General features: G+C 36.5%; 3 protein-coding genes and 1 long non-coding RNA gene across 8 annotated transcripts; 2 read left to right on the top strand and 2 right to left on the bottom strand.

Annotated features, from left to right (window-relative positions):
- Positions 1–7,574: 7,574 nt before the first annotated feature.
- LOC131438433 (uncharacterized) lies at positions 7,575–8,167 on the bottom strand. Its single transcript, XR_009230935.1, has 2 exons — positions 7,997–8,167; positions 7,575–7,920 (listed from the first exon to the last, which is right to left on the bottom strand). It is a non-coding gene; the product is annotated as an uncharacterized LOC131438433 (long non-coding RNA).
- A 216-nt stretch (positions 8,168–8,383) lies between these two features.
- LOC131434874 (protein strawberry notch) lies at positions 8,384–38,541 on the top strand. Of its 4 annotated transcripts, none has more exons than XM_058602096.1 (14): positions 8,384–8,652; positions 10,055–10,169; positions 22,549–22,767; positions 22,980–23,222; positions 31,544–31,749; positions 32,165–32,249; positions 32,306–32,691; positions 32,755–33,164; positions 33,232–33,385; positions 33,465–33,745; positions 33,801–35,245; positions 35,315–35,453; positions 37,284–37,629; positions 37,699–38,541. In XM_058602096.1, the coding sequence occupies exons 1-14, from the start codon at positions 8,641–8,643 to the stop codon at positions 37,942–37,944; spliced, it is 4,287 nt and encodes a 1,428-aa protein (XP_058458079.1). In that variant the 5' UTR covers positions 8,384–8,640; the 3' UTR covers positions 37,945–38,541. The 4 variants fall into 4 exon arrangements, with proteins under 4 accessions (XP_058458079.1, XP_058458080.1, XP_058458081.1 ...); XM_058602097.1 differs by having other exon boundaries at positions 31,544–31,725; XM_058602098.1 differs by lacking the exon at positions 22,980–23,222 and having other exon boundaries at positions 8,385–8,652.
- LOC131434876 (protein GUCD1) lies at positions 38,438–39,967 on the bottom strand. The gene is made up of 6 exons (XM_058602100.1): positions 39,641–39,967; positions 39,422–39,584; positions 39,239–39,362; positions 38,996–39,183; positions 38,834–38,940; positions 38,438–38,716 (listed from the first exon to the last, which is right to left on the bottom strand). The coding sequence occupies exons 1-6, from the start codon at positions 39,645–39,647 to the stop codon at positions 38,622–38,624; spliced, it is 684 nt and encodes a 227-aa protein (XP_058458083.1). The 5' UTR covers positions 39,648–39,967; the 3' UTR covers positions 38,438–38,621.
- A 4,339-nt stretch (positions 39,968–44,306) lies between these two features.
- LOC131438468 (2-methoxy-6-polyprenyl-1,4-benzoquinol methylase, mitochondrial) lies at positions 44,307–45,701 on the top strand. Of its 2 annotated transcripts, XM_058608523.1 has the most exons (5): positions 44,502–44,631; positions 44,687–44,906; positions 44,967–45,099; positions 45,159–45,247; positions 45,423–45,701. In XM_058608523.1, exons 2-5 carry the CDS (start codon positions 44,761–44,763, stop codon positions 45,634–45,636), a joined length of 582 nt encoding a protein of 193 aa, XP_058464506.1. In that variant the 5' UTR covers positions 44,502–44,631; positions 44,687–44,760; the 3' UTR covers positions 45,637–45,701. The 2 variants fall into 2 exon arrangements, with proteins under 2 accessions (XP_058464505.1, XP_058464506.1); XM_058608522.1 differs by having other exon boundaries at positions 44,307–44,906.
- The last annotated feature ends 26,388 nt before the right edge of the window (positions 45,702–72,089 follow it).

A 72,089-nucleotide genomic window follows, 5' to 3' on the forward strand; every position in this document is an offset into this window, starting at 1 on the left:
ATGAATAATATTTTACAACCTATCTGAACCAAACTGTGAAAAGTTTTAAAATGATTTGAAAAGCTATTGTCACACTTTCCTATTGAAAGAAATGGTTTTAAATTCTTCGGTGATCGTTTTTTTCATATAAAATAAACTCACTTTTCAATTTAGGACACATTTTCGTCTCAAGATTTACAGTTCGTCATGTTTCTGAATATCTACTAATCGATTCGTCTCAAAACATGATCACTATTTCGCACAATTACACTACCATTGAAGGCTGGATGACTTCATAATTAGTTATGTTCACTTGCCACTTGTTTAGTTAACGATTAAAAACTTCAAAATTTACCCGACAAGCAATTAAAGTCTTCAAAAATATGAGATGAAAGTTTTTCACTTCGTTCACTTGATTGCGCTTTGTTTTCATCTCATTTGGTTTCGCAAAGTTGCCAAGTTATCTCATAATGTTACAAAACAAAAATTGTTTATCTTCTTCAAATTATCATCAAAAAGTATGTTTTTGGTATCCGTGACATTAGTTTAATTATATTATTGATATTAATATTTCAATAAAACTGTTTCTGCTTCGAATATTACCAGAAAGAATGTGTTAAATACTAATGAAATAACCATTGTGGCAAATCTAGTAGCACTGGTTTCATTCCGCTATACGCCAACATAACGCTGTGAAGTGTGTGTGTGTTTCATCGGCTGTGCACAGAGATGCCAGGTATTTTCATAGAAAATATGTATTACTTTGCATAGAAAGTCTATATCTGTTCTATCTGTTTCCACTAATAAAATGATGTTAAAAGATAGTTCTTTAGATCTCCGTAAGTCATTGCTCCATTAATTAGATAATTCAACGAGTAAATTTTTTACCAATAATAATAATGTGGAAAAATCCTAGCGGGTACGGTTGTATCGTTTGAGTTGTATATCTGGCAGCGGTGAGGCAGTCGGTCACCAGAATGTCTGCCAGCCATATTTTTCCAGCTGGCAGCGTTTAGTCAGCCATCTGGCAGCCATGCGAATGCGGGTGAGAGTGTAATAGTGGAATATTTTGTTTTGATTGCTGTCGCCATTGCTAATTTATAGGATGAATAAAAGATCAACGATAGGATGGATAAAAATCCATTGAGATGAAATTAGGAGCAGAGTAGTGAAAACATCATTAGTGTTTTTAGCTGTTTTATATTTATTAATTGAATTTTCAAGAAATGTGAATCAATTCTCAACGTGGAGCAAGGCGAATGAAGCAGTAATATGACATATTTACAGTGATTTTAGTGGCTAAATCGGGGTTTGAAGGCGACGTCCTTACAAATGAGATGAAATAGGTAGCCCTTACCCTACCTCATTTCAACTTACTTCGCTTTTCAAAACTATCTCATAAATTTAACTACACCCCATAAACAGGTTATGTCAAATTAAAATTGTTAGAAATATACTTGAAACTCAAACTGAAACTTCTAGATTGACTGGCAAGATATGTATTATTATTAATAACAACATTTGGTTACTCCCGATTTTAACCTTTTTGGTCGTTCGTTGGGCAAAATAATGTAAGAAATAACAATAATAATAATAATAATAATAATAATAATAATAATAATAATAATAATAATAATTATAATAATAATAATAATAATAATAATAATAATAATAAACGTAAACTTTAATATTCAATAGAATATTTCGGTACAAAAATTTGCCAAATTTACCGGATGATCAGTTTTACACAAGTTTTCCTTATAGAATTCTGGAAATAGATGTACAGAGCATCACTGGCACTACTACGATGCGGTGTCTAAGTGCTGCTTTCAAAACAGTCTAATTTTAAGGTGTTATTTAATACGTATAGTTAAAAATTTGGTCTAAACAGTTATTTTCAGTGATTGTGCAGGTGTGCCAAGTGTTTGTTGAGTAGTGAGAGTGCTATTTATTGAATAATGTTGATTCGCAAAACTAAAAATGCTCAAGCGGCGCAAACTGAGAATTTACCGACCCAAAATTCAACGATATTAATCGATCGAAGTGTCGTGTGCATATCATTGTCGGTGTTGTCAGATTTCTATGGAATGTGTGAAAATCTACAAGCCAATCGTGTTGTTCAAGCTAAAAATCTGAAATTGGTCTGCAGCAGACCCATTCGCGAGTGTTTGTTTTATTTTATTTTGTCAGTAGTCGTGTTTCATCTCGCGTTATTTATAGCAATGTGACTAACAGAAAAAGAATGCTGGTGAGAACGTTCCTTAAATAAATTAAATTTAAATTTACTTACTTATAATGCCTTTTTATATTTCTCCTGAGTATCAAAAATCAGGTTTTGTTGAGATCATATTGTTTACCAAAACATATCCGGATTTCTTTCCCTCTCTACCAATAAATCTCCTATACTGTGATGCTCGTGAAGATACAGTGGTACCCGCGGTTTCAAGAAACAACGATTATCGGGCTAACATTCCTTCCTTTTCCTGAGTAGCACAGTCTCTCGCTTGTATAAAATCTGTACTCTGTATAAAATCTGTACTCTGTATTAAATTTGTATGCGCATGTAAAAATCTGTATAATACAGATAAATCTGTATAAATGGCATCTCTGCGTGGGAGCTCGAATGACAGATACACTTCAAACAAGATAAGGCAAAACTAGATTGGATTAGTTTTAAATTACACAAGCTTATCTAGACTAGTTGGGATTAAATGAGATTAGAGAAGATTATTTTGGAATTACATGAGTTTATTAGTATGAGATTGTCTAGAGTTTAGAGTGATTTGCCCCTTGAGACGAGGTAAATGAGATTGAAATACGGGTATGTTTGGTAGTGAGAAAGCAATGTTATTGGCAATAACATTTTCCATGATTACTATATATGAAGGGCAATAACTTATTGCCTTTCAGATGTATCTTGCATTGAAAAAAAAACCAAGACGCTTAAAATGTAGAACCGATTCAAAACGGTTCTGCCAATCTTGTATGGCAGGGATCCGACAGAAAAAAAACCGTTAATAACCGCTAAGCGAAATTCTCTGCCGGAAACGGTTGTTGCATTGTTGCCAGACTTTTGCCGGAATTCTGGCAGAATTCCGGCAAAAATGGCTGGCAGACATAGCCTGCCGTCTGGGAGAAAATCTTCCCGCCGCGTAAAAGTGGGCTATCCCAAGTAACAATTCGAATGCCTTATGGTTTTGATTATAATTTATAGGAGTTTTGTAATTGATTTTTCAATCACTACCTGTTTTATGATAACTATAATAAGTGTCTCTTTTGAAAAGTAATATCATAGTTTTTAAAGCTTCTTTAAAACCCTTTACCTAGATTTACAACTTGGCTGAAAATAAAACAATTTGCACTAGAATAAAACCATTCAAACGCTCTTAATATTGCTTTCAAACATTTTCTTCAAAACGTTATTGTCAGTTAAATTCTTTCATAAATCTAGTCTTGTGTGTGTGCGTGTTCATTGGATGACAGTTTCACTCAGAGCAAATTTGAGGGTTCTAAAGTACATTTATGACATATTTGTTGTGGCCTATTTGATTTATTGCATCTTACGTTAAGTGTAATTTGCATTAAAGGAAATTTCATGGCCGCCATTATGATGTTTCTTGCCGTAGCTTTTATTGACATCAAATGAACTTCGAAATGCAAAAAAGAAGGAAATATGATGGACTTTCATGATTCATTTCCAGGACGTATGCACAAGTTTTAACCCCACGAAATAGTTTTATACAAAAATGACGATGAATCACAGAAAATAATGTTAATAAATTATGGAGACTTTCGCAAAAACCGCATTTATTTCAAGGCGATTAGTTATAATTCATATTTTTATCCATACATTCACGATAAAAATAAAAGCGCATGAAATTTCTACGTTCGGAAAAAGCCTCAAACTCGTAAATAAAATCTAATAAATTCTTAGTGATTCCATTCAAAGCAGACATGACAAACACATAGTCAAGAAAAATATGATCAAAACGACAGTTTATTCATAGCGGAATTCATTCCATCCGAATAAATTTAATGTTGATCGTTAAGCTGGTTTCAAAATTTTCTTGAATTTGGAGTTTTAACGCAGGTTTATGCTGATCCTTCACTTTGCTTTATAAACCTTATGAAGAATGGTCCACTTAGCAGGAACATGCTCTTATAGAGGTTTTCAGTAGGCTTTCGTGGAGTTTAAAGTTTTAATGCAAAATTTATTATGTAGCATTGAAGACAGCTACAAGTATTTATTAATATTAAAAATGTTACTTGGGTATGGTCGTAGCCGGCGTCGTTATTGATCATTTAATGAAAAGTTAGGAGTGAGTGGGTATGTATACAGTGAAAATTATTTGCTTGTCCCGAACTTTGTTTTCTTGGTTCATTGTATATTTTCGCTTATTATTTTGTTTGAAATTAATATTTTTAGTACCTTAAAATAAATAAATATTATTACTTCTAGAATTATATGTAAAACATTTCGGAAAAAATAATGATTTATTGGTATTGTGAAACAAACAACCACCACTGTTAAATGTTATTATAATTTTTTACTTAGCACAAAACCGATACCCATGCGGTACGAAATACCTCTGAAAAAAACAAAACTATGTGTCATAATAGTCATATAGCTCGATAAACATTAGAAAAGATCCCAACTGCAGATGACAGTTTCTTTTTGTTTACTTTCTCTTTCAATTATTACGGCATATTCCTGTATTTTTCAACAAATCCATAAGTGCAGATTGAAAGTTGGGCCGTAATAATCGAAAGAGAGAGTAAACGAAGAGAAACTGTCTATTGCACTTAGGATTTGATCCAATTATTAAGAACTACTATGTCAAAATAGAATGAAAAGGTATATATGAGTGAACGTCATTATACTGGAAGGGATATAAAAAGAAAAATCAGCAAAAATATAATAATCTACGTAACCTCTTTCCTACTTCACACACCTATAAACAAATAACGGCTGTATTTAAAATCAGGTAAATTTTTGGTGGCATGTACGTTAGCTGACGCTCTTTGATCTCATCGATGTTCATATACTTTAATGCAAAAGAAGTGACGCTCTGCTTAAGAAATGTTGATAATTTAAATATTACGAACAGACTTGCCAGGTTATTTTCTCAAAAATCTGTCTTTGACTCAACAATTTATCTGGATTTGTCTGGGTCTATCGTAAAGATCTGGCGAAATCTGACAAAATCTAGGAAAATTTAGAAATTCTGGAAAAAGCTGGCAAAACATCTGGTTAGTTTGAGTGTCTGGCGAAGCGAGAAAAATCTAGCAATTGCCAAATAAATCTGGCAACGCTGATTACGAATTCCTTTCCACTCCGTCAGAGACAGTGTTGCATCCAGTATCCGTTCACAAAGAATATTCACTGACGGACACAAGCGTTCCAAAAAGAATAGTTTCTCTTGCATGCTCTCTCACTGAAAAGCTGCACATACTGTCATTAATAATGTATGAATTTCACTGAGAGCAGAGATGCCAGGTCTGCAGGTTTGTCTGTAAATCTGCAGATTTGGGGTATAGTGCTGCAGACATTTTTTGTTGTGCAGACTTTTACAGACTTTTGAAATTACTCTATTTTACTAAATCATCTCTTTATTCAACCTATCAATTGTCTTTCAGGATTATAAAATGAATGATAAAAATCAACCATTGCGCAAATCCGTTTATATTACAAAGTTAATAACAGAGATGACATGTATCGGTATATTGAATACATAGTAAAAAACACTTGATATTAATATTTCAAACAGTAAATTAATATTTTTCTCGGTAGCCGGCTGCCCAGATCAACTAATATAACCAATTAATAATTTTAATAAATAATTAAAATAATAAAGCGGAAATAATAAAAATTCAAGAAGCGTGTGAAATCTGTTGATCTTTGTTTGGTGATTTAAAATGATTTTATAATAACTGTTTAAAATATTTCAATGCAATGAATCAACTTTTTTGTCTGAATCCTATTCGCTCGTTTATTTTGTATCACGTAGTTTCATTTATAAAAACGTGCTTAATCCACCTAGCAGTGAGATGATACCTTTTTTTTATCAATCCGAATGTGTTTTTTTTGCATGACTAAAAAACCGCGAAAGGTAGATGCATAAACGAGTGACTGCATACTCGACAGCCGGCTGTCCGGAGTTTTGTCAATTTCGGAGATTGACTGTTTCGTGCATTATATTGCCAGCACAAAGTAACACATAAAACGATAATACTTTAAAACATTCTTGGTAGCCGGCTACCCAGAACAATAAACACATGATAACATTATTAAAACATTTACTAACAAAGTATCCTCTCCTGTGATGCATGTGGGAATGCAGAGGATTCCTCGGTTCTTAGTAGCAACATGCATCGAACTAACAATCCTTTCCCTCCCAAGTAGATCTGCATTCGGACGTGGCCGGCGTCGGTATTGATCAGCATGCATGGTTCAATACAGTTTGCACAGTGTGAAACAATGTGTTATTCCCAAACATGTTACTTCAAAAAATCATTTTGCAATCTCAGTTGGTCCAGATCAATAACGGAGTAGCAACACACGGGCGGTCTCTAATGATAATGCTAATGCTAAAACTTCTTCAGAGATACTTGTCTGAAAGTCTGATGAAATCGAATCTAAATTGAACTGGAATGCACGTTACACTGATATTTGACTTGCTGGAATAGCTAATTCCACCATTGCTACGGCAAGAAGTTGAGGATAGGAGTCTTCACGAGAAATCAAGTGATTCTAAACATTCCATTTTCAATTTATAGTTCAAAAAACTATACAGAACTATAAACTGATCATATAAAAACAAACAGAGAATAACCGATCTATTCTCTCATTCGAATCATTTTACTCTCAGTGTGTTGCCACTCTCGCGTCACTGATGTTCCCGTTCGCCGTACGCTACCCATTGCATCAATTCGATCATCTTTGAATGACGATCATTTTAGTTCGTGACAGACCCATCTCGTAGCTTTGACGTGTGAATGATTATCACGACTGAGTGCAACCGACGACACGACCTGCCACTCGCTTTTAAAACTGTATCGTAAATCGAGCTACCCCTTAGTAACTGGTAATGTCAAAATGAGATCTTATGAAAAATGTTTGAAATTGGCAACGCGGTCTGAGAAATTGTTGTTTTCGAAATAACAGTTACAGTAACCCTAGTTACCATTGTTTATCTTTTCACAGCTAGCGGACTAGCTAGAGTGAAGAAAATTTCATCGTGAGACCAGAATGGTCTGCAACCCATTGAGGCACTCAGATGAACGTGTATGACCCCGAATGTTGGTGATGTGCTGCAATTTCGAAATTCGGTGAAAAGTCCCGATCGTATTTTTTTTTACTTTTAATGCAAATGTACTAAAACAGCTTAAATTATTTATATTTCGAATGTTTTTCGATCCAAATTCTTGTACATTTTTAATCAGATTTCACGAATTTCAAATGACTGATAAATAAATGATTAAGGTACCGGTGAAACATGCTGTGATTACAATTTCAATCAACTTTAATCTGCGCTAACATTTACCGGTTTATTAGTAAATCATATTTCAAACGACCGGAATAAATAAAAATGTAGAATGATGAAATCTATATTTATTGTGCTCGTATTACAGCAAGTCGTGTTGTAAGTAAATAGTTCTTGAGCGTGCTTTGTTGGTCGTGAGAAAATTTGTTTTGCTACCGATTATCATTAGGCAGATGGTGCTTGATTCTTATAATGAATCTCTTTTTAAACGCCTGTAGAAGCAGAGACAGTCAGTGGGCGGCTTGACAGGGACATTATCCTATCATTCAAATATTGTTGAAAGATACGTAGAAAATGTTTCAGAAAAATTCAGTGGTAAATATAGGCGGATATGTTCCATTTTGATAGATCACCATCACATCCTCATAGTGTTATCTCCATAATAACTGGTACATTCCTACAATGAATATATTTTAGCCTAACTTGATATATGTTAAAGTGTTTTACTTATAATACATCTTTTAAAGTATTACCTGTTTGTTTATTATGCCGTGCATGGCGACTATTTCGTAGCAACCACAGCAGTGATGCTTGTAAAATATATTTTTATTATTACCTAGGGGTCTTTCAATATTCGATAACTGGCGGTAAATCGCTCACGAACACTTTTTATTCCAATTTTGCTTCGGAGTGTCTGGTCGTGTCGTCGGTGCAACTCTGGTCAGAGACACTCTGTGTGTTATTGTTAAACTTGATTTGTGGTATTTTCATATGACTGTGCAATATCGATTCTGACAATTGAAATCAAAACAAAAAATATTGTACGCACACATTTGTAGTTTGCTTATTAATGAGACATGACATGTGAGAAAAGTCGTGATGAGAAATGAGAATGAACAAACAAACCGCACACCATGGAAGTTTTGCAGAACAGTTTCATTCAGTAGACAGCTCGGTACGGTCTTATAATCGTGAAAGCGCTTGCAGTGACGACGTTTAAAAGATTTTTTTTCTTGGTTAGGGCAGGTGGCTGTAAAAACAAGTATTTAAACGATTCTGAGTAGAGTTTCAAAAGGTTTTTTGCGTAAATCGTGTTGTCGACGGTGTACACCGTTACGCAAACAAGTGTACCAGTTAAAAAAATCAACATTGGAAGAGTTTTCTCGCAGAAAAAAAAATGAGCAGAATGGTGAGTTATATTTTTTTTGTTTTGATTTGATATTTTCCGAATCGTTTTTTGCTATCGTTATCTTAAAGTATTGAAAATATTATTTTGAAAATAAAAAAGCATAGCGGAAATAAAATTTTGAAGATTTTTTTTGTATTGCAAAAAAACCTAACCGCAAAAAAGTTCCTTCATTCACGCATAAAAACACTGTCACAATCTTTTAAACGTCAATCCTGTATATGCGGCTCAGTAGCCGGTGGAATAAATGAATTGCAAAAACGGCTTTTCTGGAATTTACAACTTGATCTGCAAATTTTCTTGGGCGTGGCGCCACAACTGTATTTGTTCACAGGATACTCTGTTCGCTAGAGAAACAGTTGAAGGAAAATTTCTTAACGCCAGTCTCCTAAACTGGCGTGAATAGCGACAAATATAAGCAGTAAGTGTGAAGGGTGCTTCCACATTTTCCATCACAGCGTGTACATTGTGTACATAACAAGACCGTGCTGATCAGGAAGTTGCTGCAAAAGCACATGCTGGTATTGAGAATAAAAAAAAAACAATGTATAAACTGGTGCGAAAATTTATTACAAAAATCATGCGAATAATTCAATTATTGATGATTTTTCATCATAGTAGCATTACTGTTAAAAATGTGACATATAGTATGAAATAATTAAGGGTTCAGGTTAACCCCTTAACGACCAAGGGAAATATGTTTCCCTTCTATAAATATCGTTATAGATTCTTCAATTACTATTAAATCAATGTTTTCTTTTACTGGATGTTAAAAAAACTTATTTCCTAGACGACAATTGTGTTTCTGAACGAATAAGTAAAAAGAACTATCAATCTTTATTTCATTATATTTTTAATTTTTGTGCAAAATGACGTATAGAAAATAGAACACATAATAAATGTGTTATGTGCAACGTTCACAAGTACAAGAAATCGTTTCGTAGAATACTATAACTAACTATTTATTTTACTATTCTAATAATCAAAGTATTTAAAGCAATAAATTAAATTACGATATAATAATCCCAACTCTTTTTTATTTATTTCTAAGAATCATAGGGAAAAATATTTCCAATGAAATTATAGGAACCTTATGCATCCTGTCATGTTTATCTGGTAATATTCTCTTAATTAGCACCCCCAATCGCTAAAATATTGTCTTGTACTGACATATTTCGTCCTGCACATCTTCTGGTCGTGAAGGGGTTAAGGAATCGGAGATTAAGAACTCTTCCTAAAGACAGTATCATGCCAAAAGCGTTAGATTTTATACTTATTTTTCTTGCATGCGATGCACTAGCTTTGATGGAATTAATCAAATTTCTGTAGTAGCCACCTGACATACGTGTGCATATTCGTTACTGTATTTATTATTGTAACTCATCTACATTATATCTGTTTCTAGCATCAACAGAGTTCCAAAAAATTTCCCTATGACTTCGACGGCGAGGATGAAAACGAGGATTCGTCCGGATCGGACTTTGATGAAGATGAAGATCCAGATGAAATCGAGGTTCCTGGTATGTTGCATTATATTAAGTTCGAACAAAACGGTACATTTTTAATGACTAGTAGCAAACGGAAGTAGATGCAAAATTTAGAAGAAAATCTGATCCATAAACCAGGGGGAGTTGATGTATTTTAAAGCATACAATAACGTCTTGTTTTTATGGTAGGTTCTTGCGGTATGATGATTCAATATTTCGATCTTGCACAGAATCGTCTGTCATAAAAAATCTTGATCGGCTGATCTATAACGACTGCATTAATGTCGTCTAATATAAGTTTTACATAGTTTTCAATATGACATGCTGTCCATTTGAAGTTATGGTAGTATTTCACGAATGTTACTCATATTCATACCAGCGCCATTTTTACGTATTAATAGGCCCGAGATCAAGATTTATTTGTGTGCCCCTAACTAATTGAATGATCTTTTTTTCTGTTCGGTTTGTCCCCCCAAGGGCACCCTAAGACCGTGTGACCGGGGGCACGTGCCCTCACTTACCCATCTCTAAAAGCGGCACTGACTCATACTCATTCAACATGAGACTAAATTTGTTGCACTCTAAAGCTGCCATTACACGAGAATAAATTATGTGATTACATTCCCTTACACGTTCATTAAAAATGACATTACTTTTTAGTAATGAAACGTTTAATGATAATGTAACGCCCACTTAAAGTACTTTTGTAGTAGCATACAGTATTCTAGACCTCACCTACACTATATATTTTTTTAATAAAAAATACATTTCACCGATATAAAAGCGTCAGAAAAAGTGACCTTCATTGATTTGATCAACTTACCTCTCTCGTTCTCTGCAAACGCTTTGAAACGTGTGAATTCTGATTTGCTTTTTACAATCGATTGAATAAATCCCTAAACATGATATCTAACGACGTAGTATTTGAAATTATTATATCATTGAGCAAGCAAAGGCTTGGTGTAATATTCACTCGTAAAACTTCACTTTCTGTTTTGATTATACTTTGTAATAGATTCGAAATGCTATGATGCTTTGTTCCGTCTTCCATAGCTCACTCCCCCATAGATGGTACGCAACACATTCCGTAGCTTAGTTTACCTTGCCGCCCGTGAGTTTCCCGTGATTGATCAGAAACCAGTTGAAATTGCATATTGAACAAAATGCATGCCACTTGGGCAGTCGTAGATCATGCTCAACGTGCAACCTAAACTGACTTAGAACATGAACTGATCAATAACATAGATGGCCACGCCCATGCAGGTCAATATGGGAAGGGAAGGAATGTTAGTTCAACAATTGTTACTAGTAGTGATCGATGAACAAGTGTGTCACAGGAAAGGAGTGGTGTTAGTGGGGCGAGGAAATGATCTGGATTTATCTTGGTAGATAATGTGATCTACTTATTACATATAATATTACCATGTGTTTATTGCTCTGGGTAGCCGGCTACCGAGAATACGTTGTAATTTTATCGCGTTTTGTATTAATATATGCTTCCTTTCTTCCGAAACTCATAAAACTCCGGACAGCCGGCTGTCGGGAGGTTTGCTATCAACTCATGTATTTAATTCATTGTGTTTTCATAGACAGCCGTAATACTGGCAAGATATCACTCGATCGTCATCAATCGAACAACAACGTCTTACGCGATACGAAGTAATGACGATATCTACTCTCTAACTTAAAAAAAAAAAAAAACAAATGGATCCTCCTTGCAGTCTAAACTATATTTACATGTTAAGCACGGACGCAAAAAAATATCTGCACGATTATAGATTTCACGCGCGCATCTTGTACTTAGTGTTAAACCCGAAAAATAGATCAAACGTTCCCGTATAGTCCAGACCGATTTTTAGTAAGGAGAAATATAACAAGATTGTAAATAATGTAAACAATGCGAGATGGGTTTGCTGCAAACCAATTTTTGATTTTCAGTTTAAATCACACGATTTACTTGTAAGTTTTCACACATCCCATCTAAATCTAATAACATAAATCTGATAATACCGACAATGATATGCAGGTGGTGCTTCGATCGGTTGACGTCGTTTAATTTTGGGCGGTAAATTCGCAGTGTCCGTCGTTTGAGAATTTTAGTTTCCCGAATCAGCAATATTCAATAAATAATACTTTCCATTTAACAAGACACACGTGTCACAGCTGAACTATCACTCAAAATAACTGTTTCGATCAATCACTTCACTATGAGTTGTTTGATACACATTGTAATTAGATTTTTTCTAGGGCAACACTTAGGCACCTTATCGTACTCCCAGTGATGTAAACTCTCTCCATAGATAGTACGCAATACATTCCGTTCAAAAACACCAAAGGCGCGTTGGTTTTTCACGATCATGTCTCGTGACCATAGAGAATCACCGAACTGATCAGCGTCTTGAAGATAGTCAACTTAGTGCGACGGCAAATTTTGCTAGACCGGTGCGGAGATGGCTGAACCGATTTTCACAAACTTAGATTCAAATGAAAGGTCTCATGGTCCTATAGCCTGCTATTGAATTTCATCCCGATCCGACATCCGGTTGCGGAGATAGTTATAGGATGATATGCACCAAAAAAACTTAGATTCAAATGAAAGGTGTTATGGTCTCATAGTCTGCTATTGAATTTCATTTGAATCTGACTTTCGGTTTCGGAGTTAGAGGGTAATATGTGAAAATTAAGGAAAATATGTGCACTCAATTTTCTTGGAAATAGGTTAACCGGTTTTCACAAACAAAAGCTCAAACGAAAGGTATTGAATTGTTCAAAAATTTCTAGAACATTTCATCCAGATTCGACATTTGGTTTCGGAACTAGAGCTCGATGAGTTGAAAATCTTCAATTTCATGAGTATTTTTTCACAAACGATGGCAAAAACCTGAAAAAAATCGCATAAAACTGACTTATAAACTCTCCTAGTTTGCTGAACTTTTTTGTTTGTGAGCATATAAACTTAATTCGGTAGTACTGGTCCTCCATTTCTAGTTCCAGATGCACCGAAAGTGGCGAATAAATGCTCCAGAAGTAGAACTCATTTCGATTTCTCAGCGATGCTTGAACTGATTTTCACAAATTTTGATGTGAATTAAAGCTCATATTGTCTCAAGAGCTACTGTGAAATTTCATCCGGATCCTACTTCTTCTGGCACGGAAGAAGAAAACACAACACGCCTTCACAAACGGTGCACGCACCGAAGCTGATTATTTGCTCACTTTCCTTAGATATAGCGTGATCGATTTTCACAAACTTAGGCTCAAACAAAGGTCTTAAGGTCACATACAAAGCTTTAAAATTTTATGGAAGCACCGAGAATAGTGGTGAAATACTCTAAAATGAAACTCAGACTATTTTCTCAGAGATGGTTAAGCGTTAAAAATTTTATACCGTCACTTAAAGCGACGAAGTGAAAGAGGGAAAAATGTTTAGTATACTTCTGTCTTTCTGAAGTATTAAAAGTGCAATCGGCGATTGTTACAATGAGTGAAATCATTCAACACAGAAGATTAAATAAATGTTGTGTGCGGAATCTAATTTCTGGTGCCGAAACGATCAGAATGTTGCAAAAGGTTTCGGTGATAATTGTATGTCGCAAGTAAGTGTTTTGATTGGTACAAGTTGTTCAAAGAGGGTCGCGAACGCGTTGACAATTATGGGCCAACAACTCTTGGTTTTGAACCATGATAATGCAACGTCGCATACTGCATTGATTTTTCGTGTTTTTTTATCAATAATTTAACCAATATTGTTCCGCTACCACCGTATTCGCCTGATTTAGCTGTGTGTGGCTTCTGGCTATTCAGCAAACTTAATAAACCGATCCGGGGAAATCGTTTTGAGTCAATTGAAGACATCAAACGTGAAGCGCTACTCGCATTGGAGGCTTTTCCGAAAATTGACTTCAAAAACTGTTTCGAGGATTAGAAAAAAATGTTGGAACAAGTGTATTGTGGCCGGGGGGATATCTTTGAGGGGGACGAAATAGATTTAAAAGAATAAATAAAGAATTTTGAAATTATGAACAGTCTTACTACTTTATGTCCACAGAAGTATTAACCTGATACATCTGTTGTCGTGGATAATGAAACGTCAAACACGTCAAAGCTGAGGTCCACCGAAGAAAAAAAGAAAAGATAAATTCAAGGGGGATGATCGCTTAAAACCCTGTTTTAATCCACCTAGTGGTGTTAAGATGCCTTCCTCATATAACTCATGTTTTCATTAATACTACTAAGGAATTTTTCAAAAACCTTTTCTTTGAATATTGAATAAGAACAAACATTTTTTGGGCATACTTTAGCATAATCTTTTCAATTTTTAACAGTTTTGATCCAAGTTAATAGAAATAGGAATTTTAAACAACATCTCACCTTGTTGTTCCGGAACCGGAAGTGTGATCCAAACAAAGATCTGAAGCAGTCTATTTTCATGAATTTTAACCCTTTTATTTGAGTCTAAGTTTGTGAAAACCGATTCAGCTATTTTTGAGGAAATGAAGAGAGCTCTGTTTTGAGCTTTCGACTTCTTAACGAAAGATAACGTAGTTTCATTTAAGAAATAATTAAAAAATTCAGAACCAAACCAGAAAAGCTTAGTTCTACTCAACAAAAGACAAGGTTCAAAAAAGGGAAAAGATTGATATTGTGAAAATAGAAATTTGCGAAAAAATACACAGAGGTTGAACTTTACCCTGCACACTCCTAAAATTGTTAATTGGAACCATTTTCCTTCTCATCGTTCATCGGGTGTGTAAAATTGAAACGCCCGTGTCGAGGATATGAAGGCTTACTGAATTGCGTTTGATTTAAATTTAAGATCAAATATCTAGTATGATCCATGGTACCATCCTGTCATTATAGACATCACGGGATTTTTATTATGGTAGTAGCCATTGGCCACTGTTACTTTCTAAAGACCTTTGGTTTATCAGTCTCCACTAAAAATTGAAATCTCAAATTTCCATACATTCAGGCTGAATGTTCCATTTATTACCATACCAATGAGAGCTTGACTGTCTTTCGAATGTATACAACCGTGCATCTGATGCTCTCCGAATGTTACCTTCAATTATGTACACATTATGAATTCGCGTTCCTCGAAATCCCCCATTTATATACAAGCTCTTAAATATAGATACGATAAGCTACACTACATGTTGGATCGATTTGATTCGCCATCCAAACCATCTCATTCTACAATCCATTTTGAAAATTCACCCCTTCCAGCTTGTAGGTGGGCAGTAAACTAAGAAGACCACATTTCCTTTGCTCGCAGTACTCCCCCTCCGCTCTGTAGATATGGGATTGACAAAACCTAAACATTTCTATATACAATCCATCGTCTCCTAATGTCCTCATTACATCCGTCTGTACATGGTCAATTAAATTACTACATCATCCTAATCAACTCATATCTGAGTAATACTAGATAGAATTACCCAAAAATTGTAATGGTGGGAGATGGTCATAAAAAAAATGTTTGGCAGAATTGTTATATTTGACTAGTTTTGTTTTTAGTATTACCTTAGTGGGAATAAATCGAATAATATATGAAAATCTCGGTTGAAAAGCTAGTTCTTGTTCTGGAACCACTTCGTAGCGGTTAAGAGTGGCGTAATGTTAACGCGAATGACCATGGCGTATGGCGTTTTCACAGTATTACTAATGTCGTTTTCGCTTAATGTCAAACCTAACCCAGTTTCCACCCTAACTGCTGTCAAACCGTTTGTTTGAAGCTACACACCAAAAATTTTGGAATTTTATCGATGACCTTTTTTGCAATATGACGCAATCTATCGAAACCTAATCTGAAAAATAACTCAATTTTAAATGCCACAACATGTAAAGAAATTTTTTTTTTAGTTTCCTAAAATTGGAGTAACAGCGTTTTAATATTACCGCCTTTGAAGTAATTTTACTGAAAATTTGTTAAAAACAAGTAATCGTATAACCTTCAATGTTTACTTGTGTAAAATTACATTTCTCAATACCTGAGGAGAATACGTTATCGTGTACCTAAAATTCTTCATTAAGAAAACAACAAATTTCTCTTCGCGCGGGTGTCTAATTGGATTTATTGGAGAAATTTTTCTCAGCTAAACGGACGAAAATCGTTCATTTTTCGAAGAGCAATAAAAAGTTTGGTGTATTAGACAGTTATTCATCGGATTACGATATATTTAAGTTTTTGTGCTGTTCTTTGGGAGAAAAGATTAATGACGTTATTATTCAAAAAGAGGTAATGTAGAGGTAATGTAAATTGAGCGAAATTACATCATCATTTTATTTATATATTACTTCCAGATGGGCACTAAAATTGATAGCGTTACTACTGACTGTTCAGGTCCAGTACTCGTTGCTGTAGATTGCGGAAATAATATGTGGATGCATTATGTATTTGCGGAGCAAGTGTGCTTAAGCGAAGGAACCGAATTATTGATTGTCGCCATTATGGATTTGATGCCAATTCATTACGTACATAATTTCATGTATATGAAACAAACATCGAAGTTCATGGAGTTCATCCAGGAATACTTTCTTAAGATTCTCCCCATAAGTGGATCTAAATTAAATGCAACACGCAAGGGACAGCAGCAGCGAGTAGTTAAGCGCCTAATAGAGGCTATCTCGAATCATACTTTGGATTCCTAAGCAATATCAGTATATAGGTGTCATGTTTCATCTATATAAGTCTACATACATTCCGAAGAATCGTTCTTGTTAAACCTTGTAATTTATTCTGTAAAGGTGAAAATGTTTCATTAATTGAACTGGTAATTCAATAAATACAATTTGTTAATGAATAGCAATGTATTATAATTTAAAATAATCGTTATTTCTTTAGTGCATAAAAACCATGAATTTTAATGCAAGATCTCGTAAACTTATGTCCCATTGTGTAAAATTAGAACTTATTTTAATTTTACACGACTAAAATCAATTCATGGTAAAATTACAGGTTTGTAAAATTATGTGCCAAGTAAAATTAATAACACATTTAAAAATGGGTTATTTTTGACGCTCGAATATGTCAGTCACAGATGATTTAAATTCCCACGATTTTTTCTAAGTGTGTAGCTTCGAACCTAGTTTCAATGTTGTTGAGCTGAAAATCGAGTCAGTTTCGAACCCGGTTTTTATATCAGGTTTGCTCAAACCTCCGTTGCTAAGCGCAGACCTATAACAGTATCGCGAAAAGCGTTTGTTTGATAAAACTACCCTGGGTCAGTTTCACTTTTCTAATGCGAAAACGACATAAGTATCCCGGATCTGAATACAAATTGTTTCTAACAATCATGAATTCATGCGAAATCGAACTACATTCAGACTGCAGACTGAAGAAATTTATTACATTCAATAATTGAGAAATTTATTACATTCAATAATTGAAATCAGTACTTTGTTTGAGTTACTCTAAGAAAGCTCAAGCACTATTTTACTTCTTTCTATTCAAATTGTTCGATAGATTCGCAGCAAATGACCAATGTCCAAATCATCAAACGGTATGCAGGAAAGTTCTGTGAAATGTTACTTTTGTTTCTACGTTCTCCTAAAATATTTTATCGGATAATGCTGTTTTGAAGTCTATATTTTTGTTCAATTGGCTGTGTTGTTCTTCAAAGAAAAAAAAAACAAACTGATTTTGTCAGGTAAGCCAACGGTGAGAATTTGGCATCTTTCTGATCTCGAACGTCATGTAAGCGCATTGCAGTAATACAAATTTACAACATCGTAACAATGTAAGTTACAGTTCAGCAACCATATGTTCTTCTATTCGATATTGAGATCTTGCCGAAAAAACTAGTGAAACATGTACTCAACGTTGTTTATCAGCTTCAGCGCATTCATCATAACTGTATGAGCCATTGCTTAATTTTCTCATCGGGTAATTTTGTCTTTCGGATATCACGCAAAAAAACCTTCTAAACACGTGCAAAATTTTACAAAAATCCACCATGCTTATTTTGAGGTCATTTTAAATCAATCGTTATGCTTGAAAATTATTATTCAGAACCATTTTCCATTACTTTGTTACTTTTGTTGTTATGAACTAATAAACACTGCAAACAGTAGTTCGAAATACTTATTCGTATTGTAATTATTACACCATAGTGAAAGTGTAGTGGCGTAACAGTGGATATTAGAATTTAATTGCGATAAAGTGAAATTATTTAAAAATTGTACTGAAAGGTCAATGCAAAAAGATGATTTATCGTTTATACGCGAGTTTCTATTACGTTTAGGGTTAGGCAGATTTAACGTTTGGTATTACGGTGAGAATTTGACTTTGTCACTTATATTACATCTCACCTGTTGTTTCTGAATGACATTTTAACGCATTACGACAGTTGTAGATTCACTTCTATAGATTTTTCAGGAAACTATGAAGTTTTGAAGATTCACATAATATTCCTTCGAATTTATATTAATGTCAAATTCCGTATATTATTTTTTGTGTGTCTCTACAGGACTATTCAATAATTTGACCAGACAGTATTGAACACAATTAATATAACGGAAAATGATATAGGAAATAGGTATGCTGTTCATTTGGTGTCCATATTCAATTAAGCATGTGGTTCGAAATAGTGGATCAAGTAGGCTCAGTAAAAATTCCACATGAAAAAGCTCGTTGCGCGCCAACCGATTTTATCAATAATCTAGTATCTCTTTAGCGTGCAAACAATCATCAAAGATCTACCATGCATTGAGTGGAACGTGGAATTTCTAGATTTTCTCCACTTTCCCGATGGATTTTTCTTTTTATTTATATGCTACATTATAGGGAAAGCCGAGGCGGATAACATGAAAAAAATTGTGTTGCATTCGCTTTTGTTCCGTTGCCAGCTTACCACGGGTCATTTGGGTCTCCGTGGACAATTTTACCACACGGCCTGGATTTTCTACAATCGCACAAATTTTTTTTTGTTAAAGCATTCCTTGCTTGGAATCCATTTCGATAATTACTCAATAGATTGTAAACATTACACATTTTACCCATCCAATAAAAAGTTATAATCAAAAGAAGGTTTTGCATTTTTTTCTTAGGCTCAAATGAAAGGACTTGTAATTTCATAGTTTGCTATTGAATTCAATCTGAATACGACTTCCGGTTGCACACCGCAATTCAGAGCAACGATGCAAAAAAGGAAATGTTATTTTTAATAGGCTGTTTACAATTTGTAAAGGTTATGATAGTTTGTACCCAAAGAAACTTTGTGCGCAACAGTGATTTTTAACGGACTTTTACTTGTATGCTTTACACAGCTTTTTTGAAAAAAATTGTACTAGCTTGGATGTCTGTTCTCTATGATTTTACTACTATTTTCCTTTAATGTCATATTAGTATTTCGATATTCATTATTTAATCTACTCAAAAACACTGTTTTATCAAACGATTTGCTGCTTAAAGATATTTTTATTTTATTATTATTATTATTATTATTATTATTATTATTATTATTATTATGACTATTATTACATTTGTGATTACATACTTGGATTATTATTAATATTATTTTTATTTTTAAATCGTATGTTTCTTTATTTACCCATGGTTTTATCTTTGAGGTCATTTGCCGAGGTACCTGTTGAAATTGAGTGAGGAAATCACAGATGTTTTCTTCTTCGTTGCTTTTTGTCGATCTGGTTTTCATTGAAAGTATATATCAAATGATTTGAGTATCAATATTTTTTCGGATATATATATCAAGTGAGACCAAATTCTTTATAAAATTTACCAACCTGTTTTTATTATTTTACGATAAGATCAGAAAAATGGGCTTTTCTGTTATGCAACATCAATGTCAAACTGGATGGTCGAACACACAAAAACGAACAGTTGAGTTAGAGTTCATCACTCAGTTTGACCAGAAAATATGTGAGATAGGAAAGGTCCTTTGACAGCCGAATTCCGGTAACAAACTTTCTTGAAAAAAACGAAAATTTCAGAGATGTTGCCTATTTTCTTATTTTGGAATTCCCATCAAGCTCAAGAAGAAATTTTTGACACTTGTTAATGAAAAAGAGAATATTTTTTTCTTCGACGATTTTGCGAAATAAATTCCTAAGAACAGTTCTTATAATGAACAAAAATCAGCTAAACTATTTAATAGTTATTATGTAGGAGCAATGGAGGAATTATTTGTGCAATACCGCAAAAGAAAAGGTGGTAGTAGCGGCAAGAGAAAATTACGCTACTTTGCCGCCATCGATTTTTGAAGGATATTACCAAACCGCTCAGAATACCAAATGACAACTTGGAGAAGCTATTGCGAATGCCTAAATGTACGGCTGAAATTTTCTTTACGTTGTTAGATCAACCTCCAAGCTATCCGTAAAATCATTAAATCACAATTTTTCTTTGCTTGAAATCAATTTTATTTGTTTTCGCATCAATTGTTCGGAATTCGTCGAGAAGAAAAGACCATTTCGTAAAGAGAAAACCATTTTTAGCTTTTCTTCTCTTTACAATAACAAATTCAAATACGAATAAGTTTGTTTGGAAAAGGTTGTGCTTGTAAATAATCGGATCTATTCGAATGCGGTAGTTAACCCAGAAAAGTGCAAATCGACTTTTCAAAACAGAAACATGCATATAAATTCAACCAAGAAATACTTGTTTGTTGCAGTAATTACTTACCCGACTGTTACTTAATAAGAACTTAAAGTATGTAAATTTTCTAGAGTAGTGAAATCTATAATATTATATATTAATATATAATAGATTTTATTTAATTTTTTCAGTGGTCGTGTTTCAGCTCGCGTTGTTAGCAGCAATGCGAATGGGAGAGAAGGATACTGGAGAGATCGTTCCTTACAGATGTTTTATGTTTTTTCGTATTTATAGTGCCTTATTATATTTCTCCTGAGTATCGATCAAAAAATCAGCTTTTGTTGCGATCATATTGTTTACCAAAACATATCCGGATCTCTTCCTCTCTCTACTAACAAATCTCCTATCCCGTGATGCTCTAGAAACAACGAGTCGGACTACCATTCCTTCCTTTTCCTCAGTAGCACAGCCTTTGATCGTAGCCGGGGTCGTTATTGATAATTTAAAGAAAAGTTAGGAGTAAGTGGGTATGTACAGTAAAAATGATTTGCTTCTCCCAAGCTTCATTTTCTTGGTTCATTGTACATTTCCACTCATTCGGTCAATCACGAAGTGCAACTACGGGCAATCTACTTCAGCTCAGCTCAGGGTAACGGCTCCAGTAATCATCTCATAAACGAAAACCATTAGTTATAGTGCAATCTGCTGTCTCTGTTCGATTGATTGATGGTGGCGAAGCAGCTTAATATTCTTTTGCCGGTGCTATCACTTTTTTGAAGATAATATTTCACAAATAATGTCTCCATTGATCCTACGTAATATTTTTTTATAATTTTGCTGAATTTTAACACCAAAAGAATAGTCTTTCAGAATTTCTTTCGTAGAAACTAGAAACAGAAAATTGTTTCCTTTTTCTTTCTCAAGTGTCAAAAAATTTCTTGATGAACTTGATGAACTTGATTTTGTGACCGTAGCTCATTTACTGAATGCATCGAGAAGAATAAACAGCTTTGTGAAGAGAAAGAAATTACAACAACACTACTGTATCAGTCTGTTAGCGAAAACTGAATATATAATCCTCATCACTTTCTAGCTCCGTGAAGATAGTTTGCTTGCTATGAATTATTTTGTGGGAAGAACAACATTCAGACCACGAGAGAAAATTATATTCACGGCTTCTGAGCTTCATGAAGACTCTAATACCAGCACACTGTACCATCTGTGTATATGTGGAATATTATTGCTTCCACTAGCGTTTTGTTTGTGTGGTTCTTTTTGGCTGGCAAGGCATCCTCTTTGTGAGCGGTGGAATTATTCGCTCACAATGCAATGAAAACTACACAGCAAAAAATTATGAATTTTACAGGTAAATTCTACAAACGATACAATTCATAACTACTTAATTTTTCAAACGACGCAATGTTCCACTCGCACAGAATTTTACACGCACTCGGCTATCAAGTGCCGCTGTATGGGTTTATATGTGTCAATTATTCTACAAGCAGATGTGCTTCTGTAGTTCAGTGTGTTAACCGTCGCGCTTTGTGAACTAATATTTTTCGGTTCGAATTCACGCTCCATTTATGTGCATCTTATGAGATGTAAAATCACAAGATTTTTCAGAACTGTGTATATATATATATTCATTCACTGGTGAATGAATATTCCAAACCCTGATGTAGTCTTGGATTACGATTGGTGTATTTTCCTGATAACAGCGCTAGTGTAACTCAAATTTAGAAAAGTTTTTTGATACAATTGTGAATACATTAAAATAGAAAATCGTTTTGTAATACCACTACAATTATAAATTTTCATGATTTTTGTGTATATCTATATATTTTCCTTCTTCCATAGGCGGAGGTAAAGATCTTGCCACGGTTGCCACTCTCACGCAACTGAAATCCACGAAGGCAACGGTTAGTAATGCGTCTGCTCCGATGACAGCATCGAACGTGTCGTCTAAATCAACCGATAAGATTCCCAGTGGATTGATAACAAAATCGACAAGCACCGGAAACTATGAAGTGATCAAACAACCTACCATTCTTCGACAACCGGGAACTGGCAGCAGTGGTGAGTATTGTAATCGTTCACAAAATTTTTAGTATCTGCTCGGCCGCATCATCCGATAACTATGAAGTATCGATTGATCAATTCATGATGTGTTCTTTTTGTTTTGTCTTTCTTATCGTCCCATGTGTAATGTCCTGTCGACCTTCAAAATAAATACCGTATACTCGATATTGTAACCTTGCAAACACAACTAAAAATGATTACTGTACTAGTATATGGAATTGGAAATAGTAGTGGATTGAGCTCTGTTTCCTTTGCTGCTGGTGGAAGTAATAGCAGTAATAGTAGTAGTAGTAAGAGTTGTGCTAATAATTTAACTGGATTGGGTACGAATATCAGCAAAGCAATGAATCCAAGTAGTACATCAATCATCTCGCTTCCACATGGAACAAACAGCGTTTTGGGTGGCTTAGGTAGTTATTATCCGCCAAGTATTGCCAGCCTGTTGGCGCAAAGTAAGTTATAAGAGTATATCTAAAGTAGAAGTGAATCTTTTAATAATATGTCATAGTTGACTTTGCGGTTTATATTTAATGGCTTTTACTTCAGTTATTGTTGTGCTGCTGCAACTATTTACTATTTCACGTATTTTTGTTTTCGTTGCGCCTTTTTTTGCCTTCCTAATATAGAAAGGCTATGTAATCACTGTGAAAACCGACTTTAGAACCGGACCGCGAAGGGTCGAGTTTCATATATCACCCGACTCAGTTTGTCGACATCACAAAATGTCTGTGTGTGAGTATGTATGCTGTTTGTATGTGACAAATAATGTCACTAAATTTTCTCAGCGATGGCTGAGCCGTTTTCCACAAACTCAGATTCAAATGAAAGGTCTTATGGTCCAATAGGTTGCTATTTAATTTCATTTCGATACAAATTCCGGTTCAAGTATTATAGAGTGATATGCACCAAAAAATGGTCAAAATAGTCACTCGTATTTCTCAGCGAAGGCTGACCCGATTTGCACAAACTTGGATTCAAACGAAAGGTCCTCTAGCCTGGAGTTAAATTTCATCTTTATCCAACTTGCGGTTCCGGAATAACATAGAAATATGTGCAAATTTATAAGAAAATTAAAAAACCGATTTTCACAAAAAAATTTTTTATTTTTTGAATAATATTTTGTCTGTTTATTGCTTAAAATACTATTTACATATTATAGTTCATATTTTAGGTAGAATTCCAATTCATTAATGTTAAATAAAGTATCTGTTTTGTTCACAAAATGTAAATAAATTGCAAATAATTTTAGAACTTTAGATTTCGTAACTGTACGTATTCCATTCAATACTGGTATCATGAAGTGCTCGAATTCTAATCGCCTCTATCCATAACGCGATGAGATTTGTCGTTGTAAGAATTGCCAGGCAGGTACAACTCTCGGGCATTCACTAAACTTGTGCTGTAGTGTTTCCACTGGCGCGTTGCAGTGTAAACAATTCTCGCCATCGACGCGCCGCATCGTATGTAAAAGTCGTCTATGTTCGGTTTTTCCATTTACAAAAAGAAAAAGGTCGCTTCGCTGCTGCGTTGTTAGTCCTTTTGCTCTGTGGATATTGCTCCACGCCTTATGCCAATCTTGAGATGGGTTCTCTCGTTCTATCCTGGGTTGTTCGGTGCTTTGTGTGTAGAAACGGTGGATTAGATCGGACGAAGGATTTTGTTGAAGTTATTCAGGTAGAAGTGGGAAATTCAAATGTATTATTTTTAAACAAGGGCAGTTTGTGGGGAGAATTATTGGGATTGGGTTGTTTTGGAAGATTAATGATTTGTAGTACGGAATTGATTCTTTTTCTTGTGTATGTCGGTTTATCAGAAGCGCCCTGCATTTCAAGAGGGGTAGTTGCAGTTTAAGTCCACCTTGCGTTCGATCTCGTGCTAGTTGTTGTATTGGTACTCTAGCTGAGATTCCTCGCCATAGGAAATTTTTGTAGAGGGTAATTTTGCTATATGGATGCTTGACGGGGGTACGGTAGATGCTACATACCATATTCTCGCTGTTATGAATGTGTTTAGTAATGTAACTTTTTGAAAAAGTGACAGTGTGCGCATAGAATGAAACCAGATTAGGCGTGAGAATTTTCTCACCAGATCGTCCCAGTTGACTTTTATCATGCCTCGAATAGAGTTGGTGTATGTTATACCCAGTATTTTGATCGTAGTAGCTGTTTGGAGCCACTGTACTTCCAAAGGATCTCGATCAATAATTCCAACATTAATCGATGTTGTTTTGGTTAGATTTAATACCGCTCCAGATACACGGGAGAAACGAGTGAATAGTTCGTATATTCGGTCAATTCGCTGAGGGGTGGTGGCAATCACACTTATGTCGTCGGCGTATGCGACGACCAGATCATTTTCGCATATTCGTTCTATTCGCTGCAGTAAAGGATGTATATATAGGCTAAACAGAATACTCGAAATAGGGCTACCTTGTGGAACCGAGCGTTGTATGGGGATCGCTGTGGATAAGTGTCCGTTTACGAGTAAGCGAGAAAACGATGCATCGGAGAGTCTGATAAGTAAATTCACCAGATCCCGATTAAAGCCGAGCGAGCACATGTTCCCGAATAAAAAACTTCGGTTGACACGATCAAAGGCGTGGTCCAGGTCAAACGATATCAGCTTACCTGCTCGGCGTTGGTTGATCAGCTGTGCTATTCGGTCCTTCAGTGATAGAGTAGCTTGAAAAATGTTGTTGTTGTTATTAGCACATTTTTGTGTATCGGTTAAAACCCGGTGTGTTTTCAATATGCTCTCTATTCGTATACGCGACAGAAGCTTGAAGTCGTAGTTTAGTAGTGTGATTGGTCTGTATGAGGTAGCTGTATCGGTTGTCCCTTTCTTTTTAACTAACACTATAACACCTTCTACGAATTCGGTCGGGAAGTTAGAAGCCAGTGCTTCGTTCAACACGAGATTTAACTCACGGTGGATGACATCAAGTGTGTATAGGTAGAACTCCTTCGGAATTCCATCGGATCCAGGAGATTTCCGTGATGCGCTTGTTTTTATAGCCGTTGTTATCTCAGCTGTTGTGATTTCGCTCATACATGGCTCGTTCGTTTCGTCGTACTCCGGTATTACTCTTTCGCAGGTGAAGTATTCGTCTCTCACTTCAGTCGTCTCATCAGTCGCATATAATGATGTATAGTATTCTAGTAGGTGTTGCTCGACGAGTTCGGGTCGATCGATGATTTCATCGCTCTCACTCCTAAGCTGCGTTATGATAGTTTTTACGTTTCTTTTCACCCAGATGAAATGTAGATATCGGTTCGCCTGCAATATGCGTTTCGTTAATACGCACGAACATGTGCGTAAACTGTCGTTGGTGGGTCAACATTTCAGCTTTGATACGATTTATGGTTGTTAGCATTCCTTGGTTTTGGTAGTAGTTGTCGTACGCTAGACGTAATTGCGAATAGAGTCGTTGGTTTTCTCGGTGGAAATTTTCAAATGCCAATTTGGATTTCCATCGAAAGAAGGATTTGATTTTCGGTTTAGCGAATGATATTCACCAACTCATCCACGATGAGAAATTGCGCCGTTGTCGGGTCCAATACTGCCAGCTACATCGGAGTTCTTCAATATTTTCAGGAGTGAGGAGATGAGGACGAAGGGACCAAAATCCTCGTCCAGGTTCTCTACCGAGGTGGGGTAAGCAAATCCGGGTGGTCACCGCTTTGTGGTTTGTGAATGACCATACGTGAACATTTGCATTTCGAAGCTGATTACACAAACTTGAGCTTACGTAGATGCGGTCTAGTCTGGAAGTGGAGTTGTGGGTAACGTACGTATGGCCTGGGGTTTGGATGTTTAATTTTATCCATACGTCGTGAAGCTGCAATTGTTGAATAGTTGCTCGGAGCGACGAGCTTATGTTGTGCCCCGTTGCATCGCAGGGCCGCAGAACACAATTGAAGTCTCCGGCGAGAATCACATGATCGGTGTTATGGCGGAGATAGAAGGCTAGAGTGTTGTTGAAAAATCTTTCTCGTTCAGCGCGCACCGCTGATCCAGAAGGAGCATAAACGTTACACAACGTGGTGTTGGCTATGCGCAAAGCTACAAGTCTACCATCGAGGCTTTTTTCAACGTGAGAAAATCGTATATATTCTTTGAGAGCTATTGCCGTTCCGCGTCTCGCTTGGTCCACATTGCAGATCACGTTGTATCCTTGTAGGTCAAATTGCTCGCTCTCCACTTCTTGCAGAAAGACGATGTCGAGTTCCATCATTCTTACAAACGTTTGAAGTGCGTTGGTCTTGGTCGGGCTTGTGATCGTGTTGATGTTTATAGTGGCGATATTGTAACTGGTGTGCTCCATTAGGGTACGCAGTTTTCTTCCATCGACTCGTCACCGTCTTGTTTTGATTTTTTCCCTGGGGGCCGACGGAGTGAACGTCGGCTGCTCGTGGAAGTAGTGGATCTGTCGGATTCGTCACCATCATTTTTCCGTTCGGCTGGTGTCGGTCTACGTGCCTCGTCTCCGTTGCTCGATAATGGTTTGTGGGGTATTCTAAAGGCTGTGGTGCTGAGATTTGGGTCTGTGAGTGGCTCGATTTCAGTATTTTGTGGTGCTGGTTTGTCATTGTTCCTTCTGGTCTGTGGTAAACTCTGTTGTAACTGTGTAGGAGTTACCATCGGCGACAGCCGGGAGACGGGAGGCTTGATGGGAATGTTTACTTGTGTTGGTTTGCGGTGGGTCGGTTTTGGTCGGGCCGACTGTTTGACGGCGTTCGCGTATGATGTGTTGCTCTGATCGGCCTCTAGTTTTTGGACCAAGAGTTTTTTGTTTTGTATGCAGGAAATCCCGCTGTGGACTGATTCGTTACAATGTCGGCACGTTTGGTGTTGACCGTAATACGATAGAGCCGTGATTTCGCCGTATAGTATACTTTTCATCCCATCGCCGTATGCTTGCAGGAATTTTATTATTTCTTCGTTCGTCACATCTTCGGAGAGGTCGAAGAGCTTCACCTCCACTGCCCCGTCCTCCAGTGTGATTCTCAATTTGTAAATTTTGTCGTCGATCTCGGTCTCATGTACGTTGTCGTGCTTTTCTACAATTTTTGTGCCAATTCGAGTTCATTGACTTTAATAAATGCGCAGCCCAGGCTTCGACTTGGTTGGATTCGTATTACTTGATGCTTTTGTAGCTCAAGAACAGTGCTAACGAAGTTATGAAGTTCATCGTATGACGGTTTCCGTGGTAGATGCGCGTAATCAATACGGAACGTGTTTTTGCGGCGTCTCATTTCACTCGCGAGAATTTTACCCGATACTAGGGTGTTACCCTCGATCTAGTAAGTGCTGATAACTGAATATAAAGCCCGTGCACGACTTCCGATGTCTAGCGAAAAATAAGCGTGTGTGCTCGACTCGGAGGTTGAGCGCTAACTGACAAAATTAGTAGCCTCAAAATAGGTTTATATATCCTCCAACTAACAAGATCTGTCAACTGAATGAAATTATTAGTAAGTTTTACCGGAAGTCGGATCCGGATCGACTTTTCGGGAACTTTTAGAGAATTTCAAGATCCTTTTATTAAGATTCAAATAAAAGGATCTTGAAATTCTCTAAAAGTTCCCGAAAAGTCGATCCGGATCCGACTTCCGGTAAAACTTACTAATAATTTCATTCAGTTGACAGATCTTGTTAGTTGGAGGATATATAAACCTATTTTGAGGCTACTAGTCCCCGGTTTTCGGTTCTGAAAGCACAGATAGTAGTGAAGAAAAACTACTAAACCGGAACCGATTCTTACCAATCTTAATTAAAGCTCTCATTGTCTTAGAAGATACTGTGCAACATCATCCAGATCCGACCTCCGAAATTATAGGGACTTTCGAACCGTCATACAAAATAACGACGCAAAACCGGTAGAAATCGGTATGTACTGGTATGGAAGAAGAAAACACCACACTTAGAAAATTTCGCAGAATTCGGTATTTTTTTACCGAATTTTCAACAGCTGAACGTTCGGCAATCAGTTCGGTAATTGAATTGATTACCAGTCGGTCGGTAATTGCTGAACTGTCAAACAACTACCGTAAACTGTAAACCAAATAGATCTAACTGATTGTTCGTTAATTTTTTGTTTGTTTGTTTTCCTTTGGTTAAAATTCTGGATTTTCGGATTTCAAAAAACAACACAAATTTACAAAAACGAATGCGGAAAATTCCAACCTGTTGTGGCTATGGTTTTATTCCACGAAAACAGAGTTAAATGTTCCGGCTGACCGGAATCCGTCGAGTTTACCAGAATTTACCCTCGAACGATTTGTGTAGGCAGCAAGAGGACAAATGATACAAAATTATTTCCTGCCTATAAGTAAACAAAAAGCTTTTAGTGGTTCTAATGTTTTAAAAACTTTCGCACCTGTACCTCAATCCATTCATGATTTTTTTCGTTTGGTTAATAAAATAACACTTACTGAAAATTTTAATAACTGTTTGACAGTTAGTTTCACGACAATCAGTTTTCACAGAAGTTCGGTTATTGAAAGATAATTTTAGCATACGAACAGTATGGTTTTACCGTACTCGGCGACTATTCAGATTTACCGTATGAATTGTATATCTATTTACAAAATTCTGTAATGAAAATTTACGTAAAACTGATCGTCCGATAAAAATTTGCATAATTATTGTAAAATAAAACTCATGTACCGAAATATCGGTTATTTCTATAGATTACCGAAATTTCTCGTCAAAAATATTGCCGAACAAAGCGATTAAATCTTAGTGTGTATGATAAAACATAACCTACAGACCTGTACTATAGACCCTTAAAGAAGAATTTTGCAGAATCATTTTTGTGTACGAAATTTTTCAGAACTTTTATATATTACTGTATCTTTTTCTTTTTTTGTTGTTCCTACATTCTGCTAACCAAATACTAGTTGGTAGAAACAGAAAATAAAAATCATAGAATTATAGTACTCAAGGGCAAGCAAGAATGTAAAGATATAGAAAGAATGCGGCAAGGCGTGACAGGTGTCATTTAAGCAAGCAGAAAACTTCTATCAATTTAACTTTTGCCTTCTATCTTTTTTGGTCTTTCTTATAAATAAAGGCTGTGTAATCACTATGAACCTCCGAGTACGCAAAATGTGTCTATGTGTATGTATGTATAGTTATTATGTATTCACTTTTCTCGGTCGGAGATGGCTCACCCTATTTTCACAAATTCCTGATCTTTTTTGGATCTGACAGGGTGAAGAGTGTTGAATAGTATACGTCACTCAAATCTCAATTCCAAGCGGTAATCTTTGTCAGAACAAGACCAAACAAACCGATTCCGACTATCTTGCTCCCAGTTTCCGATTCCGAAAGCACCGAAAAGAGCCGATATTTACAAACTTAGGTTCAAATTAATGGTCTTATGGCTCCATACAAAAATCCGGAATTTTGCTTGGATGTTTCTTGCGGCTCCGGAATTATACAATGATAAGTATATAAAAAGTCAAACTTTCATTACTGTCATTCCGGAAGATCGTTCCAGGATTCCGGAAGTACCTGCAATAGTGGAACTCAGTTCAGGCTATACTAGTTGGTGGACAAACAAACTTTCTTGTTTTCTTTCAAGAATCACAGAAAATTATTTTAGAGTACACCACAATATTGAGTATGAGAATATATGTAATATGAGATAATAAAAGACATCTTTACTTTTTGGCATACCAGAGACTTGATTTTTATTGCATTGGTGAGATGCTCACGTTTTAATTCTCTGGTAGAAGTTAAAATTTAAGTTACGAAAAGTCATATTAGTTAATAGTTGATAATTAAAAATTTAAGTTACTAAAAGTTAAATAACACTTGTCACGTCTCACCTTTCCGTTCTATATCTTCACACTCTTGCTCTCCCTTGAGAACTATCATTCTATAAATTCTTATTTTCTGTTTCCACCACATGGTCTCTGAATAGTTAAATGTCGCAAAAAGAAAAACCAATCGTTAAGAAAGAGAAAAAGTTATGTACTACTTTATCTTGATACGGATACAAGTACGTAAATAAACAATTTCTATTAAATACCTAATGGTCCTTGCATCAGTGCTTCAATGCATTACATTGAAAAATTGAACAGATTAGAAACTGCAATCTAAAATACAAAAATATAAAGGAATTCATACGATTTCCAAGAATTTCCAGCCTAGAAGAGATTACCTCTAAAGTATTTAATATCTAAATTGTTTGAAATTTTAGCGACTGAAAACTTTTCCCTTTTTGTTGTTTAATGAATTATAATGTTTGCTACTCTCATCGGTTCTGCTTGCTTATGCATGTATGTATTAATTGCTTTATTTCGTTATCTAAATCCGTCTCGAGTTGGCATAATTTATTCAATGTATGTAAACCAGAAGATGAACGTTTATATATTTCCCCATTCTATAAATTCTTACTACAGTATTCATATCGATATACTAGTGGTGAACCATGTCACTTTATTCTTGAATATATCGCCTACAACTAGTGGGGTGGATTTCCATCTCATCCTGTCGTTCATTGTGTCCCTCGGTTGCTAATTAATGTTAGCCGTCAATGATGGCAAACATCTTGCAATTGAATTAACGTTGCAGTATTGCAGAAATGCAGCAAAGCATGGTTCTCATGAGGATATATCGATTTTGTGCATGTGTATCATTCTTCGATGTCAAAATTTGAAATATTTTGCGCATCATTAGGAAACTGCAACTATTGCATCCTATGTTGTTTTGTAGCATACGGCGTATAATGTTTTTTTTTTTAATTTTCATTTTTATCATTTAGTGAGCATGGCGGCTACACTCGGTTTCGGTAGCAGTTCATCAATAAATAGCGTCGGTCAGATGACAAGCAACCAGATCATGCTCGAACACCTGAAAGCACTAGTAACTGCCAATCCGCACTACCTAACCAGTGGTATACCAACGAATCTGCTCTCTCAGATCTGGATGGCGGATCCGAGCAAGGTATCGCAACCATCGTTCAACTATGTATGTAATAATTTGATTTACTATTTATCTACCACTTCTAACACACTTTTTCAATATTTATTTAAGTCATTCAGTAGTACTGTTTAGTTTATATTTGTTTGTTTTTTTCTATAAAAATTAATTGTGTTTGTTGAATAGGAAATTTAGTATTTAAAATATTTAGTATTAAAATCGATTTCCATGTAATTAGAATAACTATTTCGCGAAACTATGCTGAATACTTATAATTCCCATGTAAAAAAATAATAACAACAATATTGAATAATACATACTCGGTTGAGCATCTCAATTTCGGTATATTACTTGTGAGATTCTTTTAACTTACCAATGATTGCCGAAGTGATTCGATGTGCTGCCGTAAAACCGGTATAAGAGAAGCAAAAAGTAACTGCTGTATTTTTATCACTCTTTCTAGTTGAATCAAGTTCCTGAAGAAGAAGAAGCGGAAGAAGAAGAGTTGGGTGTAGCAGAAACATACGCGGAATATTGGCCAGCAAAATGTAGGATTTGTGTAATTCAAATTGAAGTGTGTTATAATGTTTTTGTCTTTTTACAGTGAAGATCGGTAAAAAGCACCCTGATCAAGTAGTAGAAACAGCCTCCTTATCATCAGTTGAGCCGTCTGATGTATACTATAAACTGTCGATACCTCCAGAAACGATAAATTCGGGTCAGTTGAGTGCACTTCAGTTAGAATCTATAACTTACGCTAGTCAGGCTCACGAACACTTACTACCGGACGGTTCCCGTGCCGGCTTTCTGGTTGGTGATGGTGCCGGTGTGGGAAAAGGCCGAACGATTGCTGGAATCATTCACGAAAATTATCTGAAAGGCCGTAAGAAATCTATCTGGATCTCGGTCTCCAACGACCTTCGTTATGACGCAGAACGTGATCTGCGTGACATTGGAGCCGGTAGAATTGTTGTTCATGCGTTAAATAAGGTGAGAATTTTCGTGTTTGTATATTTATGATTTCAACTAATAAACAATCTGTGAAATATTTAGCTTAAATATGCAAAAATCAATTCGACGGTTAATAACAACACTAAAAAGGGAGTCATTTTTGGTACTTACTCTGCGTTGATTGGTGAGTCTCAAAGTGTGGCTACCGGCAAATATAAAACACGACTCAAACAGCTTCTACAATGGTGCGGAGAAGATTTCGATGGCGTCATTGTATTTGATGAATGCCATAAAGCGAAAAATCTTTGCCCGGTGGGCTCTAGTAAACCTACCAAGACGGGACTAACTGCACTGGACTTACAGAACAAACTTCCTAAGGCAAGGGTTGTATATGCATCTGCAACCGGTGCTTCAGAACCCCGCAATATGGCTTATATGGTACGGCTTGGAATTTGGGGTCAAGGTACACCTTTTCCTACCTTCATGGATTTCATAACAGCAGTTGAAAAAAGGTGAGAACGTCACAATGACCTACAAATCATATACACGTATCTAACATATGTGAAATGTTTAATCCAGAGGTGTGGGAGCGATGGAAATTGTGGCTATGGATATGAAACTACGAGGAATGTATATTGCACGTCAACTGAGTTTCCACGGAGTGACTTTCAAAATCGAAGAAGTGCCACTGACGCGAGAGTTTAAGCAGGTTTATGATGAGTCGGTTGAATTGGTAATTGTCAGTACAACAAGTTTGACTTTTATAACTAAACACTGTGTCCGTTTTCTTTTTGATTCTTCTTCTTGTTCAGTGGGTGCTTGCAATGCAAAAGTTTACAGAGGCTGCCGAGCTGATCGATGCCGAGAATCGCATGAAAAAAACTATGTGGGGTCAGTTCTGGTCGGCACATCAACGATTTTTTAAATATCTATGTATTGCATCTAAGGTGAATCATGCAGTCAAAGTAGCTCGGGAAGCAATTAAGTATGGAAAGTGTGTGGTTATTGGCTTGCAGTCTACTGGTGAGGCGAGAACGCTGGAACAGCTAGAAAGAGATGACGGTGAACTTTCTGATTTTGTCTCTACGGCCAAGTATGTGTTTTTTGTTTATTCTTCTTTCATAAAATATAAATCTCAATCTTTGCAGAGGCGTTTTTCAATCTCTCGTAGAAAAGCACTTCCCAGCACCAGACCGGGGTCGTATCAATCGTCTTCTTGGTTTAGAAGGACCCAAGAAAACACAATTGGAATGTATATTAGAGGATATAGACTCAAAACCTTCCGCTAGTGGTAGTGATCTCAAACGCAAAAGCACATTTACTAAATCCGAAACGCAAACAAAGGCTAAGAAATCTCGTCGGAATTCATCTGATGATGATTCGGACAGCGATTCTGACAAGTCTGAAGGCAAGGCTTCCGGCAGTGACGAAAGTAACCATGATTCGGACAGTGTCCGTAGTAGTGACTACAATCCATTTTATTCCGGTTCGGACAGTGATGATGATCCGTGGGTTGGAAAGACAAACAAACTCAAGCCTAAAAATTTGAAAAGTCCAAAAAAGAAACCTGTCTCGACACAGGACAAAATTCAAGCACATCTGTCTAAAAGGCAGAACGAAACGAAACCTGTAACTATACAGGCTAGTAACGGTATTTCCATTCAGCTTGGACCTCCACCCAAGGATGCGATTGAACGAGCGTGCCAAATGAAAGACGAATTATTAGCAAAAATAGAATCGCTTGGATCGCGCCTGCCGGCTAACACACTAGATCAGTTAATCGACGAGTTAGGTGGACCTGAAAACGTTGCAGAAATGACTGGTCGAAAGGGACGGGTAGTTCAAAGTGACGATGGTTCGATCCAGTATGAATCCCGGTCAGAACAGGATGTGCCATTAGAAACTTTGAACATTACTGAGAAAAAACGATTCATGGATGGGGAAAAAGATGTTGCAATTATATCAGAAGCGGCATCCAGTGGTATTTCGCTACAAAGTGATCGACGAGTTCGTAACCAACGACGACGAGTTCACATTACACTCGAATTGCCCTGGTCTGCCGATCGAGCCATTCAACAGTTTGGTCGCACTCATCGGTCCAACCAGGTCAATGCACCAGAATACATGTTTCTCATATCTGATCTAGCGGGTGAGCGACGATTCGCTTCCACCGTTGCCAAAAGACTCGAATCGCTGGGTGCCTTAACACACGGTGACCGACGAGCAACAGAGACACGTGATTTGTCCCAATTCAATATAGATAACAAATACGGGCGTTCAGCATTAGAATCAGTAATGAAAACCATCATGGGATACGATCAGCCACTAGTTCCGCCTCCCAGCGATTATAAAGGAGACTTTTTCAAAGATATTGCCGGGGCACTAGTTGGTGTTGGGTTGATTGTCAACAGTGAACAAATGCCTGGAGTGCTAAGCTTGGATAAAGATTACAATAACATTTCAAAATTCCTGAATAGAATACTTGGAATGCCAGTTGAATTGCAGAACAGGTTGTTCAAGTATTTTACGGATACACTTACGGCTATAATTGAACAGGCGAAAAAGCGTGGTAGATTTGATCTTGGGATTTTAGGTATGTTTTTTGGCTACATCTTGCTTCCTTTTCGTAATATTTGATGTCTTCTTTTTTGCTTAATTCCAGATTTAGGAGCAGCAGGTGAAAATGTCACCCGTGTTAAAATAACCAAATTCATCAGAAAACATTCAACCGGGGTCGCACCGACCGAATTACACACCGTACAAGTAGAGCGAGGAATGATTTGGCAGGAAGTTATCGATAAGTAAGTGTTGTGAATTCTAGATATGTTAATGCTTATCACCCCTATTCTGTATTTCGATCGAATCGAATTATTCCGATCGAATATGAAAACCTGCATTCTATATTTCTATCGAGTGATGTCTCGATCGAGATACAGAATGTAAAATGTCGCATTCGATCGTAATACTTCGATTCAAACGAAACTCAGAATCGGGGCATATATTTTATTCTGCACCATTTCGTATAAAAGCGTTCTACATAGCGTCGTTTAGCAGAATACCATATAGTATAAAATCGTTTAGCATAGTTTACATTAGATACTTTTTTACCTTTGATTGTCTGGAAATCGCATCATACAACGAAGGTTACAGTTATTTCACTAGATAGATAGAGCTATTGCATGCGTCAGGTAGGGTGAATTAATTATTTGGATATTTGGATCCAATCTGTCATTTGCTTAAATTCTATATCTCACTATATCTATATATCTTAAAATCTCACAATCACATAATTTTGCACTTATTGCTGTTAAACGAAGATTTGGTTCGCGAGGATCATCGAGTAGTTGAAATGAGTAATGACTAAAAAATTTTCTTCGGGTAGTACCAAGCTTTTACTTTCAAATCTGGAAGGAAGTAATATTTTATCACTGCTGTCACGTGTTCGGAGAGCGTTTGTAAGTTAGCTTAAAAAATGAAAATTCACATTCTATATCTGTATCAGAATCTCTGCTACATAAGCCCCAGTTTTTAGAAACTGATGCACTAAGAATGAGTGAAAAAAGGATTTGAAATACTAGTATCTGTCTGTCACTATTAGTATTATAATGAAAAAGTTAATATTCTTATTAATGAAATTTGAGGGAGCTTTATTATTTTTTAATTGTTCAGCCTTCTTTATTTTCCCGAATACTCAACTTCCAATTAACGAATTTTGGTAAAATCGGAAACAATATCTTTATTCTGAACCAATTACCGCAAAAAATAGTTCGAAAAAAGTGTTTTTTTTTTAATTTTACTATACAATTATTTTGTAGGATAAATTATTTTTTTGCATTTTCGTATTTTTGCGATAAAATTATCTTGATTTTTTTTCTGTTCCTAATTTTCGAAATTACATGTAAAATAAATCAATAATTTAGCCGATTTTGTATTTCTGTCGAATGGAAATATCTCAATCGAATGTGAAATTTCTATTGTGTGTTTCGATCAAGTGATATTTTCGGTTACATGTCCTTTCGCCGATGGTCATTAGGCATACGGTCATTCGGCATACGGTCAATAGGCATAAAGGTCATTTGGTATGAAGACATTCAGCATAAACCCCATTTGGCATAAAGTTCATTTTGGCATACGGTCATTTTGGCATACGGGGTAGACCGGGCAAACCTGTAATCCTCAGTTCGCCCGGTCTACCCAAAACATACTATAACAGATATAAACATAAGGAAAAAGACAATATATAATGTCATATTTAACTACAAAACAACAATAAAAGTCGTAACAATACTAAAAAGTTATCATAATGTTGATCATAAATAAACTAAGTAAAAGTAAATTACAGAAATAGCAGAATTATTTTGATTTCGGCCGATATTTTCATATGGAATGTTCGACCACGATCAAAGTTCAGGTAGCAAAGTTTACATTATAACCTCATAACAGATAAGTGAAAAATTGATGAATTTATTTTCGATCAAATGTTGTACAACAACTGCTAGCGTTATCGCGAACACGAATTCGATCTAAAATCAATACGCCGTTATTTAGAATTAAGGTGATAGCGATTTAGGGAACTAACTTAGGTTCTAACAAAACAATTGTTGATGACCATATCGTTTTTTTCCTTCAAGGTGGGCAGATTTAGGTGGTGAAAAGGAAGGATTTTATCTATCGAAACAGGCCAGAAACGGTAAATACGCTGCAATACTGGCTGTCGAAATTGAAAGCACTACCAGTGGAAAGAAAAAATTGGAGCCAAGGAGCAAAAAGGATATTATGTTTCAAATCTATCGACCCAACACGGGTCTACAATTTAAACATGAGTCTTTGGATGAATTAGAAAAGAAGTATAAGAAGGTTCTCAGTGACGAAGCTGAAGCGCACTGGGGCCAGCAATATGATGCATCAGTGAATACTTGTTTGCACAGCTACTGGAAAGGGATGTGTCGACATACAACGATGGGGCAGGAATGTGAGGTAAAATCATTTTCAATCAATTCCATAACAGACTAATTAATGGGAAATTACATACTAATTTCATTTTAGATTGGACTGAGGAGAAGAACGTACTACGTGTTGTCTGGGTCGGTTTTGTCGGTATGGTCACGAGTGGAAAACAGTTTAGCTTCTCGTGTCGGTAATCAGAATCGTATGCAAGTACTTCGTTTGAAAACGAAAGAAGGGATTAAAATTGTAGGAACTCTTATACCGAAGAATTGTGTTGAACACCTGGTTAAAGATATGAGTAGCGATTCTGAAAAAGTCGAGGAGCAAACGTTTGATTGTAAGTAAATTGGTTGTAGTCGTTATAGTGGAACCATATTTTATAGTTATTCGTGATACTATCGTTAAGAGGCGGGCAAATGTATAGATATTACTGGACTGATAAAATTATGTCAACTCAATATCTCCATGGATTATATGAACAGTTGGTAATAGGATCGCTTTCAAACCTAAACACTTAAATTCATCAAACCCCTTGATAACCTGTTGTATAAACTATTTCTGATTGTGAAGTACCATAATTTAGTACCAGTAAAGCTCTTCTTAGAACTCGTACATTAAGTCTGACGATAGCTGCTATTTGATAATATAGGTGTTCGGTTGTGTGCGTATTCACGTCTATTAGTGTTTGATTGCCCTGTCTAGGCTAAACATTATATTATCGTTGTCATTAAACAACGATACTCAAAACCAAAAATCTATGAATGTCGTTAAATGCCGTGTTACGTTCAATTTTTTCAGTACGATCTACCCTAAAACGTGTAAATTGAAATGCAGTAAATTTTGTAGTTCGTTAATTTTAATTCAAATACAATGTACAAAGTAAGTAGGGCTACTAAGGTAAGTAATCATTGCATAGTAGAGAATAAACTCGTTGTAAAGAAATGCCACGGGTTTCACTGGACATTTAAGAAGCCGAAATCCTTGATCACACGTATATTTTTATGATAGTTCTTAATCGTATATCACAATAGTTTGTCATACAGTAGTATAATGTCCTCGTCGGTTCCGCTAGCTTTTCGGGCTCGATCCATTGCTTCGAAAGACATGAAGCATATTTCTGTAAGAAAAGATCTTTTTCAATGGGGCTAATAAACAGGGATGAATGAAGGAGTGTAGATGAATATAGGTACGGATGTTTACAAAATACAATCGAAACCTATTATATTTATCTTACTATCTTTCAAGGCAGGATTTCTGTACAAGAATTTCTGAATTCTTTTATCGTAGCCACAGAGAATCACATAGTGACCCATATAAGTAGATTTCAGTCCCAAACATGACCTGCAATATTTGGCTTCAATTGGTAAGATATGCAGTAGAATTTTTCTGGGCTTACCGGAGCTCCATTGACAGTTTATTGACTTTACAAAGATCACAGTAAAGTAGAGAAGCGCTGGTAAGCAGTATGATATTCCCATAGGACCCTAAATGCTGTATTAGATCGTCACACGATACGGATTTTGTTTCCACGAATATGCCATGATTGTTTGCATTATGGAATTTTTCATTGACTCGTTTTTCATCCTACGGTGACAACGCATTAGGAAATTTTATTTTACCAAGATACGTTAAAACTGACATCATTGAAGCATTTATAGTATTCTTTTCCAAGATGTGATGGATTGGCACCGAAAGTTATCGTTAGATATTTGTGTTCAATGCCAAAATCCTTCAGTAAGTAGCACAAATCAATAGTCCAAGTACTAAAATTAACGGAAACCTTGATATGGTAATGTAGGTCGAGATAAAGGAAATTAACAACCTCTCTCCAAATCCATTCTTTTGGCAGATGTCTTTAAAATCATTCAAAAACAGACGCCTTTCATTACGTCCCAAGAGCATTAAAATGCAGGATAATCCGCAGTCCCAATCGTAGCGCTGCCGAAAATGAACTAGTGGATGTTCAATGTATGTAGGAATAGTTTCTGGAAACGGAAGCAAGTTAACAATTGTGAGTAAAATATGAATCATTATTGCATACTTATCATTTTAAACGCGGACGCTACTCAGTTCGTACGCTCCCTTATCAATGAGTATCGAAACGACATGTGAAGAATGAATCAATCTTATCAATTTCAACGTTCGATATAAGTATCAAGACGAACATTATAATAAAACAATCGCATTAGTGCTTACTACATATAAATAGATGTAGCTTAAACTGCAACAAACACTCATAACAAGACACAGTCACACTGCGATAATTATATCAAATTTCGAAAGAACAGAATCTCCCCCAAAACAAGACCAAGATATGCTGAAACATACAGGTAAGTAACAAACATCAAAGGCAACATATGTAGCGTACTATTGCTGGTTGCCAGCATGCTGGTGCCAGTGTACTGCCCTCTTAGGAAAAAAAACGTTCAACGGTGGTCCTTCGTTGGTGTAATACTTTGGATCATTGGACCACAGTTGAACGTTTTTTCCTAAGAGGGCAGTACACTAGCACCAGCATGCTGGCAGCCAGCAGAAGTATAAACGGGGCAATATTACTAAGATGTTCAGCACTCAGATTTTGCTAACAAAACGATATACTTGTGGTGAGCATGAATACCAGGTCATTTTTTCAAAAATCTGTGATCGAACAAAAAAAACAGTCTGCAAAATCTGTAACATCATTGCTGAACGGAATCATTCTGGTAAGCAACAATAATAAGCAAAAATTTAATAATTAAACATTGTATTTTTTTACTCGATTAATCAAAATAATCGATTAAAAGGCTAAAGTAATCGAGTATTTGTAATCGATTAACGACAGTGCCACTAATCGAGCTAATCGATTAATAGCAATCAATTAATCAAGATTTATATCAGTTAGGTTGTGAACCATTTCGCGGTTAATTTTAACTTTTGGTTGAAATCTGACACTTGAGTGGTTATTTTGATGTTGTCCAAAATAACTCTGTTCGAGAGCATTGTTATTTTCCAACACTGACAAAAAATCAACCAAACATTGACAAATTGGCAAATCAAAAGCGAGAATGATACTAGTAGTTAATCAAAAGGACTCTTAGAGTACAAGTGAGAAATCGGCTCAACTTTCACTCTGACAGGGTCCCTCCGACGACACGACCAGGTACTACGAAGAAAAATCTGAACAAAAAGTGTTCGTGAGTGATTTACCGCCAGTTACCATAAATATAGCGACCCCTCGATAATCATGAAAATAATCTTCTTGAGCAACACTGTTTAAGTTGCTATGAACTAGTTACCAAGGAGCACTACAATAAATAAACAAATCATTCGATAAAGTTGTGAAACTTTTCTATAAATTTAAATATTGTTACAACGTTCTTTTTAGATTTGCGTCGACTACAATAGTACAATAACCTCTGGTACTAGAAGTAGTGTTGCGACAGAAAGGCGTCATCCTATATCATCCACAGCTATCCATTAGCTTTATCTGCAGTGTAGTCATATAACTCATCCATGATGATCGTCTTTCTTTTTAGAAATATCCACTCGAGTTTCCGAAACACATTACTATTGCTTAATATACTGTCAACCAACCCGGAAGTTAGTACCAGTCTTCACGAAACGAAAATGAGACTTCATTGATAAATTGTATCCGACACTCTCCATATTCGACTACTTCAACAGGTTCCAGCCGCCTTACGGTAGATCGTAGTTACAGTCTATTTTCTGTTTGAGACACAAATAATCAAATTATTTGAAGGAGACCTGTTTTCACTGGAGGTCTTCGATGTCTTTCATATTCATCAAAGTATACAAGCACTTTGCGAAGACTTCAAATCACTGAGAGTAGAAGTAGAGAAGTTTCCAAAATATGACAGCGCATTGTTTCACAACATGTATGCTGATTAGCAACGAGGGTTGAACGATTAGGAACAAGTGGCGAACTGGAATGGTTTTACTTTAGGAATTCATTCGAAAAGAATAAACTGATAAAAAGTTTCGCAATGACGGATTGAATGACTGCAAAACTTAACACCATTCAAAAACTCAATTACATAGCAGATAGTCATTACAGATCTAAGTATGGTTACGTTAAACTATTTAACAAACATCCATCAATATTGAATTGTCTGGAATTCATTTTTAATTTGTTCGAACACCAGCAAGCCTTAACGAAGACCTCTATACTACCTCTATTAAACTAAATGATAATTTCACTCGAGGCAGTTTGTTTTGTTTACATTTCCCACTCTTTAATGTGCTGTAACCAAGGTTATGGCAACTGTTATTTAAAATCAATAATCTATTAACTTGTGTTGCCAGTTCCAATTGTTTTTCAGGCGATTTCGTTTTGACATTACCAGTTACTGAGGGGTAGTTAAATTTGCGATACAGTTTCGATAGACGAGTGGCAGGTCGTGTCGTCGGTCCCTCTGTTTTGCTGTAAGTACGTTTCCTGCTTTGGTCAGCACCAAGCTCGGCTCAGCTTCTCGCGCTCACTCTGTCTGCAGCCTAAGTCTAAACGTTGCTATGATGAGAGTTGCAGTGACGACACGACCAGGCACTCCGAAGAAAAATCTGCATTAAAATTGTCCGTTGACGAATTACCGACAGTTACCATAAATATAGCGACCCCTTGAGAATGATAAAAATAATTTTTTCGAGCAACACTTTAAGTTACTAAGAACGAGTTACCAAGGAGCTCAAGAATAAATAAACGAACAATTTGAGAGCGTATAGCCGACGACACGACCAGGCACTCCGAAGAAAAATCTGAACAAAAAGGGTTCGTGAGTGGTTTACCGCCAGTTACCATAAATCAAAGACATCATATTAACAAGATATCCAGCTCTCACATTTCCCGAACAAATCATTGGCAACATCCTTTTTTGCGAGCATGTCGCCCCCAGGCGAGCCCGCATCGAATCTTATATATAGAAGTAGGGGAGAAAAATGTCAAATTCGTGCGCGCCAAAATAGCAGGGTTGCGCACCCATACAATTGACAAGATATATTGAATGTGATGCCGTGCGATGGCGTTGCTGAACTGAAGATTGACTTCGCTCCAAGCTGACAGGGTCTGCATAAATATAGCGACCCCTCGATAATCATGAAAATAATCTTCTTGAACAACACTGTTTAAGTTGCTATGAACTAGTTACCAAGGAGCGCTATAATAAATAAAAAAATCATTTGAGAAAGTTGTGAAACTTTTATATAAATTTAAATTTTGTTTCAACGTTCTTTTTAGATTTGCGCCGATTACAATAGTACAATAATCAAATCTGGTACTAGAAGTAGTGTTGCGACAGAAAGGCGTCATCCTATATCATCCACTGCTACCATTAGTTCTATCTGCAGTGTAGTCATCTAACTCATCCATGATGATGGTCTTTCTTTTTAGAAATATCCAATCGAGTTTCCGAAACACATCACTTTTGCTGTCATACATACTGTCAACCAACCCGAAAGTTAGTACCAGTCTTTACGAAATGAAAATGAGACTTCATTGTTAAATTGTATCCGACACTCTTTACATTCGACTACTTCAACAAGTTCCAGCAGCTTTAGAATAGACCGTAGTTACAGTCTGTTTTCTATTTGAGACACAAATAATCAAATTATTTGAAGGAGAGCTGCTTGGCATTCGATGAGCACTTCAAAACCTATAATTTCGATCAGATCTAATATACTGAGAAATTTGATTCCCGTGCTGTTCAAGTGCCTTTCATATTCATCAAAGTATACACGCACTTTGCGAAGACCTCAAATCACTGAGAGTAGAAGTAGAGGAGTTTCCAAAATATGACAGCGCATTCTTTCACATGTATGCTGATTAGCAACGAGGGTTGAACGTTTTGGAACAAGGGGCGAATTGAAATGGTTTTACTTTAGAAAGTCATTGGAAAATAACAAATATGCTTTCAATTCTAAATTCTGATGATCGGACTGACAGTTTGTTTTGTTTACATTTCCCAAGTCTCCAATATGCAGTAATCAAGGTTATGGTAACTGTTATTTATCAGAACTGAACAGATGTGGAATAAATACCAACGTATCGGCTACAGTGCAGCCATATTTACAGATTTTTTAATCTATGTTATGAAAAAAATATTTATTTAATTTAGATTTTTAGACTCGATTTTTGATTTGAAATAAACATGAAAAATGTTTCGGTGAATGCATTTTTTTTATTATATGTTAACACTTAATTGAGCTTTTTATGACAAAACACGAAATATCTCATGTTGAACGCAAAATCGAATCCATTGTTGACGTATCACCGGATCTTTTGGAAACCGGAAAAAGTCAAGTTTGGATGGAAATTCTTAGTGCGACCACAGTGTGGAATACAACAGTTCATTTATCTCGTAAAACTAAACACACTTTCGAGTTTACACTAATTTAATAAATTATTTTTGGTTACACTTATATTCACTAAAAAGAAAAACGGCTTGATGCTGATTTTAATTACACAGTGCTGTCACTATATACATTTATTACAAATGAGATTTAAAAAAGTGAAACATTCTTTGAAATTTTTTTTATTTTCATTGGTGAGCTAAAATTATACATTCTAATAAATTTGTTTTCTGATTTTCTTTATACTTGGCATCATTGCTCGCGTACCCTGCAAAAGTTTTTCCTTTGCACAATGTACGGGTAGCAACATCAAACTCAGCCAATCAGAAACTGGTCCATTTTGGTACAAAAGCAGCCCCCCAGTTGTCACTGACAACTGGTCTTGTCAGGTCTTGTCTTATAGGATTAAATCAGCTGATTTTGAAATTTTAGTTCTGTTAGCTTTGGTTTTGTTTATGTACCTAACAAATTGCTTATATTCGATACCTATACCGTTCTGTTATTTGCATATTAAAACAACATATTATGTTTGGCTCTCTTCGTACAATTCCAAAATTGCTATACACTGTGCGGTTTCGGGTACATGCGGCAGCGTTTTCTAATGAATCTTCCTCGCCGAACCAAGAAGCGGAGACACATTTTGGATTTGAAACCGTGAAAGAAAGTGAAAAGTGGCGAAAAGTTCATAAAGTATTCGAAGAAGTAGCTTTGTCTTATGATTTAATGAACGATGCAATGTCACTAGGAATTCATCGAATTTGGAAAGATATATTGATAGAAAGGCTTGCCCCAATCGAGGGTGGCAACAAACTGCTAGATATGGCTGGTGGAACTGGTGATATTGCTTTTCGCTATATTAAATATTTGAACAACTTACCAAATGTTACTGGGCAGGCGAATAATCACGTAACTGTGTCGGATATCAATCAAAATATGTTAGATGTTGGGAAAGAACGGTTTAAAAAGTATTACACGTGATGAGCTATTTAAATTATCCTTGTGTTATCGAAATTATGCACTTTCAGTATGAATTTTGTTCAAAATCAATGCACTATTGATTGGATTTGTGCGGATGCCGAGAATCTTCCGTTTGATGATAATTCATACACAGCTTATACTATAGCTTTCGGCATACGAAATGTTACCCACATAGATAAGGTTTGATTCAGTTAAATACTAGGACATAATTTATTTTTCATTTCTACCATTTTCAACAGGTGCTATCAGAAGCACATCGAATCTTACGTCCGGGCGGTCGGTTTCTTTGCCTGGAATTCAGTCACATCTCTAACGATTATCTCAGATGGTATTTTCAATACGACTAGACTAACAATGAGACGGAGTGTTCTTAGATGCCTTTATTAGTCATTTTCAAGTTATCTTATGAACCCTTCCAACCTCTTTTCAGTCTACTCTATTTACTATACTATTCAATAATATTTTGTAAAGTTCATCTATCAAAGTATCGTAATTGTTTTTAGGTTGTATGATCAGTACTCATTTCAAGTAATTCCTCCTATGGGTCAAATATTAGCAAGTCAGTGGCAGCCGTATCAATACTTGGTTGAAAGCATACGCAAGTTTCCGAAACAGGAGGAATTCAAAACGTTGATAAGAGAAGCGGGATTCAAGTGTGTAGAATATGAGAATCTTACTGCAGGTGTTTGCGCCATACATTCTGGATTCAAGTTATAAAATGAATTATTACCATGTACAAACGATCCATATTTTACATAAACTCGAAATACTGTAAATTTAAATTATCTGAAAATTTTATAATGAAAATTGATTACATATCCGTTACCCCGACGCAAGGAAAAAATGTATTATGTAGCGTCCTGCTTCTAGTTGGCTCCTACGGACGCGACACAAACCTTAAATCCAAAACAAAATCAGCTGTTAACGTAAAACTCGTTCATCAATTATCAAACAACTTGGACCCCAACAAATCATACTTCTTACTGCACATCGCGAGGAGCAATTAAATTACTGTCGTTTTCGCTAGATACCAACCTAACCCAGTTTCCCCCCTTACTGCTGTCAAACCATCTCCCTCTCAGCAGGCCATTCTATTTGGTTGGTCTTTGAGCGCTTGTTGAACAACATATTGCACGAAATATTCGTTTAGTTTGCTGGAACGGTTTGTTGTTATTATTTTTACGTTTCGTCTTTGACTCATCAGTGCAGAGCAGTTCAAATTGAACTGCTTAGTGCTAAACTCAGCAGTTCATTTTGAACCGCTAAGCAGACGTAAAGTTTCTGCTACTTACAGAACACTTTTGCAACGAAATTCAATGTCTTTTCTGACGTGCCGAACGTTGTTTTTTCTCTTGCAAAAATAGTGTGAAAATTAAGTGTTTACATAGAAAGAAAATTTGTTATTATTCTACGTGAAGTAGAAATATTGTGCAGGTATGTAGTGTTAGTTTAAAAAAATAAGTGGAAAAAACTTCAAAAATTCTGCAGTAAAACTAGTCCAACGGGGCTCCAACTCCTCATATTAAAAATAGATCAACAATGGACCTCTGTCTGCTGAGTTTGTTGGACGAAAAATATGGCATTCGGTACAACGGCCTGTTTAAAAATCGGCAAACGAAATCGTGTTGGCCCCCGTTGAACGATAGATTGGACTTTCATTGGACCAATGATCCAACGTATTAGACCAATGAAGAACCACCGTTGAACTTTTGTTCTAAGAGGGATTTAGATATCGTGTTTTCTCACCAGAGTTACCATATTCACAAATTTTTTTGTAAAACCATAGATTTTTTGCCTATTTCGCCACACAGATTCTGTGTCGCAGAACACAAATTTTATTAAAATTCATAGATTTCTACAGATTTTTATGAATATTTCATAAAAATGGCAGATATTCAAAATGTTTTTCACAGATTATGATCGAAAATATGTAACACAGATGGTACACAGATTTTTCATGTTGAAACACAGACTTCAAAAAAATGACAACTTTGTTGCTCACACCCCCGTTTCTAATGTACGATTCAGCCCTCTTAAAATAAAAGTACGGGTGTTAATGTCAGATACATAACTGGATGTCGTGAATACGAATAAAACGGACACTCTTTCTTTATACTTTCGAATATCAATTAGTTGATCGATTGTGTGAATTGTGCAAGCTTTCCTCTTTTTCACTACTAGAAATTGAAACGATACTCCTAAACTAAAGTACAGATTAGTTAAATTAAACATTCTGACACACAATTAAGTATTGCGAAATAACCAGTATAGTTCTTTATGATAAAATAATGGTGGTTCTGAAAGGAACCTTTCATTCATGGCTTCTAAGTCGGTGCTATGCATTTTATATAGCAAATCAGCAGAAAGTTCTACTACAAACTACAAGTGGTTGAAAAATGGGCCGTATACAGTATAGTAAAGAAAATTTCGCATAATTCTTTGGGTATACAATTATTGTTCTAATTTTGATGTCAGTTATTTCGTTCCGGATTCAAATATTTCAGTGAAAAAAGTTATCAAAATGCCGTACGAGATAAATTTCTGGCATTCTCTAAGATATTAAACACTTTTGCGAATTTTGCACTGCGACAATTGCACAAAGCTAATCAAATTATCCTGAAAACTGGCTCTGCGACCTGAACGTTTGAGGCTTTACACCACGCAAAAGGTCTATTTTCATTGCCGACTGCTCCTGCTGACGACCGAAGTCCAAATGAGAGGACGACCTGAGCGTTTCACGCTTTATACTTGGTTTGTTCTTACTGATGTTGGTGGGAGAACCTCACCTCGACATCCAGTTCTGTCTGTAGCAATAAGAGAAATGAACAGTTTTCATTCAAAGATTACCTCTTCTATTTGTTCAGTAGATTCTGATTTGTGCCTGACTACCACAAAACCGTCGTCCGGATGCGAAAAAGGCAAGCAAGCGTGATGAATTTTCCTCATTATTTCCAAAAGTTTAAAAAAAAAATATTTTTAGGGTTTTTTCACGCTGTTGAAAATTTAATCACGAATTCCTGATCATATTTCCGATAGCCTGTAGAAAAAATATGTTGTTGGGTTAAGTACATCAAAAGATATTCGTGGTAAAGTTCTGCCCTTTCTTGTACAGGGTAAATTTTGAAAAGGCGCCCCATAATAAAGTAAGTCATATTCAGTACAAAAGAACCGATTTGAAGAATTCCGAAATTAGGAACTGGACCTGAGCTCAAGAACTAGAATCAGAACTTAGAACAGACTCAGAATTCAGTTGGATTTTAGTAGACTACAATTTCGAAACTGAAATCAGTTCAGGAATCAGCAAGCAGGCTTTGAATTCTAAACCCATATTCCGGAACTAAGCTCTGAAACTTGAAGACGATTTCTCACCACGACCACCAATATCGGTTGCATAGAGTACAGTGAAATGTCGCATAATTCTTTGGGAGTATCATTATGATTCTAAAAAGAACCGAATAGAAGAATTCTGGAATAAGGAACTGGAGCTGAGTTTAAGAACTAAATTTAGAACTAAGAGCAGACTCAGAGTTCAGTTGCAATTCTAGAACTAAAATTTCGAACGAAGGTTTTAACTACGCAAATGAGAACTGCGAGCTGAGCGTTTGAGGTTTTAACCACGCAGAAGGTGCACTCCCCGTCGCTGCTGGTTGATGACATCACTCCCTCGACGACCGGATAGCGAATGAGAGTTGCTACCGGAGCGTTTGAGGTTTCAACCACGCAGAAGGTGCACTCTCCGTCGCTGCTGGTTGATGACATCACTCCTTCGACGACCGGAAAGCAAATGAGAACTGCGACCGGAGCGTTTGAGGTTTTAACCACGCAGAAGGTGCACTCTCCGTCGCTGTTGGTTGATATCGCTCCCTCGACGACCGGAAAGCAAATGGGTACTGCGACCTGAGCGTTTGAGGTTTTAACCACGCAGAAGGTGCACTCCCCGTCGCTGCTGGTTGATGTCATCACTCCTTCGACGACCGGAAAGCAAATGAGAGCTGCGACCGGAGCGTTTGAGGTTTCAACCACGCAGAAGGTGCACTCTCCGTCGCTGCTGGTTGATGATATCACTTCTTCGACGACCGGAAAGCAAATGAGAACTGCGACCGGAGCGTTTGAGGTTTTAACCACGCAGAAGGTGCACTCTCCGTCGCTGTTGGTTGATATCGCTCCCTCGACGACCGGAAAGCAAATGGGAACTGCGACCTGAGCGTTTGAGGTTTTAACCACGCAGAAGGTGCACTCTCCGTCGCTGTTGGTTGATATCGCTCCCTCGACGACCGGAAAGCAAATTATAAATCATTCTCACGACGTCTGCAGACAAGAAGAAATGATCGATTTTCGACCACGGTTCCCCTTTTATACGTATTCAGATGAAGATATGTGCCTGACTACCTCGTTCTTGCGCGAAAAAGCCAAGCAAAAGTAAAGAGTTCTCGGCGTTGTTTTCAAAGTTTTAGAAGACTTAATTTTTTAGTTGTTTGATGTTATCTCACACTGTTCAAAATATTATCCTAAATTTCTGATCATATTTTTGATGAAATAGTGAAAGAATTATGTTACTGCCGTTAATACAAGTCGAGATATTCACGATTAAGTTCTGCCCATTCTTCCATATGGCTAATTTTGAAAAGGCACCCCATAGTAAAGTAAATCGTATTCACGACTAAAAAATGTTAAAAATTTTGGTATTTTTTTGCACTTACAATTTGGGTACCACTCTAGATTTTACATCTAAAATAAATCATTTATGAGTACATTACGCTGTATTTTTTCAGATTTCTAAAAAATGTGGACGGGTATAATATCAGACTTTAAAAAAATAAATCATTCCAAAATCCATGCGTTTCCATAAAATTATCATCATCCGATGGAGACGCATAATATTTAGTTCTAAAATCATATATCACATGCCCTTAGAACCAAATCTATAACTTGAGTTCAAGGCTAAAGAAAGAATTTCAATCCTAAAATGATTTACACACACCCGTCTGTCTCGATTTAACTAGTAATGATGTAGGGAAATTGTTCGTTTGAACGCATTAGTGAACATGTTGTCAACAGACGGTTGTATTTCATAAGGAAGGACCAGTGAGAGAAACATGAATCTGAACTAATGAATTGACAAATATTTAGGTTTTAATATACGGTTTGAAGTTTTTATTTATGAACTGATAAGTCATTTTACATTTATTTTACATTTATTGTATTCAAATCAACAAATTCACTGTAGTCAATTTTAATCTCACATTTTTGCTATACTTAGTAAAAATTCTAAAGGACAATTAAATTTTAGTTCTTTTGCAGAAAAAAGTATTCCCTGATACCAAGCGCAAAATCAAGAAAAATTCGAAATCAAGCGATATCTAAAAACCTGTTTTAATCCACCTAGTGGTGTAATGATGCCTTTCTCATGTACATATAATATTGTGGTATTCTATTCAAAAAATTTCTCTTCGATTTTTGAAAGAAACCAAGTGCATAACATACAGAATAAAACAGTGCTTTAATTGCGTAAGCCATCCTTAAGAGAACGAAATGGGTTCACTATTATATGCACTTCCGGCACCGGAACCCGAGAACCGGTATAATCGAAGTCGGTTCGTACGGTCACCAACTAACATGACACACAAACTCTTCTAGTACGCACCCTATAACTCCGGATTCGGAAGTCGGATCCGGATGAAATTCAGGAATTCCGTATGGGACCGGGAGACCTTTCATTTGAATCTAAGTTTGCGGAAATCGGTCAAACCATCGCTGACAAAAGTGAATGAGATCCATTGTGGTATATATGACCACTATTTCCGGTACTTTCGGAACCGGATACCGGGAACCAGGATAGCCGGAATCGGTTTGTTTAGTTGCCTACTGATAATGACTATCGATTTGTGTAGTTTTGAGACCAGTTTAGAAAAATTTTCACGTGTTTTGTTTCGCCGGTTTAAGTGACGGTGTACAATATTGAACACACTTTACCCTATAATTCCGGAACCGGAAGTCGGATCCGGATAAAATTCAGGAATTCCGTATGGGACTGGAAGACCTTTCATTTGAATCTAAGTTTGTGGAAATCGGTCAAACCATCGCTGAGAAAAGTGAGTGAGATCCATTTTGGTATATATGACCACTATTTCTGGTACTTCCGGAACCGGATACCGGGAACCAGGATAGCCGGAATCGGTTTGTTTAGTTGCCTACTGATAATGACTATCGATTTGTGTAGTTTTGAGACCAGTTTAGGAAAATTTTCACGTTTTTTGTTTCGCCGGTTTAAGTGACGGTGTACAATATTGAACACACTTTACCCTATAATTCCGGAACCGGAAGTCGGATCCGGATGAAATTCAGGAATTCCGTATGGGACCGGGAGACCTTTCATTTGAATCTAAGTTTGTGGAAATCGGTAAAACCATCGCTGAGAAAAGTGAGTGAGATCCATTTTGGTATATATGATCACTATTTCTGGTACTTCCGGAACCGGATACCGGGAACATGGATAGCCGGAATCGGTTTGTTTAGTTGCCTACTGATAATGACTATCGATTTGTGTAGTTTTGAGACCAGTTTAGAAAAATTTTCACGTTTTTTGTTTCGCCGGTTTAAGTGACGGTGTACAATATTGAACACACTTTACCCTATAATTCCGGAACCGGAAGTCGGATCCGGATGAAATTCAGGATGGGACCACGAGACCTTTCAATTGAATCCTAGTTTGTCAAAATCGGTTCAGCCATCTCCGAGAAAACCTAGTGAGATTATTTGACACATACACACTTAAATTTTTTAGCTGAGTCTCGGCAAAAAAATGCCGAGATTCGCACAGCCGAGTAATCAGCAATCATCTCGGCAAAAATAAAAGTACTGAGCGTCTCGGCATCCTAAAATTTGACAAACGTCAAATATTGCCGAAATCGTCAGCATAAGATTTACTGTTTGCTCAGTGAAACGTTCTCTGAATATTCGGCAATCCAATAAAACGAAAAAATGAAAAAAATAAATTACCGAATCATCAGTATTTAAAAATCTAGTCAATTAATTTTGTTTGTATTTTTTCAACATTATAAACACGCCATTCAGGATAAAAAATTCATTTTATTAACACTTAAAGGAGGCTTACAAATTTGTTGCCAGTAGTGCTTAAAGCCTACCAGAAAACATGTAGCATAAATAAAAAGCGGCGTTTCCAGAGGCGGCCACCTTGAGTCGAGCTGGAAATATGAAAATAAAACTATATATTGATTTTTGGCTTACAAAAATGTTCAATATTTAATGATGCATATACGGTATTGTTCAAAAAATAAACTTACTTTGATCTATTGAATTATTCCATGCATTGGGTTAATTTTTCGCATATCCCCCAAAGTTTTGTCTCGAAGACGCTTTGAGCCCCGTCTTGGGTGTTTTTCCCTTATAATCGCGAGTGCTCTGATAAAGTCGCTTTTTATAAAGCGAAACATGTCACTATATTTATTCAATATTTTTACTTGCAAGTGGTTCCACGCTTCTTCGAAGATTATCCATTTTTTCACTCGAGAATTTCATTAGAAAATAATTGCACAATGCGAAGCGAAAATGTAACGCGGCAATAAATGACAGCTGTCGTGCTGGATCTCGGCAACAGCTAGCGCATATTCCGAAATCTCGGCAAACGTCTCTGCTGATGTCGGCATATCTGTTGTTTACTGATAAATTCAGCAAGCAATTATGCCAAATTTCGGCAAAGTGGAGTATTTTACCGAAATATCAGTGAATGCATTTAACGAAGCTCAGAAACATGCGTATTGATTACTGAGCAATCAGCAAATTTACGTGTTGCTGATCAGTTTCGGCATTTTGTTATGCCGAGCTCAAGAAATGGTTTTAAGTGTGTACACACATACACACATACATACACACACACACACACACACACACACACACACACACACACACACACACACACACACACACACACACACACACACACACACACACACACACACACACACACACACACACACACACACACACAGACATTGCTCAGCTCGATGAACTGAGTCGAATGGTATATGACACTTGGCCCTCCGGGCCAATTTTCACTAGTCGGTTTTTCAAGTGATTGCATAACCTTTCTATATGAGAAAGGCAAAACGATTAGTTTTAGGGCAAACTGTTCATCGACGTTCTGTATCACATGGTATGAATAGCCAAGTTGCCTGAAATTGCTCAACAAGTCAGCTAAAGTCAAACTTGGGTTATGGGGGTCAGTTTGGAAATCACTGGTCTATCCATTTTAAATGAACAATCAAATTTATATGATGATTTGTAACCAACTTAATATTTCATGTATCTTTGTGAATTGTATGCCATGTGGGGTTTGAAGACCACAAATATATCTTATTTTCGCATTTATAACGCGTTCCGCTATTTATTTTAATTTTTTTAGCGTGGAGCAGAAATATTTTTATCTGCTCTTAGATGGCGACGCATGGTTTTCATGATAATTACTAGCATACTTTGATGTTGGAGCGTTGCCAGAGATTTTCTTTTTCAATTTTTCTAAGCTGTCATGAACAGTAAAACAGGCTAGGCTAAATTGATCATTTTGACGACAATATCGCAGTGTAATGCAGCGGATCAACACACGAGGAAAGCGAAACACCGGTAGAGTAAAACAAACGCGGAATTGAAATCCGAAACAAGTTTTATTTGTAACTTTAATTAAACGCACCACCAGGAATAAAAACGTTAAAGCATTAATGCGTGCTAAGTAAAGATGCACACATTGTTAAATCCAAGTTGTATATAATGATGAGGTAGTCATTGCTTCATTCAACACTCCCCCTCAATGAGAGCTCATTTGTCCTCTACCAATCCGAGTAACTCTGTAAACTCCCTGTGTTTTAAAGTCCCAAGTGGTTTTGTCATAATATCAGCTAGCATAATATCAGTCGGGCAATATTCCAGGCGTATTTCTTGTCTCAACAGGACTCCCGTATAGAACACTAACGAGTATCGATATGCTTACTTCAACGACTCTTTTTCTCAGAACGCACAAACGACAGACATCCCTGATTATCCTCCTTTATAAGGGTGGACTGTTCTTGTGTTTCACCGAAGTCGCAGAGTAGCTGCCTGAGCCATAAAGCTTCCTGACACGTTTCACTGAGAGCCACGTACTCAGCTTCCATCGACGAAAGCGTGACACTTGTTTGCCTCCTGCTAGCCCATGTGATCGTACCACCTCCAAACTGGAATACCATTCCAGATGTTGACTTTCTGCTACCGACGTCACCTGCCCAATCTGCATCCGAAAACCCGATAAGACACTGATTTTTGTTTCCTCCTAGTTGTAATTGGTAACATTTGGTACCCTTCAGATAGCGAAGAGCCCGTTTTGCTGCAATCCAATCACATTCACGAGGTTCGCTAAACTTTCTACCAAAAATCGATGCAGTCGCAGCGATATCTGGTCTTGCCACAACAGCCAAATACAATAATCCTCCAACCAGGCTACGATACAAAGAGGGGTTCTGGAGAACTTTCTCAGTTTCGTTGACGTCCTTCTGTCGTGGAAATAGCTTCTATGTCTCATTTCACTGATGAGCATCAAACTCTTCATTCATGACTTCAGGCCACACTGGATCCTGTAAAGCTTCACGATGGTAAATCGGACCTTCAACTGCGCAAGCAGCAACGCCAATAGCTAATTCCAGATCGTAATCATCCAAATATGTTGGTCGGTTACCTCGGGTGCTTCGTTTTGGACGTCGAATACCTGAAAAAGATTCTTCATCCGTGTCTACCGGTGCACTATTTTCAACAGCATCTTCATAGTCTGTCTCTAAGTCTACGAAACGATATCCATTCTGCTCAATAGCGTATCCGATGAATGTAAGTTTCCTTGCCTTACTATCCATTTTCTTACAAAGCCGGGGTAAAATAAATGATATTAATAATAATAATTTTCTTACGTTTGATGTCCGGCACGTGTAAAAATGCCTCACTGCCAAATACGCGGAGATTTATAAGATCTGGTTTCTTTCCCCACTAAAGCTAGTGTGGAGTTTTCATGATAGATCTAGAGGGAAGCCTGTTCTGCAGGTAAGTAGCGGTCAAATATACCTCACCCCAGAAACGTTTATCCAGCTTTGAGTCAACTAACATACACGTAGCGATCTGTTTTTACGCTTAGCAACACCGTTTTGTTGTGGTGAATACGTTGTGGTTAATTGTTGTTGAATTCCTTCAGTTTTGTAGAAGTAACGCAGCTCTTTATTCACGAACTCTCCCTCTCCATCAGAACGCACAACACATGGCTTACGCCGAAAAATATTTTTATTAGTAGCTTCCGATTTTTGTCGAAGAAGATAGGTTACGGTCAAGGATGGCTTTTATCGTATCAAAGAATGCTCACTCGCAACTCTTCCACGATTAAATCAGTGCCATCAAAGAGAATCGGAAATCATCGCAACAACAAAAAAACCGGCATGGTACATTTAACATAGAATAGACACTAGTGCGAGAGCGAATTTCTCTCGGTGAACCGTCTGAGAATCAACGGCTAGCACGCTGCTGTGGGGATTCTCTCTGAAGCAACAAACGGTCGCTTATTCTCGTTTCGCGATCCGATTCTTTATGGGCAGTGGATAATTGCGATCATTTTACTATTGCCGCTTATTCTAACTATGTGCTTATAACCATGGTATAATTTGTGTCTATGAAAATGTATGTGAATGCTCCACACAAGGGTTTTTAAATATTGCAACCTAGTATGAGAATCATCAAGTCGAATCATCGATTCGATATTCTGCGATAATTGTCAACTTGCGATTCTCTCTTGGTAAATTCCACACAGCGGCGATCATTATCAGACTGAAATTTTCTTTAAGGGCCATGAAATACTCAGAGTATGAAGTGGAGCGAAGAAATGTAGAAAAATTCTCTCGAGGTTCATGCATTGAGAGACTCGAATTCTTGTAGCATCTTCTACCGGATTGAAAATGTTGTATACAATATAGATAAAAACCGAGCAGCTTCTGTCAAATTTTCAGCAATCACCAACACTAGTTACGGTAAAATGACTATAATCGTCTGTTATAGTAATCGCATACAGATTTCCACTAGGAGTGACACAATCCATTGGACCACATACGTCGGTATGTACAATATCCAGAACCGTCAATATCAACAATATCACATCCCTCCGTATCAAAGTTCACCTTGAAACCTTTCTAAGACAACTTACTGACTGAAATCAGGTTTGTTGAAAGTCCTGGAACAAATTTCACTTCGTTAACGTCGATCTTTTGCAAATTATTTGCTCCATCCAAGCCGTAAATAATACCACATCCTTCACCTTGAATTTGAGTGCGCTTAGAATCAGCCATTGTGATAAATCCACCAGAGAACAGTTTCAATGCTTTGAAAAAAGATTTATCGTTAGTCATCTGGGCACTTGCCCCGCTGTCGATCACCCAGCTATTTTTTTCATCAGTTACTGTGAATGCCACACCTTTTACATCATTGTGTGCTGCCTTCGCTTTTGCATTGTTAGAAGCGTCAAATTTCAATACATCATCTTCTGTTGATCAGCTAGAAATTTACGACAGTTACGTTTTATATGACCTGCCTTCTTGCAAAAGTGACAAGTTCGTATCTCGGTTTTCGACTTGGCCTCCGCGGATCGCATCGCCTTTTCCGTCTTCACCGATGTGCCCTTTCGTTCCAGATGCCGTTGGAATTCGTCGACCATCTTAGCTTTCACTCCGTCGAGTGAAATATCATCATCTGTACGACTGTCAAGCGCAGTAACTAGTTCGTCATATGAAGCAGGGAGGCTTCGCAATAACATGCAGATTTTCGTATCCTTGTCCAAATTCATTCCGGCACCATCATTGAAAACAGCCAAATGTTTTTCGATATCCCCGTTCTCCTCGAGGTTTAAACAGCACAGCCGTTTAAGCAACGAAACACGGACGGAACGTGTAGTTTTCTGGAGATAATTTTTGAGGTTATTGTAAGCATCCCGATCGTGAGCACTATCCTTTACCAAAGACAACTGACTATCATCCAGCAGTAGAATCAACGTCGCTTTTGGCCTTACGATCTATTGTTTGCCAATTAGCTAGCAGTGCCTCTTCATTCGAAGGGTCCTCGTCGATCACATCCCATAGATTATCACGAGCCAGAAGCATCTCTATCCGAATCTTCCATGTTTGCCAATTCGTTCCGTTTAACAAGGGTACGGAGAACTTCGCCTCGCTCATTTCAATTCCGATGTTAAGAATCCTTCGAGGGTTTTAAGTTTCTGATACGCAATAAACCGCAAACTTAAATTACGGCTCCTTCTAACCGACAGTTTCCGTCACAAAATATCTTCCGTGGTCTTAGCCGCTGGGCCCATAACATGACGACAGTACCGCAGTGTAATGCAGCGGATCTACACACGAGGAAAGCGAAACACCGGTAGAGTAAAACAAACGCGGAATTGAAATCCGAAACAAGTTTTATTTGTAACTTTAATTAAACCAGACCCTGTCAGCTTAGAGCGATCTCAATCTTCAGTTCAGCAACGCCATCGCACGGCATCACATTCACCATATCATGTCAATTATATGAGTGCGCAGTGCTGCTATTTTGCGCACACGAATTTGACATTTCTCTCCCCTACTTCTATGTTGTAGATTCGCTGCGGACTCGCATGAGGGCACCATGCACGCAAAAAAGGATGTTGCCAATGATTTGTTTGGGAAATGTGAGAGCTGGCTATCTTGTTAATATGGTGTCTTTGATTAAACGCACCACGCGGTTCAGTGTTTTTTTTATATACAGGAATAAAAACGTCAAAGCTTTGCAAACATTGTTAAATCCAAGTTGTATATAATGATGAGTAAGTCATTGCTTCATTCAACACATTTTGTGAACCAAACAATGGGGCTCCGAATGTACGGGACCTAGGGGTATTATTATTTGTATTTGTTACAGACCCTGTCAGCTTGGGTCGAAATCAGTCTTCAGTTCAGCAACGCCATCGCACGGCATCACATTCAACATATCATGTCAATTGTATGGGTGCGCAGGGCTGCTATTTTGGCGCGCACGATTTTGACATTTCTCTCCCTATACTTCTATGTACGAGATACGATGCGGACTCGCCTGAGGGCGCCATGTTTGTAAAAAAGGATGTAGCCAATGATTTGTTCGGGAAATGTGAGAGCTGGATATCTTGGTAATATGATGTCTTTAGCTAAAATCAGCGTCTTCATTACCTGTGATGATTGAAAATATTGAACTTACCATGCTTTCCTAAGACCCGACGTTGAAATCCACAAAAGTTACGCTGCCTTTCGCTCAACTCAATCCGGTAAATCGTTAAGAAAAAGTAAACCAAGAGAAACTGTCATTTGCAGTTAGGCCCTTTTGTCGTGGGCCTGTCGATATGAAATAGACAGATCATTTCCTCGAATTCGACGATTGAAATATCCCGGAATAAAACACCGCCTTTTTACCTTTTTTATAAATATAAAAAATAGGTATAGAATTCGCTCAAACTATAGAAAAATTTTCCGAGGCCCGGAGGGCCGAATGTTATATACCAATCGATTCAGCTCGACGAACTGAACAAATGTCCGTGTGTGTGTGTCTGTATGTGTGTTGTCAACTAAGAGGTCGAGATCTCAGAGATGACTGGACCGATTTTGATCAAACCAGTCGCAAATGAAAGGTCTCCCCGTCACCCAAAACGCTATTGAATGGTTTTAAGATCGGATGTTTAATTTTTGAGTTATGCGAAGTTTTATGTCAAAATTCTCAGTTTTTTGATAGTATCAATCACAACTGACCTTGAAAACAGAATATATTTTCAGACTTAGATTCCGCACGGTAATACCTATCCAACAAGCCATAGATTGTTAAAATCCGTCCATTTTTAACGGAGATATAGAAATTTCCGTATAAGCGACTCTTTCCCCTATTCCAGCAGTAGAAGTTTTAAGCGCTGTCAGGCAAAGAAATGCTTGGGAGCAACATAAAACACGAATTTTTATACTGTTACATACATGTGTTTCTATGTACCCAAAAGACTGTGTACAGCATGATATTTTGCCTCGGACCGATTTTAGCTCGGTTCGTTTTTGGCAACATAATCGTTCGAATATGGCATATGTAAACCAGATGATATCAGCATTTTCGAGTTGAAAGTAATTTCATAATTATATTGATTTAAACTACTTACAGTAATCAATGCTGGAAGAACATAACTTCCATATACCATACGACTCAGTTCGTCGAGATCAGCAAATGCATGTGTGACAAATAATTTCACTCAATTTTCTCGGAGATGGCTAAACCGTTTTCTACAAACTCAGATTCATATGAAAAGTCGTATACTCCCACACAAGGTTCCTGAATTACGTTTGGATCCGACTTCTGATTGCGGAACCACAGGATGATATGTGAAACGAAATTAAAATAATGCAATTCATTTTTCTAATAGATTGCTGAACCGATCTAAAATTCAAATGAAATCTAAGAATCATCTATAATTCAAATGAGAGGTCTTAAAATCCTATAAAACATCTTACTTTTTAGTCAGATCCGACTGCCGGTTTAGGAGATACAGGGTGATTAGTATAAAAATGTCCATTTCACATAAATTAATCAGGTTTATCGGGTTTGCAGATTTGGATAGTCGATTACTAAATAAATTTATTTCAGTTTAAGCGGTATTCGTTTTTGGATTCGGAATGTACCCCCAAATTTTAATTCGCACTACAATTTCTCAAAGATGTCTACACACTCCTCAGGTGAATTTAACTGATTTCGGTTACACCGACTTTAGAATTCCGGTTCCAGTATCGAATCGTTTCTCAAAGCTCAATCACTTTCTTAAAAACGGCCAAATCGAACTTAAAAAACAAAAATTCTAATTAAAGGACTTAAGGTCCCATACAAAATTGGTGAATTTTATCCGATTCTGGAATTACAGATGATGAGTTTTAAAATTCATACCGATATAGAAGATGTAAATTGTTTGGCGTATTAATTCAAGGCCATACGAATCATTTTGGGTTATGCTAGTTCCTGAATACCGGCTCTGGAAGTATCATAAATAATGACGAAAAACTCTAAAGTGGAACTTACTTCGACATCTCATGGAATGTTCAATCGATTGTCACACGTTAAGATTGAAATTCGATACGATTTGCAGTTTAGACATTACAGGGTAATGAGTGATTAAAATTTCATTTTGCCGTTTAAAACGACGATAATTAAAATAATGTCATGAGAACTAAAAACCCTAAGAATATCCATGCAAAAAACACATGCGGATTGATAAAAAAGGTATCATCTCACTGCTTTGTCAATATTTTCGCAAGTAGAATCAGCTCTAAATATTTTCATGAAATCAAATTCCGCAATATCACTTGTTTATGTTTTTTCTTCTTCACGTCTATCTGTTATTCCAAAATAAAATGACAACCGCACTAACACATAGAAAAACTTGATCACCAGTGTATTTCACATCGTGCTTCAATTAGGTTTTTTACCATCACTGCTAACCTCAATCGGATGAACACATTTTGACAGTTCAGCAGTACTGTTTGTAAACAGAAATTTCTTTTGTTTGTTTATTGACAAATTGGATCAGACCATTTACGGTCCGTATCGCCTAAGTAAAGTTTTAAAACATTTGTTCACGATTGAATACGGTTCCTTTTTGATATTTATTAAATAAAAATGACTAGTTGCAAAGTGTAAAGATGATTGTTTTAGATGTGCTCTTCGATTTTTGTTTAAGCTTGTTTGTAAACAGTACCGCTGAACTGTCAAGGATGATTACTTGTTCATTTGTGTCGTCACGATAAAAAACCTAATGCTCTTCGTTGAATACTTTTCAGTACGCAGCCATTTGATCGCTTATCGTTGCCTCTTTGCGATCGCTGCTCCTCTGTTGCTAAACACTTGAATAAGATGTGTGAAGTATAAATTTTCCAGAGCATTTGTCGAAATCGATCATCGAATGTCATTTAGTTGTGTGAAATTTCGCGTAGTGTATGAAAGTACAGAAAAGAGGATTCCATTTTAAACACATCTTAGTTTCCCTGCCATTACAAAAAAAACAGTTAATTACCTTGTCGCTTATCGCTAACTTAATACATTGCACCCAATTGTCAAAATAACAAAACGTATCATCGCAGTTAATGTGAACAACACTTCAGGTGAGCGTAAGGCCTTCGCCTAGTCACAAAACCATCACTTACTCAGAGATAGTTGAATTGATTTTCAGATATTTAAATGAATGGCCGTTACCCGATTTTAACCATATTTCAATTTCGGTACTGAAATTAATGATTGGTAATTAAATCAATTAATAAATTCATACATAAAAGTCCTACACTCTGCCAAAAAATTACCCATTATTACATACTTCTTACCCAATAGTGTTGTTTGCGGGACTTGATATTAAGTTTCAAGTTACAATAATCGATGATTGTAGTAAAAACCTTTTTTTAATTCACCTAGTGGTGTATGATGCCTTTCTCATATTACTTATGTTTTCAAAAACATCACTAGAAAATTCTGTCAAGATTTTTTTTCAAACTTGAATAAAATCAAAAACTTTCTTCGGTAAAAACTAACATCACCTTTTCGATTTGAAAATAGCTATGTCAAGTTATAGATTTAAATGTGGCACGTCTGCACGCTATACAAAATTGAACAAAGCACACGGTGTGCTAGGAGGGTGCGTTTTCCTCCTCTTCTGTACCATCACGTACCGATTTTGCATAGTTTTGTATGACAGTTTGAAAGTTTTGATACTTACTTACCTAACAGCTATAGGCCTGGGGTGTCCTTTGCTGTATCAAGCATACATCTCCACATAACTCGGTCCATGGCTGCTCGTCGCCAGCCACTCAAGGCACGGATGTTTCTGAGATCACCCTCCTCTTGATCAATCCACCTTGCTCGCTGCGCTTTTCTTTGATACTTATTGCCCTATAATTTCGGAACCGGAAGTTGGATCTGGATGAAATTGCACAATATCTTTTAAGACACATATAATGATCGGAGAAATAAAAAGTAGCTGTTCACTGTTAGGCTGTTCAAATATAAGAGAGCCAGCTCTCAGGCTTTATTTAGTGTCAGACCTGAATCAGTCAACATAATCGATAAAAGATCGATATGATCTTTCGTTAAGATACACACAAAACTCAAGATACAACAGTTCTTCCCTTTTTAGAAAATACAAGATATCGTTATATCGAATCAACATTAATTGAAACTTTCTTACAAATTATCGAGCAATTTATTGAAATTTAACTTAAAACCTATTCCGAAAACTCAAAATTTAAGCTTATATAATCGAACATGCAACATGTGCAACTATCTTTTGAAACTTTCAATATTCAAAACGATTATCCAATTTTGCTCTTCGAACTCGCTTCGATCGTCGAAGTTGCTGTTGGGTTGGGCAGATTCCTGCCTCATGTTGTTTCCTTTTAGTTCCTGGAACTCGATCGTCCTCAGGGAATCCACAAAATTCCTCCTCACTGACAATATCTTCCGCATATCCTTTAGATCCATCCGAAACCAAAGTGGAAATCACCACGTTTGGCCGAACATTTCGCTCGCTAGCTCTAACAACCCGAAGTTGATGACGATGCGCCATAATTTCGACGCTTCCAATGAATATCTGAAAAACATTGTGAGAATATTTTTTTGAATATGATGCTTTTATCCATCTAGCCTGATTGTGAGGATTATGGTTCTTATACCAAACTTCATCACCCACAATCAGACTATCCAAAGGGTCAGTTGACTCCTTTGCAGGACAAACGACATTAGTCGGTTTGCCTACGTCATCATTATTTTTGGGCAAATTATCTTTATAAGTATGGCTAATTAGTTGTTTTTTGTAGGATTTCAATGGGTTCAATAGATCAAGTAAAGTTTTAGGCGCGTAAGAAAAGATTCTTTCAGCTGGAAAATGACCATCCAAAGTAGAACAACAATTTCTATAGTTGAATAAGAAAAAACTTATTTGATCTTCTAGGTCTAAATCTTTAACATCCTGATCCAATAGGAATCTTTTCAAAACTTCCTTAGTTGTCCTAACCAGTCTTTCTGCCTGACCATTGCTTGTTGGGTTGTAAGGCGGGCTTTTAAATACCTCAATTCCTTGCCTTTCCAAAAAGCTTGCAAAGGAATAAGAATTAAATGGTGGACCTCCATCAGACACCAACACATCCGGCAGTCCAAAACGAGCAAAAAATGCTACCAATTTTTTTAATACTTTATTACTATCAGTACCCTTTTTCATCCACTCTATTTCTATCCATTTAGAATAGCTGTCCACAATCAATAGAAAGGTATTTTGTAAAAAATGAAAAAAATCAATGTGTATTCTACTGAACGGCCTCGTCGTTGGAATCCATTTAGATGTTATCTTCGGTTTATGTACTATCACCATACCATTACAAGCATCACAAGAAGCCACAAAACTTTCAATGTCCTTATTAATCCCAAACCAAAAAACATATCGTCTAGCCAATTGCTTCATTTTCACAATCCCTGCATGGTTGGCATGTAAAAGTTTCAAAATTCCGCTTTGTAATTTGTGCGGTATTATCATCCTGTCTTTATACAACAAACACCCGTCAATAATACCCAAATCATGTTGATTTGAAAAAACGTTAACATAGCTTTTGTCAAATCGTTTTGGCCAACCATTAATCATGAATTTAGAAATATTTTGCAGAAATGAATCATTTTTTGTCTCCAATGCAATCTGAGCACTATCAATTGGCAATTCCTTACCGAAATTAACGCTTCTTATAAATTCTGTGTCCAAATCTCTTGGAACCTCTTGTTCCAAAGGAAATCGCGAACAGAAATCCGCGTTCCCCATTTTTGCAGATTGTCTGTACTGTATATCAAATTCATAAATCGAAAGTTCCAAGACATAGCGCTGTAATCTAGTCACAAGAATGGAATTTCTTCCTTCTTTACCAAAGATACCAACCAGAGGCTTATGGTCTGTGTATACTGTAAAACGTTGTCCATACAAATATTTGTGAAATTTTTTTATGGTACACACCAAAGCCAAAGCCTCCAGATGTAAAATAGGGTAGGATTTCTGTGCATTATTTAATGAAAAAGACGTAAAACAAATAGGCTTTTCTATTCCATCTATTAAATGAGCGATTACTCCACCTAGACCATAACCTGAAGCGTCCGATACTACCACCAAAGGTTTTTTTGGGTCAAAAAACTCCAAAAATTTTGTGGCCAGCAAAGCCTTCCTACCAGCCTCAAAAGCTTGACTGCATTCATCATTCCATTCAAATTTAACGTTGTTTCTCAAAAGATTGTATAAATGATACAATTTTGAGGATAAATGTGGTATGAATTTGTTATAAAAATTAATCAAACCCAGAAAAGATTTCAACTCTGTCACATTTTTGGGTATTTTGGCCTTTTGAATTGTCAAAACTTTTTCTGGGCAAGGCAAAAGTCCCATTTCACTAATAACATGCCCAAGGTAACCTAATTCCGCTACAAAAAATTTGCATTTTTCTAAATTTACTTTTATATTAGCTTCTGATAATCTGTCCAGTACCAAATACACTTTCCTGATACAATCCTCCATATCAGTTCCTGCAATCAAAACATCATCCAGGTAACAAAATACATTTTCTAATCCCTTTAAAACCTGATCCATAACATGCTGGAATATTGACGCACTAGAGGAAGCCCCTTGTGGTAACCTGTTATATGTAAATAACCCTTTAATTGTATTAATAACCATAAACTTGCGGGACCGATTAGATAATGATAATTGTGTGTATGCCCCCTCAAGGTCCAAAGCACAAAAAACCTTGCAACCTGCAAGCCCCGCAAATAAATCTTGTGCAACAGGTAAAGGATAGGTATTTTGTATGATACATTTGTTAATTGACACCTTGCAGTCAATTACAAGCCTTATCTCATTATTTTTTTTCATGACAACTATTACTGGAGATGCCCATTCACTTTGCTTTATAGGAGTAATAACTTTCTCATTTTCTAGCTTCGTCAAATAATCTAAAACTTTCTCCCTCAATCTATAGGGAACGTCGTAAGCCTTTTTAAAAATCGGTACATCTTCTTTTAGAACTAAATCAGCTTCATAGCCTTTAATGGGAGTAGAAAAATCTTTAGTGAAAACATTGGCAAATTTACTTTTAATACTTTGTACAACCGCACACTTGACACTATCATCTAACGAAACATTATTAACAGAAATCGAGTGAGAGAAAAAATTTCGCCATTCTGGGAAAAATACATCCAACCATGGCCGGCCTAATAATGGGGTGAAAACATTATCACAATCCAGTATCAGTAATTTTAAAAAAGCTTTTTTTCCCTTAAATACAACTCTAACCGTCGCCTCACCCTCAATTACCAACTTTGCACCATTTACAACAATTAGTTGCTTGCTCGATTTCTTCAATTTATTCGTGAAAATAGAAAAGTACTGGTATTTACCCATTACCGTAACCGATGACCCACAATCTACTTCCATTTTTATGCTTTTACCCTCAATAAATAAATCAACCAAACATGGATTGCTTATATTGTGAATAGAAAATATATGCATGCATTCTAAATCACCTGAATTATCCTTTTCATCATCGCTGTCCGAGTCGTTTGCTTTCATCTTGTCCATCAGTTTGCTTAACGAATCCGAACCTGTAGAATCTACGAATTTTACCGATTCCTTCCTTAAATTCTTCAGTTTGAAACATTTGCGTTTCAAATGTCCTCTTATTCCACAAAAATCGCAGAATCGGCTCTCCGTTCGCTGATCTTCCTCTCCTCTTCTCCACTCCGCTGGCCGGAAATGTACCTTCTTATTCCATGCAGAGCCTTTCCAGTTTTTATTATATGGGCTACCACCCAAACGACTTTTAACTGAAACTCTATTGTATGAAGGATTACTTTCAATTTTATTGGCCGAATCTAAAGCAGCAGCCAATTTTCGACACGCGAACCCTGGATTTTTTTCTGTTCGTATCAGCGATGCAATTTGTTCTTCCTTTGAATTTATACCAAGAGTTTTTGCATTGGTCCCTGCTATTTCCCAAGTTGCAATCAATTTTTCAGTAGACTCAAGAGTTAATTTCTCTTCATTGAGTAATCTTTGCTGTAACGCTTTGTCACGTATACCAGATATAATTCTATCTCTAACAGCCGCTTGCTTGAAGTCCCCAAACCCACAAAATTCGGCTTGAAGCTTCACCGCAAGAACATAATCTTCAGCAGTTTCGTCAACCATCTGCAAACGATTATGAAACTTGAATCGCTGAATTATGTCTGATTCGGTTTTGTCGAAACGCGATTTTAATTTACTAATCATATCTTCATAAGCAACATTAGCTAAATCGTTGTTGGGAAAGAGTAATTTTAGCTCTGAGAAAACAGCAGGACCGCTTAGGGTAATAAAATGGGCTTTCTTATTTTCATTTTTCACATCATTCATCAAAAAAAAAATATCCAAGACGCTCAACCCACTCAGTAAAGGACGAACCCTTACGATAAGGTTCAATGGTAGCGGCCATATTAAACTGAGCCATACCCTAAACAATAGTGCTTATCACAAAAGATTCAAACAAAAGAAATAAAACAATTCGCTTACCAGAATATTCCTGTCTCACTCCTAAACCGCCAACAAAGCGATCTTGAGTGGAACTAGCGTGCAAAAAATTTTCCACAAGCGTTTCCTTTTTAATTTTTGTCTTAATTTAAATCCACCAGTCAACTGGAATTTTCTATCCTGGTTGTCGATATTACAGCCAAACAAGCTGGAACAACGCTATCAAACCTTTATGAAGATAAAAAAAACACTCTTATTAAAATGCACAAGCTTCGTAACTAGTTAGTTCTTTTCATTAACAGCTTACTATTCCAAGGATGACAATAATCGACCTTAAATGAAACGAGAAAAAAACTCCGACAAAAAAAAATTCAGATGTAATTATACTTATTTTTTTGCATTTTAATCCTTCAGTGTATACTCACGCTCACCGTAGCGATGGCTACCGCTCAGAACAATTATCCGAACCGCGTGCAAAATGGCGTATCATGCAGTCCGCCGTCTTCTGCAGTGAGAAAAATTATAAAATTCACGCACAATTTTCTTAGCGCTCCTCCTGAACACCGGAATTGGTAACGCTCCAATAATGTTGAATAAATTCGTTTACAAAATTGCCTCAAAACTATAGGCACCGTCAGTATAATATATATATATATATATATATATATATATATATATATATATATATATATATATATATATATATATATATATATATATATATATATATATATATATATATATATATATATATATATATATATATATATATATATATATATATATATATATATATATATATATATATATATATATATATATATATATATATATATATATATATATATATATATATATATATATATATATATATATATATATATATATATATATATATATATATATATATATATATATATATATATATATATATATATTAATTGTTCTACACCGTCCACCACCACCGCTGGTCACTTTTCACTCGTCGCCAGTTATAATGATCGGAGAAATAAAAAGTAGCTGTTCACTGTTAGGCTGTTCAAATATAAGAGAGCCAGCTCTCAGGCTTTATTTAGTGTCAGACCTGAATCAGTCAACATAATCGATAAAAGATCGATATGATCTTTCGTTAAGATACACACAAAACTCATGATACAACAACACAGAGATTTAATTTGAAACATGATTTGTGAAAATCCGTTTAACCGTTGCTGAGAAATCGAAGTTAGTTCCAGTTTTGGAGCCTTTCTTCGCTATTACCGGTGTGTTTGGAAGCAGAAACCGGGCACTAGTAGTCCCAAAGTAGATTTATATATCCACCAACTAACAAGGCTTGCCAACTAGATGAATTTACCAGTAAACTTTAGAAAAATGTGCACCTCGTTTCGCCATCGCTTGTGAAAAAAATACACATGAAATTGAAATTTTTTACTAATCGCACTGTAATTCAAGAACCGGAAGTCGGATCTGAATCAACTTTTCGAGGACATTTTAAACAAAAAAAAATCGGTTAAGAAGTTTCCGAGGAAATTGAATGCGCATTTTCTCATATAATCGCACATATTGCCTTGTAATTCCGGAACCGGAAGTCGGATCGGAATCAAATTCAATAGCGATCTATGGAACCATAAAACCTTTCATTTAAATCTAAGTTTGTGAAAATCGGTCACGCCATCGCTGAGAAAAGTGCAATCGGGATAAAATTCAATAGCGGAATTGGTTCTATGGGACCGTAAGATCTTTCATTTGAATCTAAGTTTGTGAAAATCGGTTCAGCTATATCTGAGATAATCGAGGGACATTTTTTCACTTACACACACATACACAGACATTTGCTCAGTTCGTCTCGGTTCAAAAGTCGGTTTTCACAATGATTGTATAGTCTTTCTATATGAAAAAGGCGGGTGGGTAATGTCAGAGACATAACTGGATGTCGTGAATACGAAAACAACTGACATGTGCCTTAACACTTCCGAATATCAATTAGTTGATCAATTGTATGAATTATGCAAGCATTCCCCTTTTCCACATTTTTCGCAAAAACAAAGAAGGCTTCACTTGATCTCGATTACTGTGAATTTCACACAGCGAAAAGTGCAAAAATCTAACCAAACTGTTCTACATTTGCACTAAACTGAGGATATTTTCCTTCGATTTGTGAGCAAGAAATCCTAATAGTTCTTTAGAAAACTTTTAGAGCCATTAGAACGGCTGATTTCGTGTAATGCTCTCCACCGTTGCTTTTTCACCAATGCAAATGACTGGCAGCTGTGACGTAATCGCTCTTGTCGGAAGCGAAACTAGCTTTGCAAACGGCACAAAATACATCTGCTCGAATTGGCGATAGAATCCAAACTGATTCAATTTTTGTTAGGAGCTTTCTTTTACGTGATTTCGTTTGTAGCTTTTTCACTAATGGGTGGTCCTAACGGCTATAAAAATAGCCGCATACAGAATTTTAATGTCGATTATTTCATTTCGGATTTGCATAATTTATTGAAAGAAACTATCAATATGCTGTAGGGATTCGTCTCTAGCATTCAGAAGGACCCAATTGAGGAACTCACTACGATATTCACCACTTTTCGGAACATTTTTCTCGAACGATTTGTTGTACAGCAGCAGATATTTTGTTCTCTTCCTCAGAACGCGTTCTGATTGGCTGGTGTTGACATGGGTCAAATGAGACAGGGTTTTCAATAGTTTACTATTGAAATATTTCAATGCTTTTGCTATACACGTTTAAGTTGAAAAATTTCGAATCTATTGGTAGTTAGATTATATAAATCCTTTCACAGATCACTGAGCTATGAGCTTTAAAAATACGAGAAAGCAAACGCGCTTTATGAAATATCCTCTTTGATACTCGTTTATACCAAACATTTCAGAAAAGTTTAATTTTGAATTATTTGAGATTATGTCACACAACTGAAAATTTTATCATAAAATTGTGATCATATTTCCGATGGCATGCAGCAAAAATTATGTTGATTCGTTAAACACAACAAGAGATATTCACGATCAAAAACTTATCACTCTCTCAGAGGGTAAATTTTGAAAAGGCACCCTATAGTAAAGTAAGTCGTATTCACGGCAAAAGGCAAAAAACATGTCAATATTAATTATTCAGGAATCGGAATGAATTGGCTTAAGTGGTATGGTCTGGTTATTTGAAGATTTGAGCCTGAACGCAATCTTCACTGGAAACTGTTTTCTTTACAGTTTGAATAGAAATTATTACAAATTCATTGGAACCTAGTGGTTTTTCGATAATATTGTGATCATTCAACGGTGTGAGAGCAAAGGCATAGTTCTGTTCCGTCAAAGGTAAGTTAGTAGTTCTTTGACGAAAATTAGGAAAATGTTCATTCGAGCTGATTTTCCCTTCACAAGCACTGAGAAATTGACTCGATCTTTACTCGAAAGTGAGTAAATCTAACTTTACTCACTATCACAGCTAATAAAAGTCATTATCATTGACTCAAAATAGATGAAAATGACGAGAGATTAATGTCACTCTTAGCTTCGCTTGCAAACTATGAGAACAAAATCCATGTCCAGTCAATGGCATAAGCGGAACAACATTTTAAAAATTGAGTTCTTTTATTCATTTGTCCTTTCAATCATTTGCGGTTCACAGTGAAAATCCCATAGTATTCAGTGTCGGTATTCAACCGAAACTTTGAGAATCGAAAATGTATCTTTAAATTTTTATTCATCGGAACTAAAAGTTATGAATCTAGTTTTCTCATAGGTATCTTCAAAATGAGATATGAAGCTGGCGCACATATTCATGAACTAATGAACGAACGAAGCAGCTCTCCTTGCTTAAGTAGCGCGGCGAATTTTACCCGACATACCAATGTATGTGAATAGTACAAAGGGTGAAACTCTAATATTCGTTGCTTCAAATTGCAAGCTCAAGGTCAGGCAGCAACCCTCCTCTGGCGTGAATGATGGGAGACTGATGCATTGGCAACAATAGCTCTCGTACTTTCTGTTTCACTTCTGCTCTGAATGACCAAGTAATGGAAAGCGAGGATTGCGTCTTAAATTTTTAGCAAAAAAAAATTTGTTTTAAATAAAATAAACGATACGAAATTGACTGATCTGTAATAGTTTAAAACTTGATCACTTTTCTATTTCCTTACTTTCTTGAATTTCTAATTTACACCCCTATATAAAAATCAAAGATTTGTTCCACATCGAAACGTTATATGAAATCTACAGGTTCCATCTTTGTGAAAAAGATACTAGTTTCATTTTGGAGTTTCTGATTACTTTTCGCGAACCTAAATATCCGAAGTCGATTTGTTTCACTATCATCAAACTAGACTCATTCAGTAAAAACCATTCAAGCGAAAAGGTTGTGTTTCGATTATACTGGCTCGTGAGTTAACGGATGCTACTCTAAGCTGCAGGTAGTTAAACTTCCGGACGCTAATCGCAAAGGCAATATTCGGGGCGTTTCCCGACTGGAAAGCTAGCAACGAAGGCCATCCCGTTCATACGCACAGATGTATAGAGACACAGAGGTGCGAACGCATAGAAGTATCGAGTCACAGAGGTGCCATCGCATAAAGGTGCGAAGACGAAGGAGTGCAAAGGCACAGAGGTGCTAAGGCATCCCAAAGCTGATCTACCAGGTACCATAATTTGTACGCTGCGTAGGATCGAAAAAGATGATACATATCGCGTGCTACACTGCAAGTATCACATTTGATCGCCACCAAGAGCAATAGCACTATACCTGACAACAGCAACAAGGCAGATTTAATTGAATTAAATTTTATATTTCTCAAATAACTGAAATTTTACTATACATAAGTTCTCATTTTAATATTAATTTACAAAAAAAAAACAGTTAATGTAATGGATCATGGAAGATCATCCGATTCCGGATACTAGTAAGAGCTTAAATACCCCAAGGGCTTTTCATTATCCAGAGGGTACCACTGGGTCATGGATAGTCTATTTTCGACTCAAAAAATACATTAAACTTTATGCGAATTACAAAGGATTTGACATCACATTCCTCTGAAGTTGTAGAAATCTCTAAAGTTAATGGAGATAAAATTCGAGTTGTTAACGATTTGAAACAGGCAAACGATATTGTAATCTGTAAATTATTTGCTATTGAATATCGAGTCTACATTCCATCGAAAGAGGTGTAAATTGACGGTGTTGTCACCGAAGCAAGTCTGACAGCCGATGATTTAAAAATGGAGTTGGTCGTTTCAAAAACTCCATGCTTGAGGGAGCTAAGATACTCGAGTGCAAGCAATTGTACTTAGCATCTATTGTTGATGGAAATAAGTCTTATCGTCCCACAGATTCGTTTCGAGTGAAATTTGCCAGATCTGCGTTGCCTAGCCATGTTTATATCGATAAAATTCGTCTTCCTGTTCGGCTTTTCGTACCGCATGTTATGAATTGCACGAACTGTGAAAAAAATCGGAAATACTACTTATTGTAGTAATAAGTCTGAATGTATCAAATGTCAGGTCCCCATAAGGATAATCTTTGGGATAAAGATATTGAAAAATGTGTTTAT

The sequence above is a fragment of the Malaya genurostris genome, chromosome 3 (assembly GCF_030247185.1).
Source record: "Malaya genurostris strain Urasoe2022 chromosome 3, Malgen_1.1, whole genome shotgun sequence".
NCBI classification, from domain to species: Eukaryota; Metazoa; Arthropoda; class Insecta; order Diptera; family Culicidae; genus Malaya; species Malaya genurostris.

Coding starts and splice junctions, on each gene's coding strand:
- LOC131438468 (XM_058608522.1), top strand. CDS start 44,467: ATGTTTGGCTCTCTTCGTACAATTCCAAAATTGCTATACACTGTGCGG. Junction 44,907..44,966: donor GGGAAAGAACGGTTTAAAAA/GTATTACACGTG, acceptor ATGCACTTTCAG/TATGAATTTTGTTCAAAATC. Junction 45,248..45,422: donor TCTAACGATTATCTCAGATG/GTATTTTCAATA, acceptor AATTGTTTTTAG/GTTGTATGATCAGTACTCAT.
- LOC131434876 (XM_058602100.1), bottom strand. Junction 39,363..39,421: donor AAGAATGGATTTGGAGAGAG/GTTGTTAATTTC, acceptor CGTTAATTTTAG/TACTTGGACTATTGATTTGT. Junction 39,184..39,238: donor ACTATAAATGCTTCAATGAT/GTCAGTTTTAAC, acceptor TTGTCACCGTAG/GATGAAAAACGAGTCAATGA.
- LOC131434874 (XM_058602096.1), top strand. Junction 33,746..33,800: donor GATTTTGTCTCTACGGCCAA/GTATGTGTTTTT, acceptor CAATCTTTGCAG/AGGCGTTTTTCAATCTCTCG. Junction 37,630..37,698: donor CGATGGGGCAGGAATGTGAG/GTAAAATCATTT, acceptor ATTTCATTTTAG/ATTGGACTGAGGAGAAGAAC.